The sequence below is a fragment of the Triticum urartu genome, chromosome 5A (genome assembly GCF_056163025.1).
Source record: "Triticum urartu cultivar PI428250 chromosome 5A, HENAU_Tu73, whole genome shotgun sequence".
Classification (NCBI taxonomy): Eukaryota; Viridiplantae; Streptophyta; class Magnoliopsida; order Poales; family Poaceae; genus Triticum; species Triticum urartu.
In genome coordinates, this window is record NC_141877.1 from 384,539,754 (window position 1) to 384,611,842 (window position 72,089).

Genomic DNA, 72,089 nt, shown 5'->3' on the forward strand with positions numbered 1-72,089 from the left:
GACCCCTGACAAAGGGATCCAGAGCGAGGCCTAGCCCTCGGAGGAAGTGGGAGACGAACACAACGCTCTCGTTGGGTTCGGGAGTAGGGACGACCTGCCCTCGGGCGGGCAGCCTATGCGAAATTTCGGCGGTCAGATATCTGGCCTCCCTCAACTTCTTGATGTCCTCCTCCGTGACGGAGGAAGACATCCACCGGCCTTGAAGGCTGGATCCGGACATGATTGAAGGTCCGAAGCACCTGACCTCGGCTTTGGGTGTTAGAACTCGAGGCGGGGGAGGGATTCGATTGAGTACGGGAGGGAAAAAAGTAACAACCCAGTCCCTTTATAAAGAGGGTGAATATCAAACGTCCTCCTCGTGGCCGCTTGGGACTTGCCTAAAATCTAGGAGTCCTAGGCACGATTGGGTTACCCATGTCCGTATTGATGAGAATCCCGTAATAAGAGAACACGATCTCTGCTTTGACAAGACATGTCAAGAAACTGCCTCGCGTTATGTGCGGGGGCTGGTTAAAGAAAAACGGTTCAAATAATTACCAGGTCGTGGCGTGATGTCATGCTGCCAAAACGTGTCAGCAGATTAGATTTGTGGCAATATTATTCTCTCTACGGTTATATGTGGAACTTATTTTACAGGGTCGGACACTATCCTTGTATTCAAATTCTTCCGTGGTGTGTTCGGGGGAGGAACCCGCCTTGCAATGCCGAAGACAACACTGCGCGCCGGACTCATCGTCATCGAAGCCTGGTTCAGGGGCTACTGAGGGAGTCCTGTATTAGGGGGTCTCCGGACAGCCGGACTATATCCTTTGGTCGGACTGTTGGACTATGAAGATACAAGATTGAAGACTCCGTCCCATGTCCGGATGGGACTCTACTTGGCGTGGAAGGCAAGCTAGGCAATACGGATATGTATATCTCCTCCTTTGTTACCGACCTTGTGTAACCCTAGAGCCTTCCGGTGTCTATATAAATCGGGGGGTTTTAGTCCGTAGGACAACATACAATCATACCATAGGCTAGCTTCTAGGGTTTAGCATCTCCGATCTCGTGGTAGATCAACTCTTGTAATACCCATATTATCAAGTATAATCAAGCAGGACGTAGGGCTTTACCTCCATCGAGAGGGCCTGAACCTGGGTAAAACATCGTGTCCCCTGCCTCCTGTTACCATCCGACTTAGACGCACAGTTCGGGACCCGCTACCCGAGATCCGCCGGTTTTGACACCGACAGTGACATTTTGTCGTCGCGTCAAAGCAGAACATCAGAAACCGGCTGGACTTCTACAACCGCTTCCGATTCCTGAATGGAAGTGGGATAAGATTCAGATGGACTTTGTCACTGGCCTTCCCAAGTCTCAGAAAGGTAACGATGCTATTTTTGTTGTCATCGACTAATTCTCGAAGGTTGCTCACTTTCTGCCAGTCAAGGAAACTATCACTGCTAGTCAATTAGCAAACTTGTATATCTCCCGAATTGTGTCACTCCACGGCATTCCGAAGGAGATCAGTTCAGACCGTGGCAGTATATTCACTTCAAAGTTCAGGGATAGTTTCCAAGAGGCAATGGGAACTCATATTACCTGGAGCACTGCTTATCATCCCCAATCCCAAGGCCAAGTTGAGCGAGTCAATCAAATTCTTGAAGACATGCTTCGAGCTTGTGTTATTTCTTTTGGCAAGAAGTGGGAAGAATCTCTCTCTTATGCGGAGTTCTCTTATAACAACAGCTATCAAGCCAGCTTGAAGATGGCACCCTTCGAAGTGCTTTATGGACGTAAGTGCTGAACTCCTCTGAATTGGTCAGAAACTGGGGAACATACGCTCATTGTTCCAGACATTATTCAACAAGCTGAAGAGCAGGTTCGCATTTTCCGGGATAATCTCAAGGCGGCCCAGTCCCGCCAGAAGAGCAACTATGACCGGAAACACTGGGGTTCAACTTATCAACCTGGTGAACAAGCTTATCTGCGTGTCAATCCTTTGAGAGGCACTCATCGGTTCGGAGTCAAGGGCAAGCTAGCTCCACGCTACATTGGTCATTTCCGCATTCTGGCCCGTCGTGGACTGGTGGCTTATCAATTGGAGTTGCCACCTCAGTTCTCTCACGTGCATGACGTCTTCCATGTGTCGCAACTTCGTCATTGCTTGAAGGATCCGGAACGTGAAGTGGATCCGGAATTGATTGAAATTCAAGATGATCTCACATACAAAGAGCATCCGATCCGCATTCTTGAAGAAGCTGAACATCGAACCCGCTAGAAGGTTACCAAGTTCCTCAAGGTGCAATGGTCGAATCATACTAAAGATGAAGCCACTTGGGAACGTGAAGATAACCTCCGGGCTGAATACCCCGACCTGTTCCCTTCTACCTCTTAATTCTTGGGACGAGAATTTCTTTTAGAGGAGGAGAATTGTAACACCCCGGTGTAATGATGCTACAGTAATCCCTGAGATCAAGCTAATCATTTTGCTATAACAGTGCTTAGTCACTTTGACCAATATTCCTTTTCAAATTCCAGTTGAATTCAATTTCAAATTATGTGTGAAATTCAAAATGCTCAAACATGAAAACTAAAATGTTCATCATGTGGAAAGTATTCTTCTGGTAATATTGGTGGTGAACCAATATTTTTGCAAAATGTCTAAATGGCCTAAAATAGCTATAACAGAAAGTTGTTAAAAGAAAAAGCAAAAGCTTTAAAAAAGAAAAGGGAGAGAGAGAAGGCCCCTGACTTCCCCTGGGCCTCGACCCACCCCTCCACCAGAGCCAGCCCACCTAACCCCCCCCCCTCCACGGCCCAACTCCCTGCACCGGTTGCCTCCCCCTCCTTCCTGTTCCTCGTACTCGGCCGCTACAGGGCGCTCCCGCCCACGTTCGGCGCCGCACCACCTCGTCGACGACGCGGGAGACGACAAGGCCGCCCCGACGCCTCGGCCTCCACCCATCTCTCCCACTTGCTCCCTCTCTCTCTGCCTCTCCCTCTCCCCACCAGTTCCCCGCTCTTCCTCTCCCCCGGTTCCCCATCCACGCCCGAGCGCGGTCGCCGTCATCCTCCGTCGTTGTTGCGGCCACCCGCGGCCCCGCGCCCGCTGACCCTATCGGTGAGCTTCGCGGGGGTCGACTCCTTCGACCGATGGCCTCAGCTGGAGCTCGGAGGCGTGGCAGCACCAGATCCCCTTCGTCCCCATCTCCGGCTGCCGTCGTCCTTCTTCATCTCCGGCGACGCCTGCTGCTTCTACTAAGCCTCTCACCGGCCTCCGTGTGCCACACGGTGAGCTCCTCCCTCCCTCATTTCCTCTCCTCGCGCCTTGTGCATCGCCGTAGCTAGCTCGCTGCTGCGCCATTTTTCTGTCCGCCGCCCGAGCTCGTCGCTGCCGTCATTTTCGACCACCATAGCCGGCGCCGTTGGGTTAGAATGACGCGGTGATGTTCCCGCGTTCGAATGAGCCCAAACGCGCGCGCAAATTCGCACCACAGCCGCCTCGCCGTAGCGCACCCGCGAGCTCCGCCGCCGACGTGCTCGCTGTCATCGCCGTAGAGCCTCCCTGGCCGTGAGACCGCCACAGTTCGACGCGGTTTGGTCTCGGCTTTAGAACGCGCCCAAGTGCGCGCAAAATGGTGGCCGGAGCACATTTTTCCGGCCACATCCGAGGCTACGCCGGCGTCGAGTCTCTGGTTGTCGTCGACGTGGCTTGGCAAGTGGGTCCCCTATGACACTTCCGCTGGGCTCTGCGGGTCACAGTTGACTGGGTCAACTGCTAACTGGGCACTCTACCCACTGACATGTGAGCATCGCGCTACTTAACAGGTTTTATAAATAAATAAAATGTTAATTAATCTGTTAATTAGTTTTAATCACTAATCAGTCAGTGACTAATGGGGCCCACACCCCTAACTAGTTCTGTTAGTCAATTTAATCCACTTTTAGTGCCACAAACGTTGACATGTGGGACCCACTGGACCCACATGTCAGGTTTGACCTGGTCAGCCGTTTGTTGACCTGCTGATGTCACTGTGACATCATGCTGACATCATATATCATTTTCTGTAAATAAAATAAATCCAGAAAATAGGAAAATTTTAGAAATTCATAGAAATTAAACTGTAACTCGGATGAAAATGTTTTCTACATGAAAGTTGCTCAGAAAAATCCCACGAATCCGAATGCACGGTCCATTCACCTGTCACATGCCCCTAGCATGCTGAACATGGAACCGTCCCCTCTCTTTCATCTGTCCGGAATTCGTCTAACGCCGGGGATTCATCCTCGGATGTTTATCCCCTCCGTCGGCAACGTGTAGTACTATGTTAGGACAACCCTAGCTCTGCCTATTGTCATGTTATGCCTTGTGATGCATTGTTTGCTCTGTATTTATTGTTTCTTCCCCCTCTTCTCTCCGGTAGACCCCAAGACCGATGCTGCCCCCGTGATCGACTACGTCGACGACGACCCCTCCTTGCTAGAGCAACCAAGCAAGCAAACCCCCCTTGAGCATTCCGATATCACCCATTTCTTTCCCTCTCATGCTTGCATTAGAACTGCTACTGCTTTATGTATGATCCTACTCTGATGCATAGCCTGTTTTTGTTACTTGCTTTCATACCTTACCTGCTTATCCTAAACTGCCTAGTATAGGTTGGTTACAGATCCATTAGTGACCCCCACCTTGTCCCAGTTGCCTCGCTTTATGTTCGATGACTCGATCAACGTGATCGACGTCCAGGCCCCGACACCGCACATCACCCCACTAGTTATACGACTCTGCAGAGTTACCATCAAGTGCCGAGGGTGGAACCTCTTACATCACTCCTGATGAGATCTCAGTAGTGTAGCTATACGGTCGAGGTCATCGAGGGTGATTTCCTCCTTAACCACTTCCGTTACGGCTCTGCCGTGCAACCCATCAAACGTGAACCTCGAGGGTGGATCCTCTTATGTTCACCTTGATGACAACATCGAGTGGAATTCACCAGGGGTGATTCCTCGGGTTTTCCCTTCGGTGTTAGACACACAGTTACTATGGTTACTATGACTTTACACTGAGCCATGTTACTAAAGACGGGCTGGCCCTGAGGGGTACCCACGCGAGCTTAATAGCGAGTGATGTGGAGTCGGGTTGACCTGGAAGGTGCCCGCGAGATACTTACGAGGCGTGGCCGGGCATTCTTAGCCCCTGCCGCAAGTACTCGAGACGGGGCGACGGGGTCACATCGATCGTGAGTCTCTGCTCATTACCGCGTGCTCCTAATCCACTACGGTTTGGATATTTGATCCGAGGGGCCTCTCGCCTGATAGCACTAACCATCACGTGGGCATAGTATGGGCGTTCTACGTCGTATACATCAGCTGAAGCTTAATAGACGTCAGCGAGTGAGCGGCGCGCGCCGGGTTGGACTGCGTAAGCACCTGCCTTTTTGAAGGAGGTAGCTAGGTCTGGTCACCGGCCGCCCACGCAACGTGCAGGAGTCCCTGGGGAGATGGCCCATGACCCCTGGGGGTATAGGTCTAGTCCGGCGTGTTGACCTCTCTCTTAAGCCTAGGTCGGGTTGCGGCGTATTGTTTGGCCGAGGCAGGGTATGACCCAGGAAAGTGTGTCCGGCCGGAGTTAATCGAGCGTGGTGGGTAAGTTGGTGCACCCCTGCAGGGAAGAAAACATCTATCGATAGCCTGTCCTACGGTAACGGACACTTGGAGTTGTATCCCGATCGATACAACTAGAACTGGATACTTGTGAGGAGAAATGAATTGTGAATGAGAAATGGATAGTATGGCTCTGGGATTGCTTTCTCGCAGGGAGTCGAGAAAGGATCTCTGGCCGAGGTTGATAACACTACTACTTTACATTATGTTGATCTGTACTCTTCTATATGTTGCAAGATGCTTGAAGATGCTTGAAGACACTAGTCTTCGATAGGCTAGGCTTTCCCCTTCTCTTCTAGCATTCTGCAGTTTAGTCCACAGATACAACCCATTTCCTTTGATACAGATGCATACTTAGTTTAGATCTGATGTAAGTCTTGCGAGTACTTTGGATGAGTACTCACGGTTGCTTTGTTACCTCTTTTTCTCCCATACCCGATTGTTGCGACCAGATGACGGACCCCAGGAGCCAGATGATGCCACTGATAACTACTACTACCCGGAGGATGCCTACTACTACGTGAAGACCGCAGACGACTAGGAGTAGTTAGGAGGCTCCCGGGTAGGAGGCCTTGCCTTTTCGATCAATGTTGCTTTTGTGCTAGCCTTCTTAAGGCAAAACTTGTTTAACTCATGTCTGTACTCAGATATTGTTGCTTCCGCTGACTCTTGTGTATTTGAGCTTATGTATTCGAGCCCTCGAGGCCCCTGGCTTGTCATATAAAGCTTGTATTATTTTAATTTGTGTCTAGAGTTGTGTTGTGATATCTTCCCGTGAGTCCTTGATCATGATCGTACACATTTGCATGCATGATTAGTGTATGATTGAATCGAGGGCGTCACATTTATCAACTTCAATACCTCTTTCAGAAACTTTATGACCCAAGACAATTCTCCCAATTCAGAGCCCAACGAGGAGCAGAAGGAAATGATAAGCGGTTTTCAGCAAGGTATTCTCTGCAAGCACTGAAATTATAGGTAACGGATAGTTTTGTGATAAGATAATTGGTAACGAGCAACAAGTAACAAAAGTAAATAAAGTGCAGCAAGGTGGCCCAATCCTTTTTGTAGCAAAGGACAAGCATGGAAAAACTCTTATATGATGTAAAGTGCCCCCGAGGACACATGGGAATATCGTCAAGCTAGGTTTCATCATGTTCATATGATTCGCGTTCGGTACTTTGATAATTTGGTATGTGGGTGGACCGGTGCTTGGGTACTGCCCTTACTTGGACAAGTATCCCACTTATGATTAACCTCTATTACAAGCATCCGCAACTACAACAAAAGTATTAAGGCAAACCTAACCATAGCATGAAACATATGGATCCAAATCAGCCCCTTACGAAGCAACGCATAAACTAGGGTTTAAGCTTCTGTCACTCTAGCAGCCCATCATCTACTTATTACTTCCCAATGCCTTCCTCTAGGCCCAAATAATGGTGAAGTGTCATCTAGTCGACGTTCACATAACACCACTAGAGGAGAGACAACATACATCTTATCAAAATATCGAACGAATACCAAATTCACATGACTACTAATAGCAAGACTTCTCCCATGTCCTCAGGAACAAACGTAACTACTCACAAAGCATATTCATGTTCATAATCAGAGGGGTATTAATGTGCATATAGGATCTGAACATATGATCTTCCACCAAATAAACCAACTAGCATCAACTACAAGGAGTAATTAACACTACTAGCAACCCACAGGTACCAATCCCGGACTTGGAGGCAAGAATTGGATACAAGAGATGAACTAGGGTTTGAGAGGAGATGGTGCTGGTGAAGATGTTGATGGAGATTGACCCCCTCCCGATAAGAGGATCGTTGGTGATGACGATGGCGATGATTTCCCCCTCCCGGAGGGAAGTTTCCCCGGCAGAACAGCTCCACCAGAGCCCTAGATTGGTTCCGCCAAGGTTCCGCCTCGTGGCGGCGGAGTCTCGTCCCGAAAGCTGGCTTATGATTTTTTCCTCATCAAAAGACTCCATATAGCAGAAGATGGGCATCGGAGGGCCACCAGGGGGCCCACGAGGTAGGGGGCGCGCCCAGGGGGTAGGGCGCGCCCCCCACCCTCGTGGGCAGGGTGTGGCCCTCCTCTGGAACTTCTTGTGCTCATTATTTATTATATATTCTGAAAATGACTTCCATGAAGTTCCGGGACTTTTGGAGCTATGCAGAATAGGTCTCTAATATTTGCTCCTTTTCCAGCCCAGAATCCCAGCTGCCGGCATTCTCCCTCTTTATGTAAACCTTGTAAAATAAGAGAGAATAGGCATAAGTATTCTGACATAATGTGTAATAACGGCCCATAATGCAATAAATATCGATATAAAAGCATGATGCAAAATGGACGTATCAGTATTTTTTATATATTCCAAAACAATTCTCCTTTGATTTTCAGGTCATTCCGAGAACTTTTATTTCTGCACAAAAATAACACCATGGCATTTCTACTGAAAACAGCGTCAGTCCGGGTTAGTTCCATTCAAATCATGCAAGTTAGAGTCCAAAATAAGGGGAAAAGTGTTTGGAAAAGTAGATACAACGGAGACGTATCATGCCACTTCTGCTATGCGTGATATTTATGATGAAACTACTTCTATGCTTGATAATATTGTGCCACTAGGTGAATTTCTTGATGAAAAACTTGCTAGGGTTAGAGAGAATGAAATTATTGAAACTGATAATATTGATGAAAGTGATGATGAAGATTCTCCCCTAGATATGAATTGCCTGTTGAGCCTGAGGGTTATGTTATGGATGAAGAAACTGTTAGAGACTTCTTAGCTTGCAATGATAGATCTGATCTTAAGAAATTATTAGCTAAGCTTAAAGAAAAGTCTTGGAATGCTAGAATGAAATATGACCCTGGTTTTGCTACTTCACCTATCTTTATTACTGATAAGGATTAGGATTTCTTTGTCGATCATGAGTTAATTACTTTGGTTGAATCTGATCCTTTCTATGGCTATGAATCTGAAATTGTTGTGGCACATCTTACTAAATTAAATGATATAGCCACCATGTTCACTAATGATGAGAAAACTCGCTATTACTTTATCCTTAAGTTGTTTCCATTCTCATTAAAGGGTGATGCTAAAACATGGTTTAATTCTCTTGATCCTGGTTGTGTGCGTAGTCCCCAGGATATGATTTATTACTTCTCTGCTAAATATTTCCCCGCTCATAAGAAACAAGCTACTTTAAGGGAAATATATAATTTTGTGCAAATTGAAGAAGAGAGTCTCCCACAAGCTTGGGGGAGGATTCTCTGATTACTTAATGCTTTGCCTGATCATCCTCTCAAGAAGAATGAAATACTTGATATCTTTTATAATGGACTAACCGATGCTTCCAGAGACTACCTGGATAGTTGTGCTGGTTGTGTTTTCAGGGAAAGAACTGTTGATTAAGCTGAATTATTATTGAATAATATGTTGACTAATGAAAATAATTGGACACTTCCTGAACCAACCCCTAAGCCAACTCTGAACAAAAGGGGTACTTTATTTCTCAGTCCCGAAGATATGCAAGAGGCAAAGAAATCTATGAAAGAAAAAGGTATTAAAGCTGAAGATGTTAAGAATTTACCGCCTATTGAAGAAATACATGGTCTTGATAACCCGACACAGGTAGTAAAGGTAAATTCTCTCTATAGATTTGATAAATATGAAATTCCATTTACTAAGTTTGCTAGCCAATGCTTGGATGAGTTTGATAACTTTATGGTTAAACAAGAAAATTTCAATGCTTATGTTGGTTGACAATTGAAACACAATGCTGATATGCTTGAACACTTGAGTGATTATATGGCTAGTGTTAAAGGTGAACTTAAACTTATTAGTAAACATGCTTCTATGGTTACCACTCAAGTAGAACAAGTGCTTAAAGCTCAGAATGATTTGCTCAATGAATTTAATAATAAGAGAAATGATAATGTTGTTAGAGTTATGACTAGAGGTGGTAAAGTGACTCAGGAACCTTTGTATCCTGAGGGCCATCCTAAGAGAATTGAGCAAGATTCTTAGAGAATTAATATTGATGCACCTAGTTATTCTAAGAGGAAGAAAAAGAAAAATGATAGGACTTTGCATGCTTCTAGTGAACCTGTTGTTAACACACCTGAGATTCCAATGGTATTTCTATTTTTGATGCTGAAACACAATCTGGTAATGAACATGAACCTAGTGATAATGTTAATGATGATGTTCATGTTGATGCTCAACCTAGCAATGACAATGATGTAGAGACTAAACCTGCTGTTGATCTTGATAACCCACAATCAAAGAATCAACGTTACGATAAGAGAGACTTCGTTGCTAGGAAACATGGTAAAGAAAGAGAACCATGGGTTCAGAAACCCATGCCTTTTCCTCCTAAACCATCCAAGAAAAAGAATGATGAGGATTTTGAGCGCTTTGCTGAAATGATTAGACCTATCTTTTTGCGTATGCGTTTGACTGATATGCTTAAAATGAACCCTTATGCTAAATACATGAAGGAAATTGTTACTAATAAAAGAAAGATACCGGAAGCTGAAATTTCCACCATGCTTGCTAATTATACTTTTAAGGGTGGAATACCAAAGAAACTTGGAGATCCAGGAGTACCAACTATACCATGCTCCATTAAAAGAAACTATGTTAAAACTGCTTTATGTGATCTTGGAGCCGGTGTTAGTGTTATGCCTCTCTCTTTATATCGTAGACTTGATTTGAATAAGTTGACACCTACTGAAATATCCTTGCAAATGGCTGATAAATCAACTGCCATACCTGTCGGTATTTGTGAGGATGTGCCTGTTGTGGTTGCAAACGTTACTATTTTAACGGACTTTGTTATTCTTGATATTCCCGAGGATGATAGTATGTATATTATTCTTGGAAGACCCTTTTTGAATACTGCAGGGGCTGTTATTGATTGCAACAAAGGCAATGTCACTTTTCATGTTAATGGTAATGAGCATACGGTACACTTTCCAAGGAAACAACCTCAAGTCCACAGTATTAATTCTATTGGAAAATTTTCGACAATCACTATTGGAGGTTTTGAATTTCCTCTTCCTACTGTCAAGAAGAAATATGATATTCTTATTGTTGGGGATGTGCATATCCCCGTTGAGGTAACCTAGTGTTATTCAAAATTTCTCCAGTTTCATGTTATTCGAAATGAGTTTGTTAACAAGACCTGATCAACCTTGTTAGTGGATTCCTTTTGATGAGCATGAGATGGATGAAGTTAGAAAGCACAACTCTATGTACCCTATTTTTACTTTCTGTTAATTATATTAAATAAAGTAAAAAATAGTCTTTTCTGTCTGTTTTCTGAATTATCCATGCAATAAAAAATACCCCGAAAATAAAAGCTCTCCAAATGCCCTGAAAATTAAATATGATTTTTTCTAGAATATTTGAGAATATCTGGCACTAAGAACACATCAGGGGGAGCAGCCATGTGCCCACGAGGGTGGAGGGCGCGCCCCCTGCCTCGTGGACCCCATGTGGGTCCCCTCCACTTATCCTTGCACACACACACACACTTCGTCTTGCTCCAAAAAAATCATTAGCCAGCTTAAGCCCGAGTTCTTGCTCATCTTGCTGCCATTTTCGATCTCCTTGCTCAAAGCTCCTCTCACAAAATTGCTTTGGGGGATTGTTCTTCGGTATGTGACTCCTCCAATGGTTCAATTAGTTTTTGTTCTAGTGCTTTATTTATTGCAATTTTTTGCTGCTTAGGTGACCCTGTTCTTGAGCTTGCATGTCAAATTTATGTGGTCAAAAGTAGTTTTAATGCATGATATAGCCTCTAGGCACTTGTAGGAGTAGTTGCTATCAATCTTGTTGAGTTTGGTTCACTTTTATTTTAAGTTACTAAAAATTTCAGAAATTTTCAGAAAAAGATGAAGAGATTTTTGAGTTGCTCATTGAGCCGAAGCTCGAAGGATAAGCAAAGTGAAGAGAACAAGAAGCCCAAGTATAATCTCCCATGTACTACGGAGGTTCGGCCATGTAAATGGCCTTGTGATGAGTTCTTGAGAGAAGCTGGGATTCATGAAGATTTTTTCATTTGGCTGAGAATGCAGGCCTCACCGCCTTCCTCCACGACCAGCGTGAACAGTACCTCTTAATCACAATATCTTTGTGCAAAATTTTCATTTCCATGCTAGGAGATCACCACCTTCGGTGGAATTTTATTTATATGATGAGCATAAGGAGATGTCACTTTATGATTTTTGTCGGGTCTGTTTGATACCCTTTGAGGGCAGCATAGAGGAACCACATCATAATGATGTGGAGGGATTTATTGATATGACTGTTGTAGGGGAAACGAGGAAAGTTGTAGGATCGAAAGTATGTCTAGAGGGGGGGTGATTAGACTACTTGACCAAATAAAAACTTAACCTTTTCCCAATTTTAGTTCTTGGCAGATTTTAGCTATTGTAGGACAAGTCAAGCAATCATCACACAATTCAAGCAAGCATGCAAAGAGTATATTGGCAGCGGAAAGTAAAGCATGCAACTTGCAAGAATGTAAAGGGAAGGGTTTGGAGAATTCAAACGCAGTTGGAGACACGGATGTTTTTCCCGTGGTTCGGATAGGTGGTGCTATCCTACATCCACGTTGATGGAGACTTCAACCCACGAAGGGTAACGGTTGCGCGAGTCCATGGAGGGCTCCACCCACTAAGGGTAATGGTTGCGCGAGTCCACGGAGGGCTCCACCCACGAAGGGTCCACGAAGAAGCAACCACCCACGAAGGGTCCACGAAGAAGCAACCTTGTCTATCCCACCATGGCCATCGCCCACGAAGGACTTGCCTCACTAGCGGTAGATCTTCACGAAGTAGGCGATCTCCTTGCCCTTACAAACTCCTTGGTTCAACTCCACAATCTTGTCGGAGGCTCCCAAGTGACACCTAGCCAATCTAGGAGACACCACTCTCCAAGAAGTAACAAATGGTGTGTTGGTGATGAACTCCTTGCTCTTGTGCTTCAAATGATAGTCTCCCCAACACTCAACTCTCTCTCATAGGATTTGGATTTTGTGGAAAGAAGATTTGAGTGGAAAGCAACTTGGGGAAGGCTAGAGATCAAGATTCATATGGTAGGAATGGAATATCTTGGTCTCAACACATGAGTAGGTGGTTCTCTCTCAGAACATATGAGTTGGAATTGTGTATGTGTTCTGATGGCTCTCTCCACGAATGAAGAGGAGGTGGAGGGGTATATATAGCCTCCACACAAAATCCAACCGTTACACACAGTTTTCCAATCTCGGTGGGACCGAATCAACAAACTCGGTCGGACCGAAAAGGTAAACCTAGTGACCGTTAGAGATTTTCGGTGGGACTGACATGCAACTCGGTAGGACCGATATGGTTAGGGTTTGGGCATAACATAATCTCGGTGAGACCGATTACACAAACTCGGTGAGACCGAGTTTGGTAATAAGCTAACCAGAGAGTTGGACAGGCAAACTCGGTGGGACCGATTTGCTCTTTCGGTGAGACCGAAAAGTTACAAAAGGGAAACAAAGAGTTTACATTGCAATCTCGGTGGGACCGATTCGCTCTTTTGGTGAGACCGAAAAGTTACGAAAGGGAAACAGAGAGTTTGCAATCCCATCTCGGTGAGACCGAGATCCCTATCGGTAGAACTGAATTGCTAGGGTTTGGCAGTGGCTTATGACAAGTGAAACTCGGTGGCGCCGGATAGAAAGAATCGGTAGGACCGAGTTTGGCTTAGGGTTTAGGTCATATGTGGATATGGGAAAGTAGTTGAGGGTTTTGGAGCATATCACTAAGCACATGAAGCAAGAGGCTCATTAAGCAACACCTCATCCCTCCTTGATAGTATTGGCTTTTCCTAAAGACTCAATGTGATCTTGGATCACTAAAATATAAAATGAAGAGTCTTGAGCTTTTGAGCTTGAGCCAATCCTTTGTCCTTAGCATTTTGAGGGTTCCACTTTCACATCCATGCCATGCCAATCATTGAGCTTTCCTGAAATAGTCATCTTGGAATAGCATTAGCTCAATGAGCTATATGTTGTTATGAATTACCAAAACCACCTAGGGATAGTTGCACTTTCAATCTCCCCCTTTTTGGTAATTGATGACAACATATAGATCAAAGCTTCGACAAATGATAATAAGCATGAAATATATCGTCGCTTTGAGAAGTATGTGACAAGTAAGAGCTCCCCCTAAATTTGTGCATATTTAAAATTTGCTTTGGACTGCAAATGCACAAAGAGTTAGAGTCATGGGTTACTCTTCCATGTCACATACATCTTGGTGGAGCGCTTAAAATGATAAGAATGAAATACATGCACTCATCACCAAGAATAGTGAATGATCACATAAGATAGATAAGATGATAATATTAAGCAAACATTAAGTGTAGCTTATGATCAAACACATGATCATCAATGTCTCACGAGCAATGACATAGTATCTCACACAAAAGCAAACAAAGTTCGAAAAACCACCAAATAAAACAAGAGAAAATAAAAGCAACACTCTCTCTCGAAGCCTATGATCTATACATTTTCTCCCCCTTTGGCAACAAGTTACCAAAAAGTTCCTAGAAAATGCATAGTGCTAAGTCGACACTCAGGCTTGATCTTCAGGTGGTGGTGGAGTCCGGAGCACTCCAAGGACGAAGCCTTCTGTAGACGTGGTCGGAGTCGAGGCTGAAGTGGACGCTGGAGCTGGTGGAACTGAGGCTGTAGCTGGTGCAGACGTGGTGGCTCTGGGGTCAGCAACTGGCACTACAGACGACCTCGGACCTCGTGGCACTCTGGCAAAGGCATCAGTTGTAGTCTTGCCTCTCCTCTCCTGCATGTCATCCTAGAGCTGCTCCACTGCAGTTTGAATCTCTGTCACTTTGACATCCAAGTCATAGAACTTTTGTTCCATGATCCTCTCTAAGCTTGCCTGGTTCTGAGTTAGGGTGGCTAGTCCTTGCTCAATCCGCAGGGTGGATGCAATCAAGTAACCAAGCTGCTCTTGTTTGGTTTTCAGGAAATATTCAGATGCCTCCTCTTGAGTAGGCATCTTGGCAGCTTTCTCCTTCCTCGCCTTCTCCTTCTTGGCTTGTGCTTGGGCAGATGATGGCTCATTCTCAGTCATGACCACTTGATTATCTTCAAAGTCTGGACGGATGGGCAGGTGTTCCTTGTCCAATAAGTATATGCCCATGCCCATCTTAGAGTTGATGAGCTCCTGAATCTGTGGGGCATATCCACAGCTCCTCTTCTGGTCTGCTGCTGTCCTCTTGATTATTTCAATCATAAGGCTCATGACTTTGAATTTCTGTGGCACGACAAAGATATGAAGCAAGTTGATCGCGTGGCCCCTGATCATCTTGTGATCTCCAGACTTGGGCAATAGGGTGTGCCTAAGAATCCAGTTGATGGTTGGCAGCCCTGACAGAACATAGTGTACTGAGCCAAACTTGAACGTATCAAGTGCTTCATTTGGAATCTCCTTGTACATGTTTGACATTGAGTTGTGGTCCATCTTCTTCTTGGCATAAATGTCCAAGTCATCGTCATGCTCTTCTGGGGCATTAATCAGCTGAGCCCATTCAGCAACTGTAGACTGGTACCTCGTACCCTCTGACATCCATACAATCCTGCCATCTGGATAGAAATGGGCTGTGGAGTAGAACTGCATGATGAGTTCCTCGTTCCACTTTGTGAGCTTCTGCCCAACAAAGTCCTCTACTCCACATGCCTTGAAGCTGTCCTGCACTCCAGGGTAGTACTCTTCGTTGTCCTTGATGTATTGCCAATCAACCCATCTCATATCACAGACAATTGGCTTCTTGTCTAGCAGCACTGTCTCATAAAAGTCTTGCTGCTCCTTGGTGTGAAACCTGTAGTCAACTGCAGTCCTTCTCCTTGAAGCATACGGGTCTGCTTCTCTCCACTTCCGGAGCCCTGAATCTCTCCTGAGTTTCATATCCTCAGCCACAGGATGAGCATAGTTGTGGTCTGGGATCTTGGGCTTGAGCTTTCTAAGAACATTCTCTTCTTCTTCTTCTGCAGCTTCAGGCACTGGGGCCTTGTTCTTCTCAGTAGCTGGGATGCTTCTTGTGTTCCTCTTTGGCTTTGGCTTTGGAGCTGGCTTGGCCTTGGAAGCAGCTGCCCCTGTTCTTATGGCATCACCCATCAGCTTGGGTGCCTTAGGTGCTGGTGCAGCTACCTCTTCTTCTTCCTCCTCATCTTCCATGATGGAAGCCTTGCCAAGCACTCTGGCTACAGTTTTCTTCACCATTTCTTTCCTCTTCTTGCCTTCAGCAGCAACTGGCTCAATGGGAGTGGGCTTCTCAGTTGAAGCTCTGGCCTTTGACATAGGCTGCCTGCCTGCTGGCCTTTTGATCTTCATCCTTGGTTTTATGCCCTGTGTTGGCTCAACTCTCTTGGAAGTTGCTTCCTCTTCTGCCACATAATCCTCATCTTCTGAGTCTGAGGTTCTCTTCTTTCTCTGTCTTGTGGCAGCTTTTGGCAGATTGCTAGGAGTACTTCTGCTGCCATCATCTGAAGAACTTGAGGGACTAGTGCCCTCACTCATCTGCACTTGCTGCTCTGACAAGTTCTGGCTATCACTTTGGTCTGACATGATGCAAACTCTGACTGCTGACCCTGTGAATAGGTTATAGATGAGATAGAGTGGATGAGCATCACAAAATGCAGAGATTTTTGCAAAAGAATAATTCAAAAACTTAGTTTTAGTTTCCCACTGAAAGCATCTCGGATCTACCGATTTCTAAACTCGGTGACACCGAAGCAGTTTTGGCACCTAAACTAGTGAACTCGGTCAGACCGAGTCACAGTTCGGTGGCACCGAGACTGCTAGGGTTTCACAGAGTTCCAAAATCGGTCACACCGATAAGTAATTCTCGGTCAGACTGAGTCTCACTTGTGCAATGGCATAAGCCAAATTGGTGGGACCGAGTTTTTCAACTCGGTGGGTCCGAGATGGTTTCGGCGGAAACCTAACCCTAAAATTTTGGAATTAAACCTAATCTACGAGTTCATTGACTGGATAGAAGTTTAACAAATGTGGCAAGAATCATGATGATCACAATGTGCTAAGAATCGGATTGGGGAATAGCACAAAGATCGAGTCCATACCCTATTTCGGCGGAGACTCGCTACGGCGGCAACGACGGGGTTGAATTTCCGTTGACGGCGACGGAGACCAGCGACTGGAGGCGGCTGGCGGCGAGGAGACGATCTGGAGACCAAGTTGGTAGAGCAGGCTATCGCGCGGGCGAAGGGGTTCAGAGAAATTTCCAAATTTTTGCCCGTGACTGTATATAGCCTGACCCTGTCGGTGTGACCGAGTGGAACAACTCGGTGGCACCGAGATGCAAAACTGTATACAGTTGTTGCAACTCGGTGTGACCGAATGGTTCAAATCAGTTGCACCGAGATCGAAAACCTAGATCAACTTAATGATCTCGGTAGGACCGAAAGTAGGGTATCGGTCAGACCGAGAATCATAAAGAGGTTTTGGAAGTTTAAGTCTATGACGAATCGGGGACTCCGAGCGCTCCTCACACAGAGTGGTTCGAATCTGACTTGATCAAATTTTTTGATGTAGTATGAATAGAGTTTGAGACGAGAAACGCATAGATAGCTAGAGGAGGTTCTTAGGCATTCTTGTCCATCCACTTGGCAAAAGGAAATAAAACCAAACAATCAAAACAACAAGTGGATGTCCTCGAATGAGTAAAATATGCAACCAGCATGCTCACACAATAAGATGGCAAATGAAATATGTGACAAGGCATGCACAACCAATTCTAGCATCTATCAAGCAATTTGCGATGACTAGGTCATCTATATATGAGTATATTGACTTAGGAGTCAAGTGAGAACACTTGATCATAGGTCATACTCATCGTTTAAGCTCAAGTGGGGTTACCACTTTTACATAAAGCATTGTTGTGTTCACATCTTTAGAGTTGCTTTAGCTCAAGTCTTAGAGTAAAGCTCAGCCTAGATGTGATATCCCCCCTTAGAGGGATGAACTAACCTCGGGTTTTGTCGATGATGACTTCATGTAGATGTTGAAGATGTGGATGCTCAATGTTGATATAGATCACTTGGAGCTATCCATTTGAGTGAATTGCACTTTCAATACCTACATGGGTTAGTCCCGCAAGGAACAAACAAGGATATCCATAGACATAGAGTGATGCACACACAAGATGATGTCCATGAAAACTTTTAGGTTACCTTGTCCCTTGTCTTACCAACAAGAGGGTTTGTGACTCCTTTAACTAGTGCAAGATGTGGAAGTTGATTGCACTTGTTCTTGCCAAAATGATAAGAGTGAAGTATGTTGGCGGAGTCACCCTCAAGAACTCTCTAGTTCTTCTTCTTTTGGATCCACACCATCTTGATGGGAATCCTTGGAGTTGTAGTCGTACTTGATGAAGTGGAACTTGAAGTAGTCTTGGAAATCCACTTGACTAAGGTCTTAGGAGCTTCTTCAAATGCATCAATTTCCTCTTGAAGCTTGTCCTTGCCTTTTTGCTTGTAGTCTTGTGGTGGAAGATCATCTTGAGCTTGTGTCCCCTCGAAAGAAGTATCATACTTCTCTTGTTGAGGAACAAACTTTGTCTTCGGGTATTGATCTTCTTCCCACTCAACTCCATTGGCATTGAACTTTCGTTCAAAACCAACACCTTGATTCTTCCGGTGCATTCCTTGCTTGTGCACAATTTCCTCGAATTGCTTACTCCCAGCGAGGCTTTTGTACACTCCTTTCTCTATAATTCCCTTCAATAAGCTATTTTCTTGCTCAAGTGTAACTTGGATAAGAGAATCATTAGTGGAATCAAGAGAACTACTAGAAGCAACAATATTGGATTTAGCATGATCATTGTTACTGCTAGAGGAAGAATCTTTCTTGTTCTTGTTACTAGACTTGACTTGAGGCATGTAAGTGGATAAGAGTAAACGCTTGGCAATGTAAGAAGAACTTTTCTTGCGGAGATCATCACTGATTGCTTTTAAGAACTCATGCTCTTGCTCAAGATTGAGCTTTTCAAAGCGTAATTTCTCATGAGCTCTTAAAAGTTCTCGATGATCTTCGAAGATAGTTTCATGAGCTAACTTAAGAGTGTTTAGTTCTTTAGTTAGAGCCTCAATCTTCTCCTTATCATTGTCATTCGTTTTATCTTGATTAGCATGATTAATTGACGTTTCATCATAGTATTCATCACTAGAGTTGTCAACAAGCAAATCATCACCTAACAAGTCATCTTCATCACTATTGAAATCAACATACTCGGGGTGTGTTACCTTAGGACCTTTGGCCATGAAGCATCTTCCAATTCCTTCATTTGGTGAGTCAAATATGTCGTAGGAGTTGGTTGACACAAGTGCTAGACCGGCAACACCTTCATCTTGAGTATCTTCGGAGTCGGAGTGATAACTTCTCTCGGAGTGGCTGTCGGAGTTGGAGCCGGATACCCATTCACCAACATGAGCTTGATGTATTCGTTTTGTGTAGCTCCTTGATGATTTTTCCTTCCTTTCCGAATCCTTGCTTCTCCGTGAGTATCTTCGTTCATAACGATCATCTCTACTCCTTCTCTCTCTTGGTGGTGATTCTTTGCTTCTTCTTTTTGGAGAATCTTCTCTTCTCTTGTAGGGAGCCGTACACTCATTGGAATAGTGTCCGGGTCTTCCACAACTGTAGCAGTTTCGCTCTCGACTAGAAGATCTTTTGTCATTGTAGGACCTTGATTTGAAGCTTCTATCTTTGCTTCTACTCTTGTAGAACTTGTTGAAGTTCTTCACCATTAAGCTCAATTCTTCATTGAAGTTTTGTTTCTCACTTGATGATGTAGGGGCTTCACATGAGGCTTTGTAGGCACCACTTGATTTGTTGTGAAGTTCCTCTTTATCCTTAAGTGACATCTCATGAGCAACAATTCTTCCAATCACCTCCGTTGGCTTGAGATCTTTGTAATTGGGCATCATTTGGATCAATGTGCACACGGTATCATATTTTCCATCCAAGGCTCTTAGAATCTTCTTGATGATGAATCTATCGGTCATCTCTTCACTTCCTAAGCCAGCAATCTCATTTGTGATGAGAGCAAGCCTAGAGTACATTTCAGCGACACCTTCACCATCCTTCATTTTGAACTTGTCAAGTTGACTTTGAAGCACATCCAACTTGGATTCCTTGACGGAGTCGGTACCTTCGTGCATATCAATCAAAGTGTCCCAAATTTCCTTTGCATTCTCAAGACAGCTGATTTTGTTGAATTCTTCGGGGCACAATCCGTTGAAGAGAATATCACAAGCTTGAGCATTGTATTGCAACATCTTCAACTCATCTGCGGTAGCTTCACGGTTTGGTTCTTTCCCATCAAAGAAGTCACCTTGCAAACCAACACACACAATAGCCCAAACGGCGGGGTTATGTCCAAGAATATGCATTTTCATTTTATGCTTCCAACTAGCAAAATTAGTACCATCAAAGTAAGGACCTCTACGGTGATAATTTCCCTCGCTAGACGCCATACTCTCCTAGGTTGTGAAACCAAGGCTATGACCACCAAAAGCTATGGAGATCAAAGCAAATGGAGACCAAAGCTCTGATACCACTTGTAGGATCGAAAGTATGTCTAGAGGGGGGTGATTAGACTACTTGACCAAATAAAAACTTAACCTTTTCCCAATTTTAGTTCTTGGCAGATTTTAGCTATTGTAGGACAAGTCAAGCAATCATCACACAATTCAAGCAAGCATGCAAAGAGTATATTGGCAGCGGAAAGTAAAGCATGCAACTTGCAAGAATGTAAAGGGAAGGGTTTGGAGAATTCAAACGCAATTGGAGACACGGATGTTTTTCCCGTGGTTTGGATAGGTGGTGCTATCCTACATCCACGTTGATGGAGACTTCAACCCACGAAGGGTAATGGTTGCGTGAGTCCACGGAGGGCTCCACCCATGAAGGGTAATGGTTGCGCGAGTCCACGGAGGGCTCCACCCACGAAGGGTCCACGAAGAAGCAACCACCCACGAAGGGTCCACGAAGAAGCAACCTTGTCTATCCCACCATGGCCATCGCCCACGAAGGACTTGCCTCACTAGCGATAGATCTTCACGAAGTAGGCGATCTCCTTGCCCTTACAAACTCCTTGGTTCGACTCCACAATCTTGTCGGAGGCTCCCAAGTGACACCTAGCCAATCTAGGAGACACCACTCTCCAAGAAGTAACAAATGGTGTGTTGATGATGAACTCCTTGCTCTTGTGCTTCAAATGATAATCTCCCCAACACTCAACTCTCTCTCATAGGATTTGGATTTTGTGGAAAGAAGATTTGAGTGGAAAGCAACTTGGGGAAGGCTAGAGATCAAGATTCATATGGTAGGAATGGAATATCTTGGTCTCAACACATGAGTAGGTGGTTCTCTCTCAGAACATATGAGTTGGAATCGTGTATGTGTTCTGATGGCTCTCTCCACGAATGAAGAGGAGGTGGAGGGGTATATATAGCCTCCACACAAAATCCAACCGTTACACACAGTTTTCCAATCTCGGTGGGACCGAATCAACAAACTCGGTCGGACCGAAAAGGTAAACCTAGTGACCGTTAGAGATTTTCGGTGGGACTGACATGCAACTCGGTAGCACCAATATGGTTAGGGTTTGGGCATAACGTAATCTCGGTGAGACCGATTACACAAACTCGGTGAGACCGAGTTTGGTAATAAGCTAACCAGAGAGTTGGACAGGCAAACTCGGTGGGACCGATTTGCTCTTTCGGTGAGACCGAAAAGTTACAAATGGAAACAAAGAGTTTACATTGCAATCTCAGTGGGACCGATTCGCTCTTTCGGTGAGACCGAAAAGTTACGAAAGGGAAACAGATAGTTTGCAATCCCATCTCGGTGAGACCGAGATCCCTATCCGTAGAACCGAATTGCTAGGGTTTGGCAGTGGCTTATGACAAGTGAAACTCGGTGGCGCCGGATAGAAAGAATCGGTAGGACCGAGTTTGGCTTAGGGTTTAGGTCATATGTGGATATGGGAAAGTAGTTGAGGGTTTTGGAGCATATCACTAAGCACATGAAGCAAGAGGCTCATTAAGCAACACATCATCCCTCCTTGATAGTATTGGCTTTTCCTAAAGACTCAATGTGATCTTGGATCACTAAAATATAAAATGAAGAGTCTTGAGCTTTTGAGCTTGAGCCAATCCTTTGTCCTTAGCATTTTGAGGGTTCCACTTTCACATCCATGCCATGCCAATCATTGAGCTTTCCTGAAATAGTCATCTTGGAATAGCATTAGCTCAATGAGCTATATGTTGTTATGAATTACCAAAACCACCTAGGGATAGTTGCACTTTCAAAAGTTTCCGATGCGAGAATCACTAGCATGCATTTTCATGTTCTACGTTACTTCGCAATATTTGCTAGTAGATGCTTAATTGGTTGCGGGAACTGTGGAAACCTTAGTGCCCCTGATATTGTTATTTTGTGCCATGCCTTGTTTCAGGATACTATTTTCAGTTTAGGCGCTATTGTTGCTAAACGGTTAAATCTGGACCGTACTAAGGGCCCCGTCCTCGGAGGCATCTTTACCTCGCACCTTGATGCACACTTTAACATACCTATCAGGCATTATGAGAAAGAGGAAAAGTTGATGCCTCCTATTGCTCTAGGTTATAAGAGTATGGTAGCACATGAGTTTATTGTTAAGGATAAGAATAAGACACTCAAATATAAATTGATATTTAACAAAAAAATGTTGTGAGTTTATTACCTTGCCTGCGCCCTCTTTGTTCAACATATTTTCAGGCATATACCTTGTTCTGCCGGAGGCCATTCATGCCTACCAGAGCCAGATGTCAGCTGCAGAGCCGGAGTCACCATCCGACCCTCACCGTTAGTCCATTTATCAGTGGAATCCGGAGGAGATCGCCAGCCAGTGGCAATCTGAGGACCCTTCTTAGTACGACCCCAGCTACAGTTTTGATCCATGGGCATAGACCAACTTAGGCCAAAAGCCTAAGCTTGGGGAGTACGTATTTCTCACCGACATTACATTCATGTTCACACACTCATGCCAGTTGTCGGTGCTCATACTTTTTCATTGTATCATCCATGCTAGTTTATTTTCATTTTCTCGCTTTATTCTTGTGTGTTTGAAAAACCTTAAGAAAACCCCCAAAAAATTAGTTGTAGCTTTTAGTTAGTTTACTTTCCACGCCTGTAGTAGTAATAATTAAAAAGAAAACCCAAAAAGATTTCTCGCTCTTCTTTTGCTTGTTGAGTGCTTTCCCGTGTAAATAGTTTTGTTTCTTTCCTTTCTTTTGGGGGTCGAGAGGAGAAGACTATAATGAAAATGTTGAGTGGCTCTCTTATGCATTATTGTTGATCTAACAAAGTGCCCATATTACCCTATCTTTTCCTGTTTATTGAATGCTTGCATATTCCAGCTTAGTCCAATGCACGTGCACTATTATTATTACACACACTATTCGGTCGTGCAAGTGAAAGGCAATAATGACGATATATGATGAACTGATTGAGATGAGAAAAGCTGGTATGAACTCGACCTCTCTTGTTTTTGTAAATATGATTAGTCCATCGTTCCTGATTCAGCCTATTATGAATGAAACACGTTTGCAATGACAATTAGAGATTATAGTTGCTTATGCCATGCTTAATTAGCTAGGAGTTTATAATGGTTTACCTTGCGTGCCAACATGCTATTAAAATGGTTGTGATGTGGTATGATGGGGTGGTATCCTCCTTTGAACGATTCGGGTGGCTTGACTTGGCACATGTTCACACATGTAGTTAAAACAAAATCAACATAGCCTCTACGATATTTATGTTCATGGTGAATTATATCCTACTCATGCTTGCATTCGGTGTTGATTAATTTTAATGCATGTTCATGACTGTTGTCGCTCTCTAGCTAGCCGCTTCCCAGTCTCTTTCTAGCCTTCACTTGTACTAAGCGGTAATACTGCTTCTGCATCCAATTCCATAAACCCCGAAGTTATTCCATATGAGTCCGCCATACCTTCCTATATACGGTATCTACATGCCGTTCTAAGTAAATTTGTATGTTCCAAACTCCAAACCTTCAAATAAACATTCTGTTTTGTATGCTCGAATAGCTCATGTATCAACTAGGGCTGTTTGTATCCTCCATGCTAGGCGGGTTATTCTCAAGAGGAGTGGACTCCGCTCCTCATTCACGAGAAAATGGCTGGTCACCGGGATGCCCAGTCCCATGCTCAAATCAAATCAAAATAATTGCAAACAAAACTCCCCCGGGATTGCTGTTAGTTGGAGGCACCCGTTGTTTCGGGCAAGCCATGGATTGATGCTTGTTGGTGGTGGGGGAGTATAAACTTTACCATTCTGCTTGGGAACCGCCTATAATGTGTGTAGCATGTAAGATATCGAGATCTCTTGGTTGTTATGTTGACAATGAAAGTATACCGCTCAAAATATTATTCATCTCTATTTCAATCGAGCTTTGGCACCTCTACAAATCCCTACTTCCCTCTGCGAAGGGCCTATCTATTTACTTTTATGCTGAGTCATCATCCTCTTATTAAAAAGCACCAGTTGGAGAGCACCGTTGTCATTTGCATGTATTATTGTTAGTTTACATTGAGTATGACTTGACTTGATCACTTTTACCATGAATTACAATGTCTAGTCAGTTCTTGATCTTTAAAGGTGCTCTGCACTTATGTTTTGCGGTCTCAGAAAGGGCTAGCGAGATACCATCTTGTTATATCATATTATGATTGTTTTGAGAAAGTGTTGTCATCCGAGATTTGTTATTATTGCTCGCTAGCTGATTATGCCATTGATATGAGTAAACATGAGACCTAAGTGTTATTGTAAATATGGTTAGTTCATAATCTTTGCTGAAAACTTGAATGCTGGCTTTACATATTTACAACAATAAGAGCAAACAGAGTTTGTAAAAGTTTTTCTTTATCACTTTCAGTTTATCAATTGAATTGCTTGAGGACAAGCAAAGGTTTAAGCTTGGGGGGGTTGATACGTCTTCGTCGTATCTATTTTTCCAAACACTTTTGCCCTTATTTTGGATTCTAACTTGCATGATTTGAATGGAACTAACCCGGACTGACGTTGTTTTCAGCAGAATTGCCATGGTCTTATTTTTGTGCAGAAATAGAAGTTCTCGGAATGACCTGAAAATCAACGGAGATTATTTTTGGAATATATAAAAAATACTGGAAGAAGAATCCACGTCAGGGGGCCACACCCTGTCCACGAGGGTGGGGGCGCGCCTACCCCCCTGGGCGCGCCCCCTGCCTCGTGGGCCCTTGACGCTCCACCGACGTCCACCTTGACTCAATATATTCACTCTCGGGGAGAAAAAAATCAGAGAGAAGGATTCATCGTGTTTTACGATACGGAGCCACCGCCAAGCCCTAAACTCTCTCGGGAGGGCTGATCTGGAGTCCGTTCGGGGCTCCGGAGAGGGGAATCTGTCGCCATCGTCACCATCAACCTTCCTCCATCATCAATTTCATGATGCTCACCGCCGTGCGTGAGTAATTCCATCATAGGCTTGCTAGACGGTGATGGGTTGGATGAGATTTATCATGTAATCGAGTTAGTTTTGTTAGGGTTTGATCCCTAGTATCCACTATGTTCTGAGATTGATGTTGCTATGACTTTGCTATGCTTAATGCTTGTCACTAGGGCCCGAGTGCCATGATTTCAGATCTAAACCTATTATGTTTTCATGAATATATGTGAGTTCTTGATCCTATCTTGCAAGTCTATAGTCACCTATTATGTGTTATGATCCATTAACCCCGAAGTGACAATAATCGGGATACTTACCGGTGATGACCGTAGTTTGAGGAGTTCATGTATTCACTATGTGTTAATGCTTTGGTCCGGCACTCTATTAAAAGGAGACCTTAATATCCCTTAGTTTCCAATAGGACCCCGCTGCCACGGGAGGGTAGGACAAAAGATGTCATGCAAGTTCTTTTCCATAAGCACGTATGACTATATTCAGAATACATGCCTACATTACATTGATGAACTGGAGCTAGTTCTGTGTCACCCTATGTTATAACTGTTGCATGATTGATCGCATCCGACATAATTCTCCATCACCGATCCAATGCCCACGAGTTTTTCATATATTGTTCTTCACTTATTTACTTTTCTGTTGCTACTGTTATAATCACTATAAAACCAAAACTACTACTATTACTTTTACAACTGTCACCACTACTATCATATTACTTTGCTACTAAATACCTTGCTGCAGATATTAAGTTTCCAGGTGTGGTTGAATTGACAACTCAGCTGCTAATACTTGAGATTATTCTTTGGCTCTCCTTGTGTTGAATCAATAAATTTGGGTTGAATACTATACCCTCAAAAACTGTTGCGATCCCCTATACTTGTGGGTTATCACAGAGTTTTTAACAACTCTACCTCTGATGAAATTCTTCTTGTCTTTCCTGAATTTATGGCGAGGATCCAGGAACTATCTATGCATGTCGAAGCAAGAAAACTTGCGACCGGCCTGAAGCCAACGAAACTCAAGAGCTCCCTTGCATGTGGGGCACGGTATCTTCCATGCACACACTAGCCAATGAATAGCGCATACGTCGGCAAGTCATGCGTCGAGTACATGTACCAGACACGCATTATGAAGTTTCTTTTGTTAAAGGCGTCGTATGTCTTGAACCCATTATCCCAGGCTTCTTGCAATTCGCCCTTCAGCGGCTGCATGTACACATTCATATTCTTCCTCGGATAGTTGGGCCCTGGAATTATCAATGTCAGGAAAATGTTCTTTCTTTGCATAATCTGTCCGTGGGGGAGATTGAGTGGAAAGACAAATATGGGCCAACAACTGTATTGGGCTGCCGTTAGACCAAACACACTGAACCCATCCGTGTTGATGCCGACTCGAGGATGCCTCAGATCTGCCACTCTGTCATCATGTAATGCATCGAAGCTCTTCCATGCTTCACCGTCCGATGTGTGCACCATCATCAGCTTCCCATCTGCATCTAGTTGGGTTCTTTTGCCCGTTTTGTGCCATGTCATCTGTCTTGCCGTCTCTTCGACCATGAAAAGACGTTGAAGTCTTGGTACGATTGGCATATACCGAAGAACATTAACAGGATTTTGGTCTGCGTCTTCTCACCCATACCGTTGTCTACCACAACATACCTGGATGACTTGCAAATGGGACAATAGTTCAAGTCTGCATACTGAAGCCTAAATAAGGCACATCCTTTCTCACAGGCATGTATCTTCTCATAGGGCATCTTAAGAGCACCGATAATTTTGTCTGACTGGTACAAGTTTGCGGGTAGTACATGGCCCTTGGGTAGAAAACGTCCAAATATTGTCATAATTGCGTCATAGCATTCTCTGCCCAAGTTGAATTGAGCCTTCAGAGCCATTATTTGTGAGATGGCATCCAGCTGACAAAGCTCGGTGTGCTCGTGGAGAGGACGTTTTGGAGACTCCAACATTTCATTGAAGGCCTTTGCAGATTCCTCCATCTCATCGTCCGAGTCCCGAGCATCATCAGAGTCTTGCACCATGTCATGTATCCCGATACCATGCTCGTCGGTGCGATGACGAAGCACCTTAGCTCTGGCATGTTGGGCAGACTCGCCATGAAATGTCTACACCGTATAATCCGGCGTAAAACCGCACTTCTGCAGGTGTTTGCCCATTTCATCCTCTGTCCTCTTGTGCCAATTGTTGCACCCAGCGCAGGGGCACCATGTTGTCCTCTGGCCATTTGCAAATGCGGCTCTCAGAAACCCCTTAGTTTTTGTTAACCATTCAATTGTCATGTTTTTCTGACTAGTGTGACCAGTGTGCATCCACGCACGATCAGTCATCTTGCCTAGGTATTGGACACATAAGAAATATATATAAAAATCAACATGTATATATTCATTAGTTAATGGAATTTGTCACTTTTATTACGTCCATGCAACCTAGACGCTAATAGGTAAAGATAGGTCCTAATCCCACCTGAGTATGTGTAGATTGGGTTCATTTTCCCATGCTCTGCTCCAGATCCGACGCAAAATTTTGGCAGCACCTCCCCGCTGTTCTCCTGATACACGTCTCGACAATAAGCAGAGAGGATGTGTACCCGGAGAACAACAGGGAGGCACTGACAAAATTATGCATCGGATCCGGAGCATAGCATATGGGAAAACGAACCCAATCTACAAATACTCGGGCTGTCCATGGATAACGTTGGACAATTCGAAAGAATCACAGTTATAAATATGCAAATGCATGCATATTTATAGATGTAACCCTTTCGAACGGAAGATGCATAGTGGTCACACATACTGATGATTGAAGACACCTATAGCTAGCAAGTTTTATCGACGCGAAGACCGGAACAGAGCAAATCAAGGGGGGAGGAGATGTCATTTGTGCTAACCCACGAATGCAGGGGCGGAGCTCATCGAACACTAGACCCTCGCAACGACGAAAAAACTGCACATTTAAATCGAAAGATGAGTTTCATAGCAATATTGATTTTTCCGTCAACCTAACTAAATATTTACAATAGGACGAGTGGGTTAGGGGTTCCTCGGCGTCGATAGAACCCTAAATAGCAAGTATCATTAGTGCAAGATACATGAGGCGCTCAACGTTGAACACTAGATCCACGTCCCACAAGTGACGCTGGCGCCCAGCGTCCCGCAACAATAGTTCTGGTGGCTGATGACGGTCGAACACCTTGGCAAATTTGTCTGGCAGCCTCTGCGATGAGGATTAAAGCCAAGTTTTGAAATTTCAAACAACCAAACCAACTTGAGTCAGTTTGGGTGTTTCAAGTTTCAACACTTAGCTTTCAATCGTCATCTTAGAGGCTTCTAGACAAATTCGCAATGGTGTTCGACCGCCATCGACGCCGAGAACTGTTGTTGTGGGACGCAGGACCCCTGTGTCACTTGTGGGACGTGGATGTAGTATTTGACACCGACGGCCACATGTATCTCGCACTGAGGATACTTGCTATTTAGGGTACCATCGACACCGAGGAACCCCCTAACCCGCTCTTCCCCGGGTAAACTAAATTAGCATGCATTCAATAAGCAAAACTACATCATCTCTTGCGTCCGTACATCGTCGAATATTATCACTACTACATCTCGAATAGTATCATACATATAGCATCGCTAATACAGCTAGAACCATAGCGAACGACGGGTATCGCCGCGGGCGGTGGACACCCAAAGAGAAGGAACCATCACAGGATCATAGCTCCAATGAGATCCCTGAAGAACCTGCCAGGTATTGTCGAACCTGCCTTCCAATGCAACCATGTAGCGACGGACGTGCTCGTCCTCCTCGCTGACACGGTGACGTACCACCTCCGCGGTGTCCGAAAGCCTCGGCACCGTCACTGGCCCATGCGACTACCACCAAACAAGGTTCGGGTCAATGACGGGCTGACTCCTCACCAACCTGCGCCCCCCGGAAGGTAGAACCTCCTAGTATCAGCCCAGCAGAGCCTAGTCTCAGACATGGCCCCTTTGATCAAGCGGGCCTCCTCCGCTGAGTCGACGACGAGGATGCAGGATAGGCATCGTCGACGTCGAAGCGAGAATAAATGCTTGAACTAAAAAAATAACAAAAAATTTCACATGTTCAAAATAAACTAGAAACTTAAACTAAACTAACTAAACTAAACCTAAACTAAACCAGAAACTTGACCTAAACTAAACTAATCTAAACCTAAAGTAAACTAACTAAACTAAACAAAACCTAAACTAAATTATACTAAACCTAATTAAACTAAATCTAAAAAACAGAAAAAATGAAAATGTCTCACCTTGGAGCTACCGGGGCGGTGAGGCAGCGCGGTGGGGCGGGCCGGCGCGGAGGGGCGGGGTGGCCGGGGTGGGGTCGGCGTGGCCGGGGTGGGGTTAGCGCGGCCTGTCGGGGCAGCCGGGGCAGCGAGAAGGCCAGGCCGGGGCGGCCGGGGCAGGGCGGGGCGGGCGAAGCGGCCCGGCGCGGCGGAGTGGGCGGCCGGGGTGACGACGAAGAAAGTGGCCGTTAGCTGCCCCTCGCTATCGACCCACCCTGCCTCTTTGTCGTCCGCTAGGTTATATGCCGTCAGCTAGCTGAAGGCAAAGACGGGGCTGATGGCAAACACTTTCTTTGTCGTCAGCTGCTTCTTTGCCATCAGTTTTCTTCAAGCTGATGGCAAAGTTCCTCTTTGCCGTCAGCTAGCTGACGCAAAGAAACGGCTGACAGCAAAGTTCCTGATTCCAGTAGTGGTACTTCTGTTGTACAATTAGTAGCCTAGAAGATCTGCTGTAGTAGGGTGCTAGTCAGGGTCGCAATACCGCGGGAGCGGTACTACCGCGCTGAACTACCGCCCATTTTACAGAGCACTAAAAATAAGCGGAAGTGCTAGTAGCACTGATTTGCGGCAGTATCGTTGGAGCGGTACTACCGCGGGGCAGAGCGGTACTACCGCTTATATGCCTCAAGAAAGTCCATGCATAAGAAAGGGCAAACTCCGATGCCGGGAAGGAAGGTGGGTGCAAAAAGACTGTGTACGTGTTGATTGGGCTCTTTATCGTCAGTGTTTGTTGTGGGGAAGTTGCAGGCTCTGGTCAGTTGGAAACATTCCCTAGTGGCAAATAATGTGATGATGTTTGTTTCCTTATGTATTCATGAATTATTTTGTATTGTCCTTGAACATCATCATTGGTATGTATCAATAAGTATGTGACTTATTTGTGAGATATATATTGTATGATGATTGCTCTACTGGACCCTAGTTGATAAGGTTATGAGGAGACGTATCCTTTGACTAGTATACGATTTGGTTGATGATTATGTGAAAGGATCGATATGGTTGACTAGGGAGTGTGAATAGGCAACTACTATTTTTTAGCTTTTTTTAACAAATTAGATTTAGCAACAAATAAGTTCTCTGGATATGCAACTAGGTGAGCAACCTATATGATGCTAGCAACAGTGACAACACAAGCAAGCAAGAGATACAACACAAGTAAAGCTTGCTCAAAGTAAAGGCAAGAAGTAACTATAAGTGGAGCCGATGAAGACGATAATGTGTTACCGAAGTTTCTTCCCTTTGAGGGAAAGTACGTCTCCGTTGAAGCGGTGTGGAGGCACAATGCTCCCCAAGAAGCCACCCAGGACACCGTATTCTTCTCACGCCCTCGCACAATGCAAGAATTGTGTTGTGATATTGACGCGAGTCACCATTCGTGATTGTGCATGATGCGTGTATGATCAGTGCATGATTATAAACAAGGACGTCACACTTTTCTGAACAATATGCAAATCAAACTCTTGTAATAAAAGAACCCACATAATCAGTCTAGGCTTATCATATTTATTTTTTATAAGATATTTAATAGTAGCATGATCGCTGTGAATAGTAACTTAATTAATAATATAAGGTCTGAATTTATCACATGCAAACATAACTGCTAAAACAATTCGTCCTTAGTAGTAGCACAATTTTCTTGAGCATTGTCTAGAGTCTTACTAGCATAATGAATAACATTCAATTTCTTATCGACTCTTTGACTTAGAACAACGCCAATACGATAATCACTAGCATCTCACATAATTTTAAAGGGTATGTTCCAATCAAACGGTTGAATAATGAGTGCAGAAATTAAATCTTTTTTAAGTATTTCAAAGGATTCTACACAATCATCGTAAAAAACAAATAGAACATCTCTTTGCAAAAGATTAGCAAGAGGCCCCGAATTTTTTAAGAAGTCTTTTATGAACCTCGTATAGAAATCAGTATGACCAAGAAAACTTCTTATACCTTTGATATAATTTACGACATGGCATTATTTCAATTGCATTAATTATAACTTTATCTTCCTTAATACCTTTTTCAAAAAATTTATATAGTTTTTCGTATTATATATCTCTTTTGCCTAGTACATGAGAATGAAATTACTTTGAACAATTTATTATGTTGATTGTCTTGCGTGGATGCGTACTCTTGCGCATTAATTTTCTTGATTGTATTGTTGCTTCAATTTTTTGTTCATTCAAAAGTTCATTTCGGGTAACTTCTAATCCGGGATCCGCCGCCGAAACGCTATGATTAAGAGAGTTAATGTGCCACTAATGCTCGGTCTGTAAGAATCAAACTAAAATTATGACTCACTACCTTACGGAATTGCATGCTAGCATGAGTTTGGATCAACATCAAGCGTAATTTAAACCATTGTTTTGTTCGAGACGAAATGCAAGAGCACGAAAACGTGACACTGGATCGCTCAAACTTTATGGACGCTTCCCAACCGGCAACCTCTATCCGATTATCCGCACAGCTGGACCCGCCACTCGCACCACGTTCCATCCAGCTGACGCACACCGCAGCGCCGCCCTGGGCTGGGTCCGTCCGTCCGTCCGTGGGATTTTTTCCCCATGCGGCCGAGCACGCCGGGTGCGAAGGGGGAAGCGCACCGGCAATTTCCCACCAATAGCAACCAGACAAAAACCGGCGAAGGAAGGAGACGAGATATAGAAGGAAAAAACCATTCCCGTATTTATAACCCCGCTTCCAGTTCCAGGCACGCAGCCCAAACCCCCCTGCCCACCCCTCGCAAATCCCATCCAGATTTGGCCGCTCCACCGCCGCTGCCCCGCCGCCAGATCGGAGCGCGGCCCCGGTCCGATCCCGCTCCGCCCTCCCCAGGTGAGCCCCCGCCCCCGCTCTCGTCTGCCGGTCTACTCGAACCGCGTTCGCGTCTGCTCCGATCCGCGCGCGTGATCTGATGCGCTGGTGCAAGTTGATACGTGTTTTTTTTGTTTGGTTTCCTTTTGCGATCCGCGGTGCCCGATTTCGGGGCCGGGAGCCAGGCAATGCGACGACGCGCGCGTGGGAATTGCCGCGGCTGGCTCCGTAGATCTGGATCACCCGGCCGCCTGAACTTGGACTGCGTGCTGGACGGAGGAGACGGGCCTGTGATCGGCGGCGCCTCGTGAACCACGCCCGGGTTTGACCGGGTGGTGGATCCGCGGTGGATTCCGCCGGTGCTTCCGATGCGGAATTCTCTGCGCCCGCGACGCGTTCAAACAAAGGCCCATACGCACTCGTTTATCGCGATCTGTACCGTCTTTTGCAGTGATGAGACTTGCAGCTGTTGATACCCGCATGCCACAGCCTCGCAGACGATGGCAAACTGGAGTGCCTGGTGGCTGGTGGTGCGTGTGGTGGTTTGAGTTCGTTCCATGGCAACCTAGGATCATTTAATTTGACACCTAGACCGGGTAACCTATAGTATTTCCCCTATCATCATGGATAGAAAGGTGCTTCACTTTTTTTTGGAAGAAATAGATCTATTGATGGGAAGTGAAGCATGAGTTTGTCTGATTATAATTATTCATTTTATCGCTTTAGCCTTGATGTCTCCATTTCCTGCTAATTCCGCTAGTTTTGGCACCTCAAATTAGCTCGTTATCATTTATTTTTTGAAACAAGAGCTTGTTATCATTTTGAAGTGTACTCTTCTTATTAGCCCAGTCAAACATTTCTCCAATTGGACAATGATAATGCTGATTGATTGCTTTAAATTACATGCCAACTTAGTTTCACTAAACTGCATGTTTTCCCCACCAGAAACCAACGCAACTCAAGTACCACATTAACTATGTTTTTATAAAGTATTACCATAAACATACAATTCCATGCAATCCCATCATCTTGCTGTCCTGCAATGTGGTCAGTGGCCTGCATTTACTTGACCAGTTGTTTAGTGTACAACACCACCTTGGCTACATAATGTGACCCTTGAGTTATGACATGCACCGAAACCCATGTGCACTTGCCTTGTAAAACTGTAACTCAACCCAGCCAAGATTGCGTTAAACAACTTCTAGAAACTTCCGACTATCACAGAAATGGCAAAACATAAAACCAACTATAACTACTGTGTCTACTGTTTGTATAATGCCCCCTCTCACTTTGCATATAAATAGTAAGTTCCTCTTCCAGACCTGTTGCCCCTGAATTTGCAGACTCCCTATCTGAACCAAATTGGTCCCCCTTTTCTTTCTTGCAGAAAAAGCATTGAGTAGATTTGGTTGTGGTCCTGTGTGGCCCTGTAAATCACAAATGATTAGGTCATGATTTCATAATCTGCATGCCTTGTGGTTTGCTTCTCAATCTAGCCTAGGTTCAGTTATATGCTAGATGTTTGGGTTATTTGATTGTCTAGTTCATGGTGAGATGAAAATGCTCTGTACATGAGGGCTCTGTCTATTATGTTCTTTGTTCCTTCTCTTGGGTATAGTCTCTGTGCACTATGGTGGTGCATCTGCTACTTCTGCATCTTAGATTTTGAGTTAGTAACTTTGATGAATTATACTCCCTCCGTTCCGAATTACTTGTCGTAGGTATGGATGTATCCAGATGTATTTTAGTTCTAGATACATCCATTTCTGCGACGACTAATTTAGAATGGAGGGAGTAGCAAGTAATGTTCTCCCATACATCCAGTTTTTTTGTTCTTGTTATTGAGTTCCCGGGGAATCCGTTAAACAGCTTTTCCTTAAACGGTTCTGTAGAATTTGTGCCAGTTGCTTTTGTTACTGCTCAATGCACACACGTACTGTTTCTCCTAAGTTTTGAGGACGAGAAGGGAAAAGATAGCCAAGTAAAACTGTACTATTTTCTGTTGGATCATAACCATGGTTGCCTGTTTTGGTAACAGTTTATGTACACCTATCTGCAGGGACATGGGAATGGAGGTCGCCGGAGCTGAAGCTGCACCTGCACAGGTTAAAGTAGCTGATGAGGAAGTGACCCTTTTTCAAGACAAGGAAAGCCAAGCAACTGCAAAGGAGCGGGAGGAAGCAGCTGTTTTTGGTTCAGACAATGGCAAAGCTGCGGCAAATGACATGGCACCTCCAAAGGACGCAGCGGAGGAGTGGCCTGAACCTAAGCAAACTTATACCTTCTACTTTGTCAAGATCCGCTCATTTGAGGACCCTAAGCTGAGAGCAAAACTCGAGCAGGCTGAGAAGGACTTCCAAAATAAGATCCAAGCTCGGGCCAAGATTATTGATGCTATAAAAGCTAAGAAGGTATTCTTCTTAAAACTCAACATAGAAGTAGGATCTACCTCTTTTAGTCCTAATTCTAATTTGACTAGATGTTTCATGCCCTGAAACTTATTTAAAGTGACTCTTTGCACTATTGCCTGCCTCTATGTGTTCTCGTTGAAGTAAACCAGGGGATCAGTGTGCCTGCTTTAGCCTTTAAGCATAGTGATGAAACTTACTTCACACTTCCTCTGCAGACTGAGCGTGCTGCTGTTCTCGCGGAGCTAAGGCCATTGAGTGCTGAGAACAGGCAGTACAATGAAGCTTTTAATGAGAAGTTAGAGGAGATGAAACCTTACAGAAATCGTTTAGGCAAGTTCCGTGATGAAAATAATGCTATGCGGGCGGAGAGTGCAGGCTTGTGCTCTTCACTCGAAGAGCTTGAGCATGAGGTATGATCAGCCCTTTGATAACTCAACCGCTTCTCATTCAGTATTCTGATTTTTTGTTTGTTTTTTCTCCTTCAATTCTCCCTAGATCAAGAGGTTGAATCACCGCATAAGTCATGAGAGCATATCTTTAGATGAGGAGAAGCGGCTGATCAAAGAAATTAAGACCCTTGAAAAAACCAGACCGAAGGTCAGTTCCAATGCTGCTAAACGAGCTAAAATGCAAGATACAGTGGTTGAAAGAGATGCCATACAGGATCAGGTGAAAGTAAGTATCTCATGCCGTGACTTTGTCTTTTATTGTGCATTTACCTCCTGCATAAATAAAATATTAAATACCATTTTGATTGTCACTTCCCATTCAGATCATCGGGGATGGTATAGATGGAGTAAAGAAGGAGCGACAAGCAGTCAGGTCTAAGATTAAGGTCCTGGACGATGAGATGAGGGTTGTTGATGGCGAGATTGCTTTGCTTCAAGAAGATTTAAATGCAGCTACCGCCAGAAAGGATAAAGCGTACGAGTCATTGACCGAATTGAGAAAAGCGCGTGATCTTGCCGTAAGTCAGCATACCTTCAACCTCTCTCATGCTCATCATTATGTTTACTCTTGTAATGTTGTTGAGAGTGACTACCCATTTTCTAAGTACTTTAGTTGTGTTACAGTTTTAATTAAATAACATGTGTACGCAATGAGGCATCATCTTTTTGCATGCCTGAACAGCACTTGAACTCCCTCTCTTGATTGTGGAGATATATGATCAGCCATTGCCTTTTCAAATTTTAAGCTCGGTCACAGGCTCACAGCCACATGTTGTTGATAAGCCGAATTCTCTGCGTCATACCTGTGCATTTTGGTATCAGGAAAAGTCCTTGTTGCCTTAAATGTAGCATTGGATTATGTTAGTCGCTTAATGAAATATCTGAGATGGCACTGCCAGTGGCAGTGGTTGGAACATGCTTTATTGTAAGTCTGTCACAAATAATGGTTATTTTCCGCTCTGTCTTATCAAATTCTTTTGATTTTTCTTAATATTTATGTAGAGAGACTGTATCTATTGACAATGTTGCCTTCATCTTGATCAGAATGCATCCTTCCATCAAAACCGCATAGTTCTGAACAGAGCCAGGGATCATTCTTCTAGGAATGAGGTGGAAGAATTGCAAGAGCTCCACAAGACTGAGGTTTGCTTCCACAACCACCTCCCGTAACCTCATCTTTCATTTACTTAAAGTATTTCTATACTTAATTATGATATGCTTTGGTAGGTTGAGAAGTTCATGACACAATGGTGCAGCAGCAAGACCTTTAGAGAGGACTATGAGAAGAGGATCCTCACTTCCCTCAATGGACGGCAGCTGACCCGAGATGGCCGGATGAGGAATCCTGATGAGAAGCCCATATTTATCGAAACACAGCAGCCAGCACCACCTGTGCAACAGGAGCCTATCCCATCAAAAGCGCCTTTGAAACAAGCAAAGGAAGCTGCTGCTCCTCAAGTCGTCGCTCCCAAAGAAGAGCCCCTTGCAAAAGCATCTGCCAAGTCAGCTAAGGTAAAAGCTGCTGTGGATGCTGATGATGATGCCTATGAGGCTGAGCCTCCAAAGGAGAAGCCCAAGCCTAAAGAGGTTGATGTAGCAAAGTTGAAAGAGATCAAGAGACAGGAGGAAATCGAGAAGAATAGACTTGCTTTGGAAAGGAAGAAGAAGCAGGCTGAGAAGCAAGCGGCGAAGGCTGCAGCCCGAGCACAAAAGGAAGCTGAGAAGAAGCTTAAGGTAGACACATTAGTATCTCTCTCTCTCTTTCTCTCTCTCTCCCCTGTAGTGTAACAATGGTGACAAACTTTTTCAGAAAGAGGAGAAGAAAACCAAGAAGAAAACTGAGGCAGATACGGACGAGCCAACTGACTCAGACACCAAGTCTGATGAAGCAGCAGAAACCCAAGCAGAGGATGAGTTCACTCCAGTTTCTGTGGTAAACAAAGAACAGAAGCAGAACACACGGACCAGGAATGTAGTCACCAAGACCAAGGCCCCGCTGCCAAAGGCGATCCTGAAAAGGAAGAAAGCCCAGTCGTACCGGTCATGGGCCACCCCAGCCGTGATGATATCCGCCGTCACCGTGCTCGTCGCCCTGCTTGCGGCGCTGGGCTACTACCAGTACTACCGCCCGGCGAGCACCAGCAACTGATGGAAGGAAAAGGAGGCCCGTGCACCCGCCGCCCTCGAGTATGAATCTTACTAGACCAATTTTGCAGGTGAGAGCAACAGAGTGCGTGGTCTGCCGAGACCTGAATGAACTGAAAAGTCTGGAGAAGCTATTCGTTTCTGTTCTGTTTGTTGGGTGGAGTCGGATAAAAAGTTGCAGTTAATTTTGGTTGGCACAGTTAATTTCGTCTGGGACTTGAGAGTCTATATACTGCCAGTGAACTCAGTTGTACTTTAAAGTGGAGAATAGATTGCGATCTGAAATAAGTATGCATGTAAACGTGCTGTTTGTGTATGTGTATGCATGGAAATGGAGGCGTCTCAGTTGGTCCATCGTCCTTGCGTTGGTTGGTTCCCATGATTTCGATTTGGCAGGTACTCCCTCCGTTCAAATTACTCGTCGGAGAAGTGGATATATCTAGAACTAAAATACATCAGATACGACAAGTAATTCGGAACGGAGGGAGTACCTCCTGTGTGCGTGTTGCTTACAACTGCATGAATTTCACTAGACATGGATTATATTTTCAGCATATTAGGACGAATTCACCATGAAGAGGGCGATAGGATGAATTAACCGGATGAATTTTTTTGGTTGGATGACTCATGTAACCATTTTTTTTTACAAATTATTAAACCCCTCGGGAAGCGGGATTCCTCGCGGCAGCAGGGGCGAGCCCCAGGAGGACGGCGGCCGTCGGTAGATTGAGTTCAGGTTCTTGTGAGATGACAACTTTTTCATTGCAAGGGATGCAAGGGGTTGGTCGGTCCTCATAATACACATAGAGTACCATTTGGATCTCTATGATTGGTGCTTTATTAGATGTTCATATGCATGGCCTGGAATATGCACATTTGGCAATATTTGGCAAGCCAACATTTGGCAAAATCAATAGTTGGTAGCCATTCAATTACTAGCCAACATTTGGTATTTGCCAAATATTGATATGCCAACTTTTTGCATCGAACATCATGCTCATATTCTTCAGAATGTTGAGTATTAGCAGCACTATTTGACAGTATCATCTTGTGTCACTATCATCTTGTACTGCCAGATATGGTAACGAACAATCAGTCTTTCAGAGCAGAAGCCCATACTTCCTGAACTCTTGGGGTAAGCACGGGCAGCAATGGTCGCTGCAGTTCGATTGGTCCTTATTGTTTATTTATTTATTTTGAGAAACTTTTGATCTATTCATTTTTATTTATTTATTTTGCCAAACATTCAGATTCATAGACCACCCAGCGACGACTACAAGCATTGAAGCGAGCTGAAGGCGCGCCGTCCTCATCGCCTCTCCCGCGTTGAAGTCGGGCACAATTAGGAGTAGTAGGCAGTCGGGAAGTATATTGCTCTATCATAGGATTTTTCAGTCCTGGAGCAAAGATCGGTGTGCACAATATTAAGAACATTTTCTGCACGGTGTGGAGGGAATGTACGAAAATGTAATCCTATGTTATTTTCGAGCAAAACAATATGCACAGAGTTTTAAGGATATACCTTTCAACTTAGGGAGGTAATCCATGTGAGCATGAGTATGCATGTCGTTCTCACTCATGCTCATGCCTCTTGTGCCCTCCCACCTCGGAATTCCTCAAGATTAATGTTGATGCAAGTTTTGTGAAGGCCATTAGCGTTGTGAGTGTTGGGGTGATTGTCAGAAATCATATTGGAGAAGTTCTTATTTCTTCTTGGGATTATATTGGTACTTGTCTTAGTGCCGAGGAAGCGGAACTTCGAACAACCATTTCAGGGCTTTACATTGGTATCACTCTTCACAAGCCCATTATTTTGGAAACTGACTGCTCTTTCGTGACCTCGATTTTTGCAAATGATAATCTGGACAGGTCAAACCTTATTGATTTGAAGAAGGAAGCATTGAGTGTCTCCAAGATGATGAGATTTTAAAAATCACCAAGATAAACAGGAAAGCGGATATGGTGGTGCATGAGATTGCAAAAATTAGTTTTATAAATAGATCTGATGGTATTCTTATTAATAGTGTTCTGCCTTGCCTGGCTAGAGCTGTAACAAATGATTGTACAAACATTTGTGTTAATTAATTAATACTCCCTCTGGTCCTTTTTAGTTCGCATATAAGTTTTCTCTGAAGTCAAACTATCTCTACTTTGACCAAACTTATAGAAAAAAGTACCAACATTCACAATGCCAAATCAATATTGTTAGATTCATTATGAAATGTAGTTTCATAGTATATATATTTGGTATTGTAGATGTTGGTATTTTTGAACATAAATTTGGTCAAACTTTGCAAAGTTTGACTTGACACAAATCTAATATGCAGAGTAAAAAAGACCGGTATTGAGTATATGGGTGGGGTTTTAAAAAAAATCAAGCTTGCCCACTGACAATAAATTCAGTCTTATGTCAAGAGCGTGCCTCACATCATCGAGCACCAATCTGCAACCTGTGTTTGTTTCAATGCATATAGAGCCCTTGCCAATAGTTGTTGATGAACGACTATTTCCCATCCTCACTTGGCTAGGAACATCGCTAGTGTAAGATGCGAAATACTCCTTGTGTGATGTGACGTGGAAGGACACACCTGAGTCCACAACCCAGCTCATGGCATCATCACAAACAACACTATAGCATTCTTCTTCTTCAATGACAATATAGTCCTTATCTGTTGTAGTCACGGCCGAGCTGCTCTTAGCCTTTTGTTCGGTTTTCTTTTCAAGTTTCCCCTCTGCAAGCTCTCTTTTGTACTTATTGCACTCGCTCTTTATGTGCCCAGATTTCCACAGTGAAAGCAAGTAATATCTTTTTCCTGTCCTGACTTTGATCTCCCTCTGGATTTACTTCTGCCTTGCTGAAATCTTGTGTGAGCGCGTCCACTGTTGTCATTCTTCCATGGGCTTCAATCACATATGCATCACAAGAAGAGGCACCATCACCCTTTTCTTCTTTCCGACTTCTTCATTCAACATGTTGTTCTTCACCATATCCAAAGTTAGCTTTCCATCTGGAGCTGAATTTCTAAGTGACACAACAAGCGTGTTCCAACTATTAGACATGGAACTCAGCAGCAACAATGCTTGCACCTCATCCTCAAAGTCGATCTTCATGGCTGAAAGTTGGTTTATATGGAATTGAAAGACATTCAAGTGCTCAATCACACTCGTGCCATCTCGGTACTCAACCTTTGCAAGTCTTTTGATCACCAAGGTCTTGTTCATTGATGTCCTCCTCTCATACATAGACTCCAACTTCTGCCACATCTCATACATATTTGTGTCATTTGCAACATGGTGGAGTATATTGTGGTTGATGTGAAGGAAATATACCCTAGAGGCAATAATAAAGTTATTATTTATTTCCTTATATCATGATAAATGTTTATTATTCATGCTAGAATTGTATTAACCGGAAACATGATACATGTGTTAATACATAGACAAACAGAGTGTCACTAGTATGCCTCTACTTGACTAGCTCGTTGAATAAAAGATGGTTATGTTTCCTAGCCATAGACAAAGAGTTGTCATTTGATTAACGGGATCACATCATTAGGAGAATGATGTGATTGACTTGACCCATTCCGTTAGCTTAGCACTTGATCGTTTAGTTTGTTGCTATTGCTTTCTTCATGACTTATACATGTTCCTGTGACTATGAGATTATGCAACTCCCGTTTACCGGAGGAACACTTTGTGTGCTACCAAACGTCACAACGTAACTGGGTGATTCTAAAGGTGCTCTATAGGTGTCTCCAAAGGTACTTGTTGGGTTGGCGTATTTCGAGATTAGGATTTGTCACTCCGATTGTCGGAGAGGTATCTCTGGGCCCACTCGGTAATACACATCACTTAAGCCTTGCAAGCATTGCAACTAATAAGTTAGTTGTGGGATGATGTATTACGGAACGTGTAAAGAGACTTGCCGGTAACGATATTGAACTAGGTATTGAGACACCGACGATCGAATCTCGGGCAAGTAACATACCGATGACAAAAGAAACAACGTATGTTGTTATGCGGTTTGACCGATAAAGATCTTCGTAGAATATGTAGGAACCAATATGAGCATCCAGGTTCCGCTATTGGTTGTTGACCGGAGACGTGTCTCGGTCATGTCTACATAGTTCTCGAACCCGTAGGGTCTGCACACTTAAAGTTCGATGACGGTTATATTATGAGTTTATGTGTATTGCTGTACCGAAGGTAGTTCGGAGTCCCAGATGTGATCACGGACATGACGAGGAGTCTCGAAATGGTCAAGACATGAAGATTGATATATTGGACGACTATATTCGGACACCGGAATGGTTCCGGGGGTTATCGGATATATACCGGAGTACCGGGGGGTTACCAGAACCCCCCCGAAGGTTATTGGGCCTCATGGGCCCAATTGGTGGAAGAGGAGAGGCGACCAAGGGGCAGCCGCACGCCCCTCCCCTCCCAAGTCCGAATTGGACTAGGAAGGGGGGCGCCGCCCCCCTTTCCTTTGTCCCTCTTTCTCCTTCCCTCTCCTCTCCTACTCCAACATGGAAAGGGGGGAGTCCTACTCTCGGTGGGAGTAGGACTCCTCATGGGGCACGCCAAGGGTGGCCGGCCCCCTCCCCCTCCTCTACTCCTTTATATACGGGGAGGGAGGCACCCCCTAGAGACACAACAATTGATCCCTTGGATCTCTTAGCCGTGTGCGGTGCCTCCCTCCACCATAATCCACCTCGGTCATATCGTAGTGGTGCTTAGGCGAAGCCCTGCGTCGGTAGAACATCATCATCGTCACCACACCGTCGTGCTGACAGAACTCTCCCTCAAAGCTCGGCTGGATCGGAGTTCGAGGGATGTCATCGAAATGAACGTGTGCAGAACTCGTAGGTGTCGTGCGTTCGGTGCTTGATCGGTCGGATTGTGAAGACGTATGACTACATCAACCGCGTTGTGCTAACGCTTCCGCTTTCGGTCTACGAGGGTACGTGGATGATATGCCTCCAACGTATCTATAATTTTTGATTGCTCCATGCTATATTATCTACTATTTTGGACTATATTGGGCTTTATTTTCCACTTTTATATTATTTTTGGGACTAACCTATTAACCGGAGGCCCAGCCCAGAATTGCTGTTTTTTGCCTGTTTTAGGGTTTCGAAGAAAAGGAATATCAAACGGAGTCCAAACGGAATGAAACCTTCGGAAACGTGATTTTCTCATCAGATAAGATCCAGGAGACTTGGACCCTCCGTCAAGAAAGCCACGAGGCGGTCACGAGGGTGGAGGGCGCGCCCCCTGCCTCGTGGGCCCCTCAAAGCTCCACCGACGTACTTCTTCCTCCTATATATACCTACGTACCCCCAAACGATCGGGGACGGAGACAAAAACCTAATTCCACCGCCGCAACTTTCTGTATCCACGAGATCCCATCTTGGGGCCTATTCCGGAGCTCCACCGGAGGGGGCATCGATCACAGAGGGCTTCTACATCATCATCCAAGCCCCTCCGATGAAGTGTGAGTAGTTTACTTCAGACCTACGGGTCCATAGTTAGTAGCTAGATGGCTTCTTCTCTCTTTTTGGATCTCAATACAATGTTCTCCCCCTCTCTCGTGGAGATCTATTCGATGTAATCTTCCTTTTGCGGTATGTTTGTTGAGACCGATGAATTGTGGGTTTATGATCAAGTCTATCTATGAATAATATTTGAATCTTCTCTGAATTCTTTTATGTATGATTGGTTATCTTTGCAAGTCTCTTCGAATTATCAGTTTGGTTTGGCCTACTAGATTGGTTGTTCTTGCCATGGGAGAAGTGCTTAGCTTTGGGTTCGATCTTGCGGTGTCCTTTCCCAGTGACATAAGGGGCAGCAAGGCACGTATTGTATTGTTGCCATCGAGGATAACAAGATGGGGTTTTTATCATATTGCATGAAACTATCCCTCTACATCATGCCATCTTGCTTAAGGCGTTACTCTATTTTTAACTTAATACTCTAGATGCATGCTGGATAGCGGTCGATGAGTGGAGTAATAGTAGTAGATGCAGGCAGGAGTCGGTCTACTTGTCTCGGACATGATGCCTATATACATGATCATACCTAGATATTCTCATAACTATGCTCAATTCTGTCAATTGCTCAACAGTAATTTGTTCACCCACCGTAGAATACTTATGCTCTTGAGAGAAGCCACTAGTGAAACCTATGGCCCCCGGGTCTCTTTCTCATCATATCAATCTCCATCACTTTATTATTGCTTTGGTTTTAATTTTTACTTTGCATCTCTATACCAAAAATACCAAAAATATTATTTATCATCTCTATCAGATCTCCGTGAAGGGATTGACAACCCCTAAGCGTGTTGGTTGCGTTGAGCTATTGTTTTTGTGTAGGTACGAGGGACTCGCGCGTAGCCTCCTACTGGATTGATACATTGGTTCTCAAAAACTAAGAGAAATACTTACGCTACTTTGTTGCATCATCCTCTCCTCTTCGGGGAAATCCAACGTAGTGCTCAAGAGGTAGCAGGAAGAATTTTTGGCGCCATTGCCGGGGAGGTTCGCGCAAGTCAAGATTTGACTCCCGACAACAAGCAATTTCTGGCGCCGTTGCCGGGGAGTCTGCGCAAAAGTCAACATACCAAGTACCCATCACAATCCCTATCTCCCGCATTATATTATTTTCCATTTGCCTCTCGTTTTTCTCTCCCCCACTTCACCCTTGCCGTTTTATTCGCCCTCTCTCTCTATCCTCCCTCTCTATTTGCCTCTTTTTGCCCGTTTGCCTTTTGTTTGCTTGTGTGTTAGTTTGTTTGCTTGTCGTTGTGGCTAGTCCCTTATCTTCTCCGTTGACCCCTGAGTTCGAAATCTTTTACTTTAAACAAAGGTTAGGAGAAAACCTAAAAGATGCCTGGTTGAGAATAATGGAATCTCATCGTAATTGTACCTCTGAAATAAATCTGAGAATTTTGCTTCGCAATTTTTATGTTGGATTAAATATGTCTCATAGACAACTCTTGGATTCCGTTGCCAAAGGCAATTTTATTGAAATCGATCCCCATATTGCACTTGAAATTATAGAAGGTATAGTGGGAACACTACCTCAACAAAAGGGGCCTCATCCTACTCAGGAAGAGACACAAGTTTTTGAAAAAATTTGTGAAGTTACTAAAATCTTGCAGAAATCTCTTGAACCTCTTAAGAACATTAGTGGAAATATTCACCGCACGAATATGTTGATTACCCTTTGCAATAAACGGTTGGATTCTTTAGATCTAAAAATTTCAGAATATGAAGGGAAACGTAAAGAACCTTCCGGATTCGATCTTGATTCCGCTAAAAAATTGAAAACCAAAGATGGCAATACCTAGATCTATCCTCGCTTTTATGCCTAGCTAGGGGCGTTAAACGATAGCGCTTGTTGGGAGGAAACCCAATTTTATTTTTATTCCTTGATTTTTGCTCCTGTTTAGTAATAAATAAATTATCTAGCCTCTGTTTTGGTTGTGTTTTTTGTGTTTAATTAGTGTTTGTGCCAAGTAGAACCGTTGAGAAGACTTGGGGAAAGTCTTGTTGAACTTGCTGTAAAAAACAGAAACTTTAGCGCTCACGAGAACTGCTTTCATTTTTATTTGGAGAGTGCTATTTAGTTAATTGTTTTTTAAGATGATTAATAGATAAATTCCTCACGTCCAGAAATTTATTTTAGAATTTTTGGGGTTCCAGATCTCGCGCTAGCTACAGATTACTACAGACTGTTCTGTTTTTGACAGATTCTGTTTTTCGTGTGTTGTTTGCTTATTTTGATGAATCTATGGCTAGTAAAATAGTTTATAATCCATAGAGAAGTTGGAATACAGTAGGTTTAACACCAATATAAATAAAGAATGAGTTCATTACAGTACCTTTAAGTGGTCTTTTGTTTTCTTTCGCTAACGGAGCTCACGAGTTTTCTGCCTTAAGTTTTGTGTTGTGAAGTTTTCAAGTTTTGGGTAAGGATTTAATGGATTATGGAACAAGGAGTGGCAAGAGCCTAAGCTTGGGGATTCCCATGGCACCCCCAAGATAATCTAAGGACACCTAAAAGCCAAAGCTTGGGGATGCCCCGGAAGGCATCCCCTCTTTCGTCCACTTCCATCGGTAATTTATTTGGAGCTATATTTTTATTCACCAACATGATATGTGTTTTGCTTGGAGCGTCTTGTATTATTTGTGTCTTTTATTGTTAGTGTGCCACAATCATCCTTGCTGTACACACCTTTTGAGAGAGCCATACATGAATTAGAATTTGATAGAATACTCTATGTGCTTCACTTATATCTTTTGAGCTAAGTAGTTTTGCTCTATGTGCTTCACTTACATCTTTTGAGCATTATAATTTTGCTCTATGTGCTTCACTTAGATCTTTTAGAGCACGGTGGTGGATTTGTTTTAAAGAAACTATTGATCTCTCATGCTTCACTTAAATTATTTTGAGAGTCTTAATAGCATGGTAATTTTCTTAATAATAATATGCTTGGTATTCAAGATTTGTGAAACTTTCAGTTGAGTGTGTTGAATACTAAGAAAAGTTGGATGCTTGATAATTGTTTTGAGATATGGAGGTGATAATATTAAAGTCATGCTAGTTGAGTTGTTGTGAATTTAAAGAATACTTGTGTTGAAGTTTGTGATTCCCGTAGCATGCACGTATGGTGAACCGTTATGTGATGAAGTCGGAGCATGATTTATTTATTGATTGTCTTCCTTATGAGTGGCGGTCGGGGACAAGCGATGGTCTTTTCCTACCAATCTGTCCCCCTAGGAGCATGCGTGTAATACTTTGCTTTGATAACTTCTAGATTTTTGCAATAAGTATATGAGTTCTTTATGACTAATGTTGAGTCCATGGATTATACGCACTCTCACCCTTCCACCTTTGCTAGCCTCTCTAATACCGCGCACCTTTCGCCGCTATCATACAGCCACCATATACCTTCCTCAAAACAGCCACCATACCTACCTATTATGGCATTTCCATAGCCATTCCGAGATATATTGCCATGCAACTTTCCACCGTTCCGTTTATTATGACACACTCCATCATTGTCATATTGCATATCCCCGTACACCGCTGGAGGCATTCATATAGAGTCATATTTTGTTCTAAGTATCGAGTTGTAGTTGTTGAGTTGTAAGAAAAATAAAAGTGTGATGATCATCATTATTAGAGCATTGTCCCAGTGAGTAAAGAATGATGGAGACTATGATTCCCCCACAAGTCGGGATGAGACTCCGGACGAAAAATAAATAAAAGAGGCCAAAGAAGCCCAAATAAAAAAAAGAGGCCATAAAAAAGAGAGAAAAGGCCCAAATAAAATAAATAAATAAATAAATGAGAGAAAAAGAGAGAAGGGGCAATGTTACTATCCTTTTACCACACTTGTGCTTCAAAGTAGCACCATGATCTTCATAGTAGAGAGTCTCTCATGTTATCACTTTCATATACTAGTGGGAATCTTTCATTATAGAACTTGGCTTGTATATTCCAATGATGGGCTTCCTCAAATTTCCCTAGGTCTTCATGAGCAAGCAAGTTGGATGCACACCCACTTAGTTTCTTTTTGAGCTTTCATATACTTATAGCTCTAGTGCACCCGTTGCATGGCAATCCCTACTCACTCACATTGATATCTATTGATGGACATCTCCATAGCCCGTTGATACGCCTAGTTGATGTGAGACTATCTTCCCCTCCTTTTGTCTTCTCCACAACCACCATTCTATTCCACCTATAGTGCTATGTCCATGGCTCACGCTCATGTATTGCGTGAAGATTGAAAAAGTTTTGAAAAAGTTAGAGTATGAAACAATTGCTTGGCTTGTCATCGGGGTTGTGCATGATTTAAATATTTTGTGTGGTGAAGATAGAGCATAGCCAGACTATATGATTTTGTAGGGATAACTTTCTTTGGCCATGTTATTTTGAGAAGACATAATTGCTTTATTAGTATGCTTGAAGTATTATTATTTCTTATGTCAATATAAACTTTTGTCTTGAATCTTTCTAATCTGAATATTCATATCACAATTAAGAAGATTTACATTGAAATTATGCCAAGTAGCACTCCACATCAAAAATTCTCTTTTTATCATTTACCTACTCGAGGACGAGCAGGAATTAAGCTTGGGGATGCCTGATACGTCTCCAACGTATCTATAATTTTTGATTGCTCCATGCTATATTATCTACTGTTTTGGACTATATTGGGCTTTATTTTCCACTTTTATATTACTTTTGGGACTAACCTATTAACCGGGGGCCCAGCCCAAAATTGCTGTTTTTTGCCTATTTCAGTGTTTCGAAGAAACGAAATATCAAACGGAGTCCAAACGGAATAAAACCTTCGGAAACGTGATTTTCTCACCGAACGTGATCCAAGAGACTTGGAACCTGCTCCAAGGAACAAAAGGGGCGGTCACGAGGGTGGGGGCGCGCCCCCCTGCCTCGTGGGCCCCTCGGAGCTCCACCGACGTACTCCTTCCTCCTATATATACCTACGTACCCCCAAACGAACAGATACGGAGCCAAAAACCTAATTCCACCGCCGCAACTTTCTGTATCCACGAGATCCCATCTTGGGGCCTGTTCCGGAGCTCCGCCGGAAGAGGGCCATCATCACAGAGGGCTTCTACATCATCATAGCCTCTCCGATGAAGTGTGAGTAGTTTACCTTAGACCTTCGGGTCCATAGTTAGTAGCTAGATGGCTTCTTCTCTCTCTTTGAATCTCAATACAAAGTTCTCCCCCTCTCTCGTGGAGATCTATTCGATGTAATCTTCTTTTTGCGGTATGTTTGTTGAGACCGATGAATTGTGGGTTTATGATCAAGTCTATCTATGAATAATATTTGAATCTTCTCTAAATTCTTTTATGTATGATTGGTTATCTTTGCAAGTCTCTTCGAATTATCCATTTGGTTCGGCCAACTAGATTGGTAGTTCTTGCCATGGGAGAAGTGCTTAGCTTTGGGTTCGATCTTGCGGTGTCCTTTCCCAGTGACAGAAGGGGCAGCAAGGCACGTATTGCATCGTTGCCATCGAGGATAACAAGATGGGGTTTATTTCATACTGCATGAATTTATCTCTCTACATCATGTCATCTTGCTTAAGGCGTTACTCTGTTTTTAACTTAATACTGTAGATGCATGCTGGATAGCGGTCGATGAGTGGAGTAATAGTAGTAGATGCAGAATCGTTTCGGTCTACTTGTCACGGACATGATGCCTATATACATGATCATGCCTAGATATTCTCATAACTATGCTCAATTCGGTCAATTGCTCAACAGTAATTTGTTCACCCACCGTAGAATACTTATGCTCTTGAGAGAAGCCACTAGTGAAACCTATGGCCCCCGGGTCTATTCTCATCATATCAATCTCCATTACTTTAATCTTTCTTTGCTTTTTTACTTTGCCTTTACTTTTCACTTTGCATCTTTATACCAAAAATATTATATCTATCAGATCTCACTCTCGTAAGTGACCGTGAAGGGATTGACAACCCCTAATCGCGTTGGTTGCGAGTAGCTATCGTTTTGTGCAGGTACGAGGGACTTGAGCATGGCCTCCTACTGGATTGATACCTTGGTTCTCAAAAACTGAGGGAAATACTTACGCTACTCTGCTGCATCATCCTTTCCTCTTCGGGGAAATCCAACGCAAGCTCAAGAGGTAGCAGATCAAAGGGTATATCGCTCCATGATAGGCTCCTTGCTTTACCTTTGTGCATCTAGACCGGATAGCATGTTGAGTGTGGGAATTTGTGCACGGTTTCAAGCCGCACCTAAGGAAAGTCACTATGTGGCGGTCAAACGAATCTTTCGATATTTGGCTCATACCCCAAACTTTGGCTTATGGTACCCAAGAGGAGCAAACTTCAAGCTTGTAGGGTATTCGGATTCCGATTGGGCGGGAGACAAAGTGGATAGGAAGTCCACTTCCGGAGGGTGCCAATTCCTTGGTTGCTCTTTGGTAAGTTGGTCTTCCAAAAAGCAAAGCTGTGTGTCTCTCTCGTCCACCGAAGCGGAATATGTTGCGGTCGGTAGTTGTTGTGCACAAATCTTATGGATGAGGCAAACTTTAAAGGATTACGGTGTCATTTGTGACAAAGTGCCTCTTTGGTGTGACAATGAAAGTGCCATCAGGATCTCTCTCAACCCGGTGCAACACTTCAAGACGAAGCATATTGAGATCCGGTATCACTTCATCCGGGATCACATTAGGCGAGGAGAGATCGAGCTCAACTATGTCAACAGTCATGATAACCTTGCAGATATTTTCACGAAGCCCTTGGATGAAGCAAGATTTCGCAAGTTAAGGCATGAGCTAAATATCATTGATTCGAGCAATGTTGCTTGAACCCTTGCACACCCCATCATACTCAACTTGTTGTCTTGTTTAGGTGTAGGCATGGACATAAGGGGAGTGTTGTTCTCTCAATGAACTCTCCCTCCCCCATTATGCATAAATTGATTAAGTCTTTCACATTAGCCATGTTTGATGGTACTTGTGCCTCAAAGACGAGTTTTGGTCATGGGCCCAAGGATAATTCTTCGCGATGCCATACCAATTAACTCAAACATAGGTGGCTCCGGCCACCGCCCCCTCTTTGGAAGAGGTGGTGTCTCGTGGTTGTTTCGTGTTGTCGTTTGCCTCTCTGCCTTTGTGTGTCGCGTGGTCTTGTGGTGTCTTGTTGCCTTGAAGTTTTCGTGCAAAGTCCTGCTTGAAACTGGCAACTTTTTGAGCCCACGGTACTACCGCGGCTTGCCGCGGTACTACCGCGTTGAGAGGGCACGGTACTACCGCTCAGTAGATCGGTACTACCGCTCCGGTGTGGTACTCCCGCCGAGCGGTACTACCGCGATGACGCATGGTACTACCGCGCCGTCAAGTGGGCGTGGGGGTTATGACTCGGGCAGGGGAGTTCCAACTCCCCATACACATCCATTTGTCTCTCTCCCCACGTCTCTCTCTCTCTCTCTCTCTCTCTCTCTCTCGCTCAAGAACGGCGCCGGAGGTCCTCGCCGGATCTCCGTCTCCGGCCACTCTCCTCGGATTCCGACCGGTGGGATCGTTCCCCACCACTTCCTCTTGCCATGGACCAAGGTTTTTCCCCAAATCCCTCTCTTTCCTGGTTGTTCTCTCGCTTCTAGGTTTTTGGGGAGATGCTTGTTGTTCTTGAGATTTTAGGCCAAATCTAAGCAAGAGTCGGATGTAGGAGAGTCGTGTTGCGTAGGAATTTTACTTGAGATATTGTCCTGTGATAGATTTGTCCAACCGTAGTACAGCCGTGGTTTCGCGGGCTTTCTCACATTTGAACCTGTTCGGATCTGACGCAGTGCGGTACTACCGCGACTCACGTGCGGTACTACCGCCCATCAGGTGCGGTACTACCGTGCTATCGTGCGGTACTACCGCCCATCAGGTGCAGTACTACCGCACTAGCTGTGGCACTAAGATCCTACTACCGCTCCCAGACCCGGTACTACCGTGCTCTTACACGGTACTACCGTGACTAGGAGCAGTACTATAATCTTAGTACCGCATCACTTGGCTGTTCTACCGTAGGGGTCAAATCTCTCTCATGGCAATTATCTTGTGTGCTTCCTACATGTTTCTTTTGCTGTGTTGTGGTCTTTGCATTGATCCTTCTTGCTTGTCATGTGTGTTTTGCCTTTTGTGTCTCAGGTGGTGGCTCTCGCCGCTCCAATCCCAGTCATGACACTGGCTCCAAGCGTCTGCGCAATCTCCAAGATGAAGCACCAGAGGGCTCCAATGCCCCAAGCGCAATGTCAAGACCACTGCCAGCAAGCAAAAGGAACCTGCTAAGGGCATGGATGAGATTTCCCTCAATGAGTATGTCGAAGGCCGGAAGATCAACCCCTATGTGAATCCTCGTGCTGTCCTCAGAGGCACTGAGTTGTTTTGGACCAAGCAGCAGGCTCTTATCTATCTGGATGTGATCAAGAACAAGCAGAATACCTTCGTGGATGTCAAGTGGATAGACATGAATCACATGAGGAAGGACAAGTTTTGTGACTATTTTGGAGAGGCTCTGGACTTGGTGGAGCAGTTTTCTATTGAGCCTGTGATCTCCTTTCACCTTGACTATGACCCTGAGCTTATCTGTCAGTTCTTTGCCTCATTTTACTTTCATCCCGGGGATGAGCGGAGGATGACCTGGATGACCAACGGCCGTCAGCTGTCTGCTACATGGAAGGAGTTCATGGATCTGCTTCACATTCCTGATGACGGGCTTCACACACCCGTTGGTGTTCGCCCCCACGCCAACTCTGAGTCTGCTAACAAGAACTTGCTCCAGCCGCACTATGTTGAGAAGGTGCTTCCCAATGGCAAGTCGACTTGGGTACTGAACTCTTTTCTGGATATCATGCATCGCATCTTCCGCAACACTCTGTTTCCTTGCATTGGTGACAAGGACAAGGTTCATTCCTATCTGGTGGACATGTTGCTCCTATGCGCAGAGGCACGTTCGTCCCAGACTCAGCCACTTGATGTCTCACACATCATGTGATGTGAGCTTCGGTTTGCCGTGTTCACCCGCAAGGTACCTATCTATGGACCGTACCTTTTTCTGATGCTCTCCTCAACTTGGGAGAAGATATACCCTGGTGATGAGTTCCTTGCTCCAGACTGGATTCGGCATGAGTCCATCAGTCTCCGTGTCAAGCCCAACTGGGCCAACACCACTACTCGTGCTGAGGCGTCTGCTGCTAGGAGGACTGTTGGTGAGGAGGAGGCTGGTGCAGAGACTGTCGCTAAGGACCATGCTGCTAGGTCTACCACACCTTCCTCTAAGCCGTCATGGGCCAAGAAGCTGAAGGACAAGATGAAGACTCTCTTCTGCATGCAGGCGAAGGGGCAGTACAGGTCTCACGTGGCAGACAAGCAGAGTGCCGCCGTGACAAGAAGGTCATGAGGCTCTTTGGAGAGGAGATCTCTGGCGGTTCTGAGGATTCCATCACGCCAGAGGCTGCATGGATGGCGAAGCAGGGGTACAAGTGGACTAGTTTTGAGGAGGACATCGAGGAGACCGTCCCCGTCGCCGAGTCTGACGAGGAGCACGAGGAGCAGTGGGATGACTTCTCCGCCTGAGCCACCCCGTGTGTGTAGGTGTCCTCTCTACCTTTTTGGCGTCTCGATGCCAAAGGGGGAGAGAGTGTAGGGATTTGCGTTGTGTCGTGCTTGGTGTGTTTGCTTTGTGGTGTGTTTGCTTTGTCGTTTGAACCTCGGTTGCCTTTGTTTGGTTTGTGCCTTCAAGACTTATCCTTCATATGGTGTAAGACATATGCACTCTATCTATCTTAGTTAACTTATGTTTGTGCTATCTTGTCAAGTGTTATCCTTCCTATTACTAGATATGCCTTGTCTCTATAATATAGGGGGAGCTTTGATCCTAGTATGTGTGCCGTGCAGTCCAAAGCACCCATCTAGTTGGCACACATCTAGGGGGAGCCCATCTATATTCTAGAGAGGAGGGGTTTGAGTTTGCTTATTATTACTTCCCTTGTGCAAATCCCGTATTGTCATCAATCCACCAAAAAGGGGGAGATTGTAAGGGCATATTTATCCCTAAGGTGTTTTGGTGATTGATGACAATGCGTTTGCGGACTAATCGTGTGCCTTGAGTATCCCAGACATTTCATCGCTAGGCACAAGGCGGTTGGGTGCCCCTCGAAGACTGTTGAAGACGGCGTCTTTTCTACGTTTCTTTTTGGTGGATTTGAGTCGTAGGAAAGCCGTACTATTAAGAGGGGGTCCGCGTCGGAAAGGTTTGGGTGGAATCATCACGTACACGTTTCTTCCTTGCCCCTTCCTTTCCCTTGCACCTTGGAGCTTCCTCCGTTGTTTATCTCGTCACCTTGTTTCCGGCTGCTGTGTTGGCTCGCGGTAGTACTGCTCCTAGGTGAGCGGTAGTACCGTAGGCACCAGCGGTAGTACCGTGCTGCGGCGCGGTAGTACCGCAGGCGCCCACGGTAGTACCGCTCCCCTGGAGCTGCACTACCATGGCCCACCAGGCTAGTACCGCTCCCCCGCGGTAGTAGGGGCAGATGTAGTTTTTTTACATCCGCGCCCACCATGGTAGTACCGCCTTCCTTCCGCGATAGTACCGTGCTCAGCTGTCAGGCGGTAGTACCGCCCCTTTGCGGTAGTACTGTGTCGGGTTTTTGCTTCTTCCATTCTTCCACGGAAGTAGGCACGGTTGTTTCCTTATCCACACTCTTCCTAGGCTAGGGGGTTCTTGCCTTGCGGTAGTACCGCAAGGGGGAGTGGTAGTACCGCGCCTGCGGAAGTACCGCCCTTAGCACTTGTGCTACAGGTTTTCCCTAGCTGTTGCTGGTGCAGCGGTAGTACCGCAGGCCTGCACGGTTGTACCGCGTGACCTTGCGGTAGTACCGCTTGGCAGCAAGCGGTAGTACCGCTGGCCGCGGGCTGGTAGGTGGATAAGGTTGGATCTTTGTTCCACACTATAAAAGGGGTCCCCTTCTTCCCCGTTGACCCATCTCTTCCAACCCTAAGCTCCATTGTTGCTCTAAGCTCCATTTTCGCCCGATCTCACTCCCTAGCCAATCAAACTTGTTGATTTGCTCGGGAGTGGTTGAGAAGGCCTCGATCCACACTTCCACCAAGAGAAATTTGATTCCCCCCACTAATCCCTTGCGGATCTTGTTACTCTTGGGTGTTTGAGCATCCTAGACGGTTGAGGTCACCGCGGAGCCATAGTCCATTGTGGTGAAGCTTCATGGTGTCGTTGGGAGCCTCCAATTGAGTTGTGGAGATTGCCCCAACCTTGTTTGTAAAGGTTCGGTCGCCGCCTCCAAGGGCACCAATAGTGGAATCACGGCATCTCGCATTTGTGTGAGGGCGTGAGGAGAATACGGTGGCCCTAGTGGCTTCTTGGGGAGCATTGTGCCTCCACACCGCTCCAACGGAGACGTACTTCCCCTCAAAGGGAAGGAACTTCAGTAACACATCCTCGTCTCCACCGGCTCCACTCTTGGTTATCTCGTGCCTTTACTCGTGCAAGCTTATTTGTGTTATATCTCTAGCTTGCTTGTGTTCCTATCCTTGTTGCATCATATAGGTTGCTCACCTAGTTGCATATCTAGACAACCTACTTTGATACAAAGTTTAAATTGTTAAAGAAAAGCCAAAAAATTGTTAGTTGCCTATTCACCCCCCCTCTAGTCAACCATATCGATCCTTTCACATGTCACTCTTGGTTCATTGCATATCCCGGTACACTGCCGGAGGCATTCATATAGAGTCATCTTTGTTCAGTATCAAGTTGTAATCATTGAGTTGTAAATAAATAGAAGTGTGATGATCATCATTATTAGAGCATTGTCCCAAGTGAGGAATAAATACATAAAAAAAGAAAGGCCATAAAAAAAGAGAAGGCCCAAAAAAAGAAAGGCCATAAAAAAGGGCCCAAAATGAGAGAAAAAAGAGAGAAGGGACAATGTTACTATCCTTTTACCACACTTGTGCTTCAAAGTAGCACCATGATCTTCATAGTAGAGAGTCTCTCATGTTATCACTTTCATATACTAGTGGGAATTTTACATTATAGAACTTGGCTTGTATATTCCAACAATGGGCCTCCTCAAGTACCCTAGGTATTCGTGAGCAAGCAAGTTGGATGCACACCCACTAGTTTCTTTTGTTGAGCTTTCATACATTTATAGCTCTAGTTCCTCCGTTGCATGAAAATCCCTACTCCTTGCATTAACATCAATCGGTGGGCATCTCCATAGCCCATTGATTAGCCTCGTTGATGTGAGACTTTCTCCTTTTTTGTCTACTCCACATAACCCCCCTCATTATATTCTATTCCACCCATAGTGCTATGTCCATGGCTCGCGCTCATATATTGCGTGAAAGTTTATAGGTTTGAGATTACTAAAGTATGAAACAATTGCTTGGCTTGTCATCGGGGTTGTGCATGATGAGAGCATTCTTGTGTGACGAAAATGAAACATGACTAAACTATATGATTTTGTAGGGATGAACTTTCTTTGGCCATGTTATTTTGAGAAGACATAATTGCTTAGTTAGTATGCTTGAAGTATTATCATTTTTACGTCAATATGAACTTTTGTCTTGAATATTTCGAATCTGAATATTCATACCACAATTAAGAAGAATTACATTAAAATTATGCCAAGTAGCACTCCGCATCAAAAATTCTCTTTTTATCATTTACCTACTTGAGGACGAGCAGGAATTAAGCTTGGGGGTGCTTGATACGTCTCCAATGTATCTATAATTTTTGATTGCTCCATGCTATATTATCTACTGTTTTGGACTTTATTGGGCTTTATTTTCCACTTTTATATTATTTTTGGGACTAACCTATTAACCGGAGGCCCAGCCCAGAATTGTTGTTTTTTGCCTGTTTTAGGGTTTGAAAGAAAAGGAATATCAAACGGAGTCCAACCGGAATGAAACCTTCAGAAACGTGATTTTCTCATCAGATAAGATCCAGGAGACTTGGACCCTCCGTCAAGAAAGCCATGAGGCGGTCACGAGGGTGGAGGGAGCGCCCCCCTGCCTCGTGGGCCCCTCGAAGCTCCACCGACGTACTTCTTCCTCCTATATATACCTACGTACCCCCAAACGATCGGGGACGGAGCCAAAAACCTAATTCCACCGCCACAACTTTCTGTATCCATGAGATCCCATCTTGGGGCCTGTTACGGAGCTCCGTCGGAGGGGGCCTCGATCACGGAGGGCTTATACATCATCATCCAAGCCCCTCCGATGAAGTGTGAGTAGTTTACTTCAGACCTACGTGTCCATAGTTAGTAGCTAGATGGCTTCTTCTCTCTTTTTGGATCTCAATACAATGTTCTCTCCCTCTCTCGTGGAGATCTATTCGATGTAATCTTCTTTTTGCAGTGTGTTTGTTGATACCGATGAATTGTGGGTTTATCATCAAGTCTATCTATGAATGATATTTGAATCTTCTCTGAATTCTTTTATGTATGATTGGTTATCTTTGCAAGTCTCTTCGAATTATCAGTTTGGTTTGGCCTACTAGATTGGTTGTTCTTGCCATGGGAGAAGTGCTTAGCTTTGGGTTTGATCTTGCGGTGTCCTTTCCCAGTGACAGAAGGGGCAGCAAGGCACGTATTGTATTGTTGCCATCGAGGATAACAAGATGGGGTTTTTATCATATTGCATGAAACTATCCCTCTACATCATGCCATCTTGCTTAAGGCGTTACTCTATTTTTAACTTAATACTCTAGATGCATGCTGGATAGCGGTCGATGAGTGGAGTAATAGTAGTAGATGCAGGCAGGAGTCGGTCTACTTGTCTCGGACATGATGCCTATATACGTGATCATACCTAGATATTCTCATAACTATGCTCAATTCTGTCAATTGCTCAACAGTAATTTGTTCACCCACCGTAGAATACTTATGCTCTTGAGAGAATCCACTAGTGAAACCTATGGCCCCCGGGTCTCTTTCTCATCATATCAATCTCCATCACTTTATTATTGCTTTGCTTTTACTTTTTACTTTGCATCTCTATACCAAAAATACCAAAAATATTATTTATCATCTCTATCAGATCTCACTTTCGTAAGTGACCGTGAAGGGATTGACAACCCCTAAGCGCGTTGGTTGCGTTGAGCTATTGTTTTTGTGTAGGTACGAGGGACTCGCGTGTAGCCTCCTACTGGATTGATACCTTGGTTCTCAAAAACTGAGGGAAATACTTACGCTACTTTGATGCATCATCCTCTCCTCTTCGGGGAAATCCAACGCAGTGCTCAAGAGGTAGCAGTGGACAACACTCTCCCCTCTCATTGCTATGCATCACCATGATCTTGTGTGTGCGTAGGAATTTTTTTGAAATTACTACGTTCCCCAACAGTGGCATCCGAGCCTGGTTTTATGCGTTGATGTTATATGCACGAGTAGAAGACAAGTGAGTTGTGGGCGATACAAGTCATACTGCTTACCAGCATGTCATACTTTGGTTCTGCGGTATTGTTGGATGAAGCGGCCCGGACTGACATTACGCGTACTCTTACGCGAGACTGGTTCTACCGACGTGCTTTGCACATAGGTGGCTGGCGGGTGTCAGTTTCTCCAACTTTAGTTGAACCGAGTGTGGCTACGCCCGACCCTCGAGAAGGTTAAAACAGCACTAACTTGACGAGCTATCGTTGTGGTTTTGATGCGTAGGTAAGAACGGTTCTTGCTCAGCCCGTAGCAGCCACGTAAAACTTGCAACAACAAAGTAGAGAACTTCTAACTTGTTTTTGCAGGGCATGTTGTGATGTGATATGGTCAAGGCATGATGCTATATTTTATTGTATGAGATGATCATGTTTTGTAACCGAGTTATCGGCAACTGGCAGGAGCCATATGGTTGTCGCTTTATTGTATGCAATGCAATCGCCCTGTAATGCTTTACTTTATCACTAAGCGGTAGCAATAGTCATAGAAGCATAAGTTGGCGATACGACAATGATGCTACGATGGAGATCAAAGTGTCGCGCCGGTGACAATGGTGATCATGACGATGCTTCGGAGATGAAGATCACAAGCACAAGATGATGATGGCCATATCATATCACTTATATTGATTGCATGTGATGTTTATCTTTTAGGAATCTTATCTTGCTTTGATTGACGGTAGCATTATAAGATGATCTCTCACTAAATTATCAAGGTGTAAGTGTTCTCCCTGAGTATGCACCGTTGCGAAAGTTCTTCGTGCTGAGGCACCACGTGATGATTGGGTGTGATAGGCTCTACGTTCAAATACAACGGGTGCAAAACAGTTGCACACGTGGAATACTCAGGTTAAACTTGACGAGCCTAGCATATGCAGATATGGCCTCAAAACATTGAGATTGAAACGTCGAGCGTGAATCATATAGTAGATATGATCAACATAGTGATGTTCACCATTGAAACTACTCCATCTCACGTGATGATCGGACATGGTTTGGTTGATTTGGATCACGTAATCACTTAGAGGATTAGAGAGATGTCTATCTAAGTGGGAGTTCTTAAGTAATATGATTAATTGAACTTAAATTTCTCATGAACTTAGTACCTGATAGTTTTTTGCTTGTCTATGTTGATTGTAGATAGATGGCTTGTGCTGTTGTTCCGTTAAATTTTAATGCGTTCCTTGAGAAAGCAAAGTTGAAAGATGATGGTAGCAATTACACAGACTGGGTCCGTAACTTGAGGATTATCCTCATTGCTGCACAGAAGAATTACATCCTGGAAGCACTGCTAGGTGCCATGCTACAGATGCTGCTGACAACGTTAAGAACGTTTGGCAGAGTAAAGCTGATGACTACTTGATAGTTCAGTGTGCCATGCTTTACGGCTTAGAACCGGGACTTCAACGACGTTTCGAACGTCATGGAGCATATGAGATGTTCCAGGAGTTGAAGTTAATATTTCAAGAAAATGCCCAGATTGAGAGATATGAAGACTCCAATAAGTTCTATAGCTGCAAGACAGAGAATAGTTCTGTCAGTGGACATATACTCAAAATGTCTGGGTATCATAATCACTTGACTCAACTGGGAGTTAATCTTCCTGTTGATAGTGTCATTGACAGAGTTCTTCAATCACTGCCACCAAGCTACAAAAGCTTCATGATGAACTATAATATGCAAGGGATGGATAAGACAATTCCCGAGCTCTTCGCGATGCTAAAGGTTGCAGAGGTAGAAATCAAAAAGGAGCATCAAGTGTTGATGGTCAACAAGACCACTAGTTTCAAGAAAAAGGGTAAAGGGAAGAAGAAGAGGAACTTCAAGAAGAACTGAAAACAAGTTGCTGCTCAAGAGAAGAAACCCAAGTCTGAAACTGAGGGCTTCTACTGCAAACAGACGGGTCACTGGAAGCGGAACTGCCCCAAGTATTTGGCGGATAAGAAGGATGGCAAGGTGAACAAAGGTATATGTGATATACATGTTATTGATGTGTACCTTACTAATGCTCGCAGTAGCACCTGGGTATTTGATACTGGTTCTGTTGCTAATATTTGCAACTTGAAATAAGGACTACGGATTAAGCGAAGATTGGCTAAGGACGAGGTGACGATGCGCGTGGGAAATGGTTCCAAAGTCGATGTGATCGTAGTAGGCACACTACCTCTACATCTACCTTCGTTATTAGTTTTAGACCTAAATAATTGTTATTTGGTGCCAGCGTTGAGCATTAACATTATATCTGGATCTTGTTTGATGCGAGACGGTTATTCATTTAAAATCAGAGAATAATGGTTGTTCTATTTATATGACTAATATCTTTCATGGTCATGCACCCTTGAAGAGTGGTCTATTCTTATTGAATCTCGATAGTAGTGATACACATATTCATAATATTGAAGCCAAAAGATGCAGAGTTGATAATGATAGTGCAACTTATTTGTGGCACTGCCGTTTAGGTCATATTGGTGTAAAGCGCATGAAGAAACTCCATACTAATGGACTTTTGGAACCACTTGATTATGAATCACTTGGTACTTGCGAACCGTGCCTCATGGGCAAGATGACTAAAACGCCGTTCTCCGGAACTATGGAGCGATCAACATATTTGTTGGAAATCATACATACAGATGTATGTGGTCCGATGAATGTTGATGCTCGTGGCGGGTATCGTTATTTTCTCACCGTCACAGATGATTTAAGCAGATATGAGTATATCTACTTAATGAAACATAAGTCTGAAACATTTGAAAAGTTCAAAGAATTTCAGAGTGAAGTTGAAAATCATCATAACAAGAAAATAAAGTTTCTACGATCTGATCGTGGAGGAGAATATTTGAGTTACGAGTTTGGTCTTCATTTGAAACAATGCGGAATAGTTTCGCAACTCACGCCACCCGGAACACCACAACGTAATGGTGTGTCCGAACATCGTAATCGTACTTTACTAGATATGGTGCGATCTATGATGTCTCTTACTGATTTATCGTTATCATTTTGGGGTTATGCTTTAGAGACGGCTACATTCACGTTAAATAGGGCACCATAAAAATCCATTGAGACGACGCCTTATGAACTGTGGTTTGGCAAGAAACCAAAGTTGTCATTTCTTAAAGTTTGGGGCTGTGATGCTTATGTGAAAAAACTTCAACCTGATAAGCTTGAACCCAAATCGGAGAAATGTGTCTTTATAGGATACCCAAAGGAAACTGTTGGGTACACCTTCTATCACAGATCTGAAGGCAAAACATTTGTTGCTAAATTTGGATCCTTTCTAGAGAAGGAGTTTCTCTCGAAAGAAGTGAGTGGGAGGAAACTAGAACTTGATGAGATAACTGTACCTGCTCCCTTATTGGAAAGTAGTTAATCACAAAAACCGGTTCCTGTGACACCTACACCAATTAGTGAGGATGTTAATGATAATGATCATGAAACTTCAGATCAAGTTGTTACTAAACCTCGTAGATCAACCAGAGTGAGATCCGCACCAGAGTGGTACAGTAATCCTGTTCTGGAGGTTATGTTACTAGACCATGATGAACCTACGAACTATGAAGAAGCGATGGTGAGCCCAGATTCCGCAAAATGGCTTGAGGCCATGAAATCTGAGATGGGATCCATGTATGAGAACAAAGTGTGGACTTTGGTTGACTTGCCCGATGATCGGCAAGCCATCGAAAATAAATGGATCTTGAAGAACAAGACTGGCGCTGATGGTAATGTTACTGTCTATAAAGCCCGACTTGTTGCAAAAGGTTTTCGACAAGTTCAAGGGATTGACTACGATGAGACCTTCTCACCCGTAGCGATGCTTAAGTCTGTCCGAATCATGTTAGCAATTGCCGCATTTTATGATTATGAAATTTGGCAGATGGATGTCAAAACTGCATTCCTGAATGGATTTCTGGAAGAAGAGTTGTATATGATGCAACTGGAAGGTTTTGTCGATCCAAAGGGAGCTAACAAAGTGTGCAAGCTCCAGCGATCCATTTATGGACTGGTGCAAGCCTCTCGGAGTTGGAATAAACGTTTTGATAGTGTGATCAAAGCATATGGTTTTATACAGACTTTTGGAGAAGCCTGTATTTACAAGAAAGTGAGTGGGAGCTCTGTAGCATTTCTAATATTATATGTGGATGACATATTGTTGATTGGAAATGATATGGAATTTCTGGATAGCATAAAAGGATATGTGAATAAGAGTTTTTCAATGAAAGACCTCGGTGAAGCTGCTTATATATTGGGCATCAAGATCTATAGAGATAGATCGAGACGCTTAATTGACTTTCACAAAGTACATACCTTGACAAAGTTTTGAAGAAGTTCAAAATGGATCAAGCAAAGAAAGGGTTCTTGCCTGTGTTACAAGGTGTGAAGTTGAGTAAGACTCAATGCCCGACCACTGTAGAAGATAGAGAGAAAATGAAAGATGTTCCCTATGCTTCAGCCATAGGCTCTATCATGTATGCAATTCTGTGTACCAGACCTGATGTGTGCCTTGCTATTAGTTTAGTAGGGAGGTACCAAAGTAATCCAGGAGTGGATCACTGGATAGCGGTCAAGAACATCCTGAAATACCTAAAAAGGACGAAGGATATGTTTCTCGTTTATGGAGGTGACAAAGAGCTCGTCGTAAATGGTTACGTCGATGCAAGCTTTGACACTGATCCGGACGATTGTAAATCGCAAACCAGATACATGTTTTTATTAAACGGTGGAGCTGTCAGTTGGTGCAGTTCTAAACAAAGCGTCATGGAGGGATCTACATGTGAAGCGGAGTACATAGCTGCTTCGGAAGCAGCAAATGAAGGAGTCTCGATGAAGGAGTTCATATCCGATCTAGGTGTCATACCTAGTGCATCGGGTCCAATGAAAATCTTTTGTGACAATACTGGTGCAATTGCTTTGGCAAAGGAATCCAGATTTCACAAGAGAACCAAGCACATCAAGAGACGCTTCAACTCCATCCGGGATCAAGTCCAGGTGGGAGACATAGAGATTTGCAAGATACATACAGATCTAAATGTTGCAGACCCGTTGACTAAGCCTCTTCCACGAGCAAAACATGATCAGCACCAAGGCTCCATGGGTTTTAGAATCATTACTGTGTAATCTATATTATTGACTCTAGTGCAAGTGGGAGACTGAACAAAATATACCCTAGAGGCAATAATAAAGTTATTATTTATTTCCTTATATCATGATAAATGTTTATTATTCATGCTAGAATTGTATTAACCGGAAACATGATACATGTGTGAATACATAGACAAACAGGGTGTCACTACTATGCCTCTACTTGACTAGCTCGTTGAATCAAAGATGGTTATGTTTCCTAGCCATAGACAAAGAGTTGTCATTCGATTAACGAGATCACATCATTAGGAGAATGATGTGATTGACTTGACCCATTCCGTTAGCTTAGCACTTGATCATTTAGTTTGTTGCTATTGCTTTCTTCATGACTTATACATGTTCCTGTCACTATGAGATTATGCAACTCCCGTTTACCGGAGGAACACTTTGTGTGCTACCAAACGTCACAATGTAACTGGGTGATTATAAAGGAGCTCTACACGTGTCTCCAAAGGTACTTGTTGGGTTGGCGTATTTCGAGATTAGGATGTGTCACTCCGATTGTCGGAGAAGTATCTATGGGCCCACTCGGTAATACACATCACTTAAGACTTGCAAGCATTGCAACTAATAAGTTAGTTGTGGGATGATGTATTACGGAACGAGTAAAGAGACTTGCCGGTAACGAGATTGAACTAGGTATTGAGATACCGATGATCGAATCTCGGGCAAGTAGCATACCGATGACAAAAGGAACAACATATGTTGTTATGCGGTTTGACCGATAAAGATCTTCGTAGAATATGTAGGAGCCAATATGAGCATCCAGGTTCCGCTATTGGTTATTGACCGGAGACGTGTCTCGGTCATGTCTACATAGTTCTCGAACTCGTAGGGTCCGCACACTTAAAGTTCGATGACGGTTATATTATGAGTTTAAGTGTTTTAATGTACCGAAGGTAGTTCGGAGTCCCGGATGTGATCACGGACATGACGAGGAGTCTTGAAATGGTCGAGACATGAAGATTGATATATTGGATGACTATATTCGGACACCGGAATGGTTCCGGGGGTTATCGGATATATACCGGAGTACCGGGGGGGGGGGGGGGGTTACCGGAACCCCCCGGAGGTTATTGGGCCTCATGGGCCCAATTGGTGGAAGGGTAGAGGCGGCCAAGGGGAAGCCGCGCGCCCCTCCCCTCGCAAGTCCGAATTGGACTAGGAAGGGGGGCGGCGCCCCCCTTTCCTTTCTCCCTCTTTCTCCTTCCCTCTCCTCTCCTACTCCAACATGGAAAGGGGGGGAGTCCTACTCCCGGTGGGAGTAGGACTCCTCATGGGGCGCGCTAAGGGTGGCCGACCCCCTCCCCCCTCTACTCCTTTATATACAGGGAGGGAGGCACCCCCTAGAGACACAACAATTGATCCCTTGGATCTCTTAGCCGTGTGTGGTGCCCCCTCCACCATAATCCACCTCGGTCATATCGTAGCGGTGCTTAGGCGAAGCCCTGCGTCGGTAGAACATCATCATCGTCACCACGCCGTCATGCTGACGGAACTCTCCCTCAAAGCTCGGCTGGATCGGAGTTCGAGGGACGTCATCGAGTTGAACGTGTGCAGAACTCGGAGGTGCCGTGCGTTCGGTGCTTGATCGGTCGAGTCGTGAAGACGTACGACTACATCAACCGCGTTGTGCTAACGCTTCTGCTTTCGTTCTATGAGGGTACGTGGACAACACTCTCCCCTCTCGTTGCTATGCATCACCATGATCTTGCGTGTGTGTAGGATTTTTTTTGAAATTACTATGTTCCCCAACATGATGTACAACCGAATCATACCTACTGCATTTCTATGCAACACTCTCCAGTCTTCTTCTGTGACACCGGTGGGTATCTTGTCTTTCACAATTGTCTCATACAAATCCTTGAGACAAAGGATGTCTTTCATGGGCTTCCATAATGAGTAATTGAAAGACTCAAGTTTTATCATGCCACTTGTTGTATCGCTTTCCTCCAAAGTAATTGTGAGCAGCACTTCTAGCAATAATCAAGCAACTGGGATTGTCAATCTCCTAAGCAACCAAAGCTCTGATGCCACTTTGCTAGGAATTAGCACACAAACACACTTGTGATGAACTGAAAACTACAGCGAAAACAAAGTAATCTCAGTACCACATCATGTACTAACTCAAAGGATCGTTGCTTCTTAGCATGGAAGGAAACATACGTAACAACATATTTATGGAGGCGCGACACCCCAGACACTCCTCAGGTGATGTTTAGTGGAAAGTGTAACACCCTAGACACTTCTCAGATGATATCTGATGGCAGGTGTAACTTTCTAAGCAGCAGCAAACATGAACACAAGGGAAAAACCATGGGCCGAAGCCACCCAAATCCTCTTCCACTATTATCAATTGTGGGATACAGTAAGTTCTTCTCTAGATAGCACTAGAGGATCACTGTAGGATCGAAAGTATGTCTAGAGGGGGGTGATTAGACTACTTGACCAAATAAAAACTTAACCTTTTCCCAATTTTAGTTCTTGGCAGATTTTAGCTAATTTAGGACAAGTCAAGCAATCATCACATGATTCAAGCAAGCATGCAAAGAGTATATAGGCAGCGGAAAGTAAAGCATGCAACTTGCAAGAATGTAAAGGGAAGGGTTTGGAGAATTCAAACGCAATTGGAGACACGAATGTTTTTCCCGTGGTTCGGATAGGTGGTGCTATCCTACATCCACGTTGATGGAGACTTCAACCCACGAAGGGTAACGGTTGCGCGAGTCCACACAGGGCTCCACCCATGAAGGGTCCACGAAGAAGCAACCACCCACAAAGGGTCCACGAAGAAGCAACCTTGTCTATCCCACCATGGCCATCGCCCACATAGGACTTGCCTCACTAGCGGTAGATCTTCACGAAGTAGGCGATATCCTTGCCCTTACAAACTCCTTGGTTCAACTCCACAATCTTGTCGGAGGCTCCCAAGTGACACCTAGCCAATCTAGGAGACACCACTCTCCAAGAAGTAACAAATGGTGTGTAGGTAATGAACTCCTTGCTCTTGTGCTTCAAATGATAGTCTCCCCAACACTCAACTCTCTCTCATAGGATTTGGATTTAGTGGAAAGAAGATTTGAGTGGAAAGCAACTTGGGAAGGCTAGAGATCAAGATTCATATGTTAGGAATGGAATATCTTGGTCTCAACACATGAGTAGGTGGTTCTCTCTCAGAACATATGAGTTGGAATGGTGTGTGTGTTCTGATGGCTCTCTCTTCGAATGAAGAGGAGGTGGAGGGGTATATATAGCCTCCACACAAAATCCAACCGTTACACACAGTTTTCCAATCTCGGTGGGACCGAATCAACAAACTCGGTCGGACCGAAAATGTAAACCTAGTGACCGTTAGAGATTTTTGGTGGGACTGACATGCAACTCGGTAGGACCGATATGGTTAGGGTTTAGGCATAACGTAATCTCGGTGAGACCGATTACACAAACTCGGTGAGACCGAATTTGGTAATTAGCTAACCAGAGAGTTGGTCAGGCAAACTCGGTGGGACCGATTTGCTCTTTCGGTGAGACCGAGTGGAACTCGGTGAGACCGAAAAGTTACAAAGGGGAAACACTGAGTTTACATTGCAATCTCGGTGGGACCGATTCGCTCTTTCGGTGAGACCGAAAAGTTACGAAAGGGAAACAGAGAGTTTGCAATCCCATCTCGGTGAGACCGAGATCCTTATCGGTAGAACCGAATTGCTAGGGTTTGGCAGTGGCTAATGACAAGTGAAACTCGGTGGCGCCGGATAGGAAGAATCGGTAGGACCGAGTTTGGCTTAGGGTTTAGGTCATATGTGGATATGGGAAAGTAGTTGAGGGTTTTGGAGCATATCACTAAGCACATGAAGCAAGAGGCTCATTAAGCAACACCTCATCCCTCCTTGATAGTATTGGCTTTTCCTATGGACTCAATGTGATCTTGGATCACTAAAATATAAAATGAAGAGTCTTGAGCTTTTGAGCTTGAGCCAATCCTTTGTCCTTAGCATTTTGAGGGTTCCACTTTCACATCCATGCCATGCCAATCATTGAGCTTTCCTGAAATAATCATCTTGGAATAGCATTAGCTCAATGAGCTATATGTTGTTATGAATTACCAAAACCACCTAGGGATAGTTGCACTTTCAATCTCCCCCTTTTTGGTAATTGATGACAACATATAGATCAAAGCTTCGACAAATGATAATAAGCATGAAATATATCGTCGCTTTGAGAAGTATGTGATAAGTAAGAGCTCCCCCTAAATTTGTGCATATTTAAAATTTGCTTTGGACTGCAAATGCACAAGGAGTTAGAGTCATGGGTTACTCTTCCATGTCACATACATCTTGGTGGAGCGCTTAAAATGATAAGAATGAAATACATGCACTCATCACCAAGAATAGTGAATGATCACATAAGATAGATAAGATAATAGCATTAAGCAAGCATTAAGTGTAGCTTATGATCAAACACATGATCATCAATGTCTCACAAGCATAGTATGTCAAGCACTCAAAAGCAAACAAGTTCGAAAAACCACCAAATAAAGCAAGAGAGAAAAGCAACACTCTCTCTCTCGAAGCCTATGATCTATACATCTTCTCCCCCTTTGGCAACAAGTTACCAAAAAGTTCCTAGAAAATGCATAGCACTAGATCGACGCTCAGGCTTGATCTTCTGGTGGTGGTGGAGTCCGGATCACTCCAAGGACGAAGGCTTCGGTAGATGCTGAAGTAGACGCTGGAGTTGGAGCTGAAGTAGATGCTGGAGCTGGTGGAACTGAGGCTGTGGCTGGTGCTGAGGTGGTGGCTCTGGTGTCAGCAACTGGCACGGCAGATGACCTCGGGCCTCGTGGCACTCTGGCAAAGGCATGAGTGGTAGTCCTGCCTCTCCTCTCCTACATGTCCTCCTGGAGCTGCTCCACTGCAGACTGAACTTCCGTTACTTTGACATCCAAGTCATAGAACTTCTGTTCCATGATTCTCTCTAGGCTCTGCTGATTTTGAGTTAGGGTGGCCAGACTTTGCTCAATCCTCAGCATGGATGCAATCAAGTAACCAAGCTGCTCTTTTTTGGTCTTCAAGAAGTATTCAGATGCCTCCTCTTGAGTTGGCATCTTGGCAGCTTTCTCCTTCCTCGCCTTCTCCTTCTTCGCATAAGCTTGTGCAGACGATGGCTCGTTCTCAGTCATGACAACTTGATTGTCCTCAAAATCTGGACGGATGGGCAGGTGTTCCTTGTCCAATAAATATATGCCCGTGCCCATCTTGGAGTTGATGAGCTCCTGGATCTGAGGGGCATATCCGCAACTCCTCTTCTGATCTGCTGCAGTCCTTTTGATAGTTTCCACTATGAGGCTCATCACCTTAAACTTCTGAGGCACATCAAATACATGTAGCAAGTTGATCGCATGGCCTCTGATCATCTTGTGATCACCTGACTTGGGCAACAAGGTGTGCCTCAAGATCCAATTGATGGTTGGCAGTCCTGACAGAAGATAGTGCACTGAGCCAAATCTGAAAGTGTCAAGTGCCTCATTTGGAATTTCCTTATACATATTGGACATGGAATTGTGGTCCATTTTCTTCTTGGCATATATGTCCAAGTCATCATCATGCTCCTCTGGGGCATTAATGAGTTGTGCCCACTCAGCCACTGTAGATTGGTACCTTGTACCCTCAGACAACCATGTGATCTTTCCATCTGGGTAAAAGTGTGCCGTGGAGTAGAATTGCATGATCAGTTCCTCGTTCCACTTTGTGAGCTTTTGCCCAACAAAGTCAGCAACTCCACAAGCACTAAAGCTGTCATATACTCCCGGGTAGTGTTCCTCCTTCTCCCTCATGTAGGTCTAGTTGACCCATCTCATATCACAAACTATGGGCTTCTTATCAAGCAAAACTGTCTCATAAAAATCTTGCTGCTCCTTGGTGTGAAATCTGTAGTCCATAGCAGTCCTTCTCCTTGAAGCATACGGGTCTGCTTCTCTCCACTTCCTCAGCCCTGAATCTCTCCTGAGCTTCATATCCTCAGCCACAGGATGAGCATCGTTGTGGTCTGGGATCTTGGGCTTTAGCTTTCTCAGGACATTCTCTTCCTCTTCTTTAGCAACAGTCTCAGGCACTGGGGCCTTGTTCTTCTTAGCTGCAGGAATGCTCCTTGTATTCCTCTTTGGTTTTGGCTTGGAGGCAGCTATGGGCTTAGATGCAGTAGCCCCTGATCTTATGGCATCACCCATCAGCTTGGGTGCCTTGGGTGCTGGTGCAACTACCTCTTCTTCCTCTTCCTCTTCCATGATGGAAGCCTTTCCTAGTACTCTGGCCACGGTCTTCTTGACCCTTTCCTTTCTTTTCTTTCCCTCAGCAGCAATTGGCTCTTTGGGAGTGGGCTTGTCAGTTGAAGCTCTTGCCTTTGACATGGGCTGCCTGCCTGCTGGCCTTTTGATTTTCAGCCCTGGCTTTGTGCCTTGAGCTGGCTCAACTCTCTTGGAAGTGGCCTCTTCCTCTGCCACATAGTCCTCATCTTCGGAATCTGAAGTCCTCTTCTTCCTCTGTCTCGTGGCAGCCTTTGGCAAGTTGCTAGGGGTGCTCCTGATGCCCTCATCTGAAGAACTTGAGGGACTAGTGCCCTCACTCATGTGCACCTGCTGCTCTGACATGTTTTGGCTATCACTTTGATCAGACATGCTGCAAACTGACTGCTGACCCTGTGAACAGATTATAGATGAGGTAGAAAGGATGAGCATCACAAAATGCAGAGATTTTTGCAAAAGAATGATCCAAAAACTTAGTTTTAGTTTCCCACTGAAATCATCTCGGATCTACCGATTTTCAAACTTGGTGATACCGAAGCAGTTTCGGAACCTAAACTAGTGAACTCGGTAGGACCGAGTCACAGTTCGGTGGCACCGAGACTGCTAGGGTTTCACAGAGTTCCAAAATCGGTCACACCGATAAGTAATTCTCGGTCAGACCGAGTCTCACTTGTGCAATGGCATAAGCCAAATCGGTGGGACCGAGTTTTTCAACTCGGTGGGTCCGAGATGGTTTCGGCGGAGACCTAAACCTAGAATTTTCGAATCAAACCTAATCTATGAGCGTTTTGACTGGATAGGAGTGTTTCAATCGTGGCAAGAATCATGACGATCACAATGTGCTAGGAATCAGATTGGAGAATAGCACAAAGATCAAGTCCATACCCTAGTTTGGCGGGGACTTACTATGGCGGCAACAGCGGGGCAGAATTCCCATTGATGGCGACGGATACCAGCGACTGGAGGCGGCTGGCGGCGAGAAGACGATCCGGAGACCACGAGGGCAGAGCAGGCTATCGCGCGGGCGAAGGGATTCGGAGAAATTTCCAAAATTTTGCCCGTGACTATATATAGCCCGACCCTGTCGGTGTGACCGAGTGGAACAACTCGGTGGCACCGAGATTCATAACTGCAAGCAGTTACTGAAACTCGGTGTGACCGAAAGGTTCAAATCGGTTGCACCGAGATCGAAAACCTAGATCAACTTAATGATCTCGGTAGGACCGAAAGTGGAGTATCGGTCAGACCGAGAATCATAAAGAGGTTTTGGAAGTTTAAGTCTATGACGAATCGGGGACTCCGAGCGCTCCTCACACAGAGTGGTTCGAATCTGACTTGATCAAATTTTGTGATGCAACATGAATAGAGTTTGAGACGAGAAAAGCATAGATAGCTAGAGGAGGTTCTTAGGCATTCTTGTCCATCCACTTGGCAAAAAGAAATAAGGCCGAACAATCAAAACAACAAGTGGATGTCCTCGAATGAGTAAAATATGCATCCAGCATGCTCACACAATAAGATGGCAAATGAAATATGTGACAAGGCATGCACAACCAATTCTAGCATCTATCAAGCAATTTGCGATGACTAGGTCATCTATATATGAGTATATTGACTTAGGAGTCAAGTGAGAACACTTGATCATAGGTCATACTCATCGTTTAAGCTCAAGTGGGGTTACCACTTTTACATAAAGCATTGTTGTGTTCACATCTTTAGAGTTGCTTTAGCTCAAGTCTTAGAGTAAAGCTCCCCCTAGATGTGATATCCCCCCTAAGAGGGATGAACTAACCTTGGGTTTTGTCGATGATGACTTCATGTAGATATTGAAGATGTGGATGCTCAATGTTGATGTAGATCTCTTGGAGCTATCCATTTGAGTGAATTGCACTTTAATACCTACATGGGTTAGTCCCACAAGGAACAAACAAGGATATCCATAGACATAGAGTGATGCACACACAAGATGATGTCCATGAAAACTTTTAGGTTACCTTGTCCCTTGTCTTCCAACAAGAGGGTTTGTGACTCCTTGAACTAGTGCAAGATGTGGAAGTTGATTGCACTTGTTCTTGCCAAAATGATAAGAGTGAAGTATGTTGGCGGAGTCACCCTCGAGAACTCTCTAGTTCTTCTTCTTTTGGATCCACACCATCTTGATGGGAATCCTTGGAGTTGTAGTCGTACTTGATGAAGTGGAACTTGAAGTAGTCTTGGGAATCCACTTGACTAAGGTCTTTGGAGCTTCTTCAAATGCATCAATTTCCTCTTGAAGCTTGTCCTTGCCTTTTTGCTTGTAGTCTTGTGGTGGAAGATCATCTTGAGCTTGTGTCCCCTTGAAAGAAGTATCATACTTCTCTTGTTGAGGAATAAACTTTGTCTTGGGGTATTGATCTTCTTCCCACTCAACTCCATTGGCATTGAACTTTTGTTCAAAACCAACACCTTGATTCTTCCGGTGCATTCCTTGCTTGCACACAATTTCCTCGAAATGCTTACTCCCGGCAAGGCTTTTGTACACTCCTTTCTCTATAATTCCCTTCAATAAACTATTTTCTTGCTCAAGTGTAACTTGGCTAAGAGAATCATTAGTGGAATCAAGAGAACTACTAGAAGCAACAATATTGGATTTAACATGATCATTGTTACTGCTAGAAGAAGAATCTTTCTTGTTACTAGACTTGACTTGAGGCATGTAAGTGGATAAGAGTAAACGCTTGGCAATGTAAGAAGAACTTTTCTTGCGGAGATCATCATTGATTGCTTTTAAGAACTCATGCTCTTGCTCAAGATTGAGCTTCTCAAAGCATAATTTCTCATGAGCTCTTAAAAGTTCTCGATGATCTTCGAAGATGGTTTCATGAGCCAACTTAAGAGTGTTTAGTTCTTTAGTTAGAGCCTCAATCTTCTCCTTATCATTGTCATTCGTTTTATCTTGATTAGCATGTTTAATTGACGTTTCATCATAGTATTCATCGCTAGGGTTGTCAACAAGCAAATCATCTCCTAACAAGTCATCTTCATCACTATTGAAATCAACATACTCGGGGTGTGTTACCTTAGGACCTTTGGCCATGAAGCATCTTCCAATTCCTTCATTTGGTGAGTCAAATATGTCGTAGGAGTTGGTTGACACAAGTGCTAGACCGGCAACACCTTCATCTTGAGTATCTTCGGAGTCGGAGTGATAACTTCTTTCAGAGTGGTTGTCGGAGTCGGAGCCGG

At 44.3% G+C, this 72,089-nt stretch overlaps 1 protein-coding gene across 1 annotated transcript; it reads left to right on the forward strand.

Moving 5' to 3' along the window:
• Nucleotides 1-32,173: 32,173 nt before the first annotated feature.
• Nucleotides 32,174-37,760, forward strand: PPI1 (proton pump interactor 1). Its single transcript, XM_087526141.1, has 8 exons — nt 32,174-32,422; nt 34,461-34,812; nt 35,028-35,222; nt 35,308-35,487; nt 35,585-35,779; nt 36,306-36,404; nt 36,489-36,995; nt 37,072-37,760. The coding sequence occupies exons 2-8, from the start codon at nt 34,465-34,467 to the stop codon at nt 37,408-37,410; spliced, it is 1,863 nt and encodes a 620-aa protein (XP_087382267.1). The 5' UTR covers nt 32,174-32,422; nt 34,461-34,464; the 3' UTR covers nt 37,411-37,760.
• Nucleotides 37,761-72,089: the final 34,329 nt, after the last annotated feature.

Bases quoted from the DNA above. Each gene is read 5' to 3' on its own strand.
- PPI1 (XM_087526141.1), top strand. From the start codon at position 34,465: ATGGGAATGGAGGTCGCCGGAGCTGAAGCTGCACCTGCACAGGTTAAA. The intron at 36,405-36,488 runs GTTTGCTTCCAC...ATGCTTTGGTAG, and splicing joins AAGAGCTCCACAAGACTGAG to GTTGAGAAGTTCATGACACA. The intron at 36,996-37,071 runs GTAGACACATTA...AAACTTTTTCAG, and splicing joins AAGCTGAGAAGAAGCTTAAG to AAAGAGGAGAAGAAAACCAA.